The following is a 70800-nucleotide window of genomic DNA, read 5'->3' as shown; positions in this document are numbered from 1 at the left end:
ACCAATTGAAAGGATCAAGATGCCCAAGAGGGGGGGGGGGAATTGGGCTAATTCTAAATTTCTTTGCAATAATTAAACTCTACGATTAGCCCAATTAACCCCTTGTGCCTAGAAAGTGTTTCTATTGATCTAACGCACAAAAGTTTAGCACTCTAAGTTTCAATCCTACTCTAGCATGGCAATTCTAGGAATGTAAAAGACAAAAATTGAATTATTCAAAGTAAATGCTCAAAGTAAAGAGAGAAAGGAGGAACACGATGATGTTTTGCCGAGGTATCAGAGAGTCGCCGCTCCCCACTAATCCTTATTGGAGCACCCACGCAAGGGTGTAGCTCCCCCTTGATCCGCGCAAGGATCAAGTGCTCTCTACGGGTTGATTCTTCGACACTCCGTCGTGGTGAATCACTCACAACCGCTCATAACTTAAGTTGGGTCATCCACAAGCTCTGCTGGATGATCACCAAGCTCTCCAATCACCACCAAGCCGTCTAGGTGATAGCGATCACCAAGAGTAACAAGCACAAACTCTCACTTGACCACGATAAGCCTAATGAGAAGGGTGGACGCACACTTTGCTACTCTTGATCTCACTAATGAGGGCTCTCTTTAGGATTCTCAAATCTCAATCATCTCACTAGGACCTTGCTCTTCTTAGCACTCTCAAAGGTGTTTCTCAGCTGTTGAAATGAGCAAAAGTACCCCCACACACGAATGGAGGAAATATATATAACATGGGCTGAAAATCGAACCGTTATGTGCCTCTGCGGGGTGATCGGATGCTTCGGTCATGTTGACCGGACGTGCCGGTCAGTTCACCCAGAACTCTAGTGTTTATAGTGTGACCGGATGCATCCGGTCGAGATTTTCCCTCTCTGGAACCTTACTGGAGTCGACCGGACGCTGACCCTCAGCGTCCGGTCACATGACCTCTCAGCGTCCGGTCGCACCAGACGAATACACCTTGGTTAAATGAACTGACCGGACCCTGAGCCAGCGTCCGGTCACACCGGAGCCAGCGTCCGATCAGTATTTGATCCCTCTATTCATTTCCAACTTTCGAACGTACGTGAATGAAGTTTGCTCCATTGGATCTAAGGGTTATTTTGGAGCTACCTAGTGCTAGATTTAGCAAGTGTGCACCACACCTAACTCACTAGACTCACATAGGTCAAGCTACCCGTCCATACCCCCTTTAATAGTATGGCCAAAGAAAAAAAACAAAGTCCTAAACTACTCTAAGTGTCTTTTCAACTCCAAACGACACTTAAAACTAGTCCATCTTTAACCTTGTCGTCCATCCTTTGAAAACCAAAACGATTTCCATCGTAGGGGCATGACCATCATGATTGCCCAATCGATCTCTATTACCGTGACCTAACTTAATTGCATCTGTAAAACACACGTTAGTCACAGTAATCACGTATTGCCATTAATTACCGAAACCCAACTAGAGACCTAGATGCTTTCAGATCCAAACACCACCTTAGTAATAAAGTCACAACGGTAACTGCTCTAAAAAAGAGCAGCCGAGAAGGGCTAAAATCTTTATTCTGCGTGATAGAAAAATACTATACAAATATCACAACATTTGAAAGAACTCACTTATAGATACGAGTGGTACAATTTTATTTCTTGTTTTCTGCTTTGACAAAACGTGTGGAAATAAACAATATGAATCGGCTGATTATATCTCACATATATCACAGTGTGATATATGTGAGATATGATTAGGCTGATTATTTTAATAACTTGCTGCTGCATTTAGGAACAAACGGGCTCAACTTTATTTTTTCAATGAAATTAGGTCAACTGAGTACCTGTAGAAAGTTAGAGCTGGGACGCTAAAATAGTAGATTTTCCAGTTATCGCTACTGGAAGGGGAAATTAATACCAAGTTAAACTGCATTAAGCCTTAATAATCACAAAGGTAAGATGTTGATATCGACGGTTCAAAGCCTACATACTACTCATATAGTTTTTTTTACCAGAAACAAATATGAAATAAACTTATATATGAATGTGCAACCGTGGAAGTTGTGGAGTTCAGAAAGTAATAATAACTAAAGATCATTTTTTTCGTGATCACACAAAAGGTCTGCACGTCTTTATATTAAGGTAGAGAAAAAGTTTAATACAACACGCCTTAGCGGCGCCCTAAGGGTCAGAACAATTTTACATGAACGCTCAAACTCACCCTAGTGTACTTAAATCTATACTGTTACATTGAACACTGATCAACCTGAATTACGGCGCCGGCTAGGAGGCCTATGCCCGGGCTGCCGAGCGGCGGCGGCGCCACTTGCATGCACCCACGTCACCGTCGGGCGGGAACAACTCCGAAGTGCCTGCAATGTTACCGGGGTCACCGCTGTAGATTTCTTCGTATGCCTTCATGGCCGACGTGGACGGAGACGACATCCCGCTGGTTAGACCCAGACGCTTCAAAACAAGATGCTCACCTCGTTAGGACGTCGGGATATGCGACACTAGGCTCTGCACCGCTATCTGCTTGCTCCTCTTGGGGAGCACGGGCGGTGCGTGTCCACCATGGGCCGTATCAACTCCGGGCAGCTCCAAGAGTGGTGGCTGCCTCGCCTTTGTGACTCGCTCGGTGAAGCACTTGAGGCGTATGTCGGCAGAGGTCATCTGAGGGGATGGAGTGCAGTTGACGGCGTCCTGTGGCAGCCAAGACCGTTGCGTCCCCCTGTGTGGCAGCCCCGACCAATGGTGGGTCAAGGCGCACCTCGGCATCCACGACGTTTGGTTGTCCCTCCCATGGCGGTGTGACCTGTGGTGGCCCCTGCACATGCGACGACGGAGGCGAGTCCATCATCATCTACTGTGTAGCCTCCACCGGAGAATGGGTGTCCCCTAGCGATGCGTCCACTTCCTGAGAAGCAGCCGCCGGAGTAGTCGAGCACCTAGGCACCATTGCTCCTACTGGGGGGCCACACGGCAAGCGAGGCAACGATCTCCTCTAGCATTGGGTCAACCCACGCGGTGAGACCCCAAGCAGACGCACAGCCCCAACGCCAGCGGATCTGGCACTAAAGATCATTTTGTACAACGAAGGTATTGGTATCGCTACTATCTATATCGTTTTCTAGCATGAGTACATATGACACCTAGGTCTTGGTTACATAGAGTTGACTATATCCTTAGGAAATTAAGTCACATGCATGAGCAATTAGTTTTGAGAAATACAAGTTTTATACTGTTCAAATTTATCATATTCACCTAATTTATGTTAATAATTCAAGTAGCGGCAGCACCCTTTTTCTAAAAAAGATCAAACTGTCTTCTTATGAAACTCAGTTACTTAACTCACTGTGCTATATAGAGTGTAACAAACTCTAGATTATTATAGTAGAAAAGTAACGGTGGCTGCTATTGCAGAACCCTGTCTGTACAAGTAGGTCCACTGATCATTGTCGAGTCAAAAACCGACATCATCGCCAGAATCAGATCCGACAAAAGGTAATTAATAGTGATAGGATGAGGGTCACTGTCGGGTCAAGGCTAGACCTTTCAATGATATGATGAGGGTCGCTACCGGCTTAGTATGATATTCAATGCTAGGTCAATGGTTTTTATTTTCCATTTTTTTGACATATTTAATTATTACATTGAAATATATGTTACTATCTAATATTTTACATTTAGTAATATCATTAATTCATCACATATATCTTACTGCAAGATTATACTACAATTATAGTGAGTTTGAATCCCCAACACATGATTCGATAATGTATATATCATAATTAGAAAACCATACATAATAGGTAGAGATAGAGTCAATACAAACCAAGTGTCATCAAGTACAAACCAGAGTCCATACACATAACTACACATGGTAATCTCATTAAGTGAACGGACCAGACTGTTTCCTAGAGGGGGTGGGGTTGAATAGGTATTTATAAAAGTTACAACTTAAAGGTCGTATTTAGTTTTAAAAAAAAGTTTCCTGATTGCTCGGAAAACTAAATCACAACAAAACTCACTCTCTGAAAGTCGACACAACAAATAAAGAGTATTAGTGAGGCCTATAGACGTGTTTCCTGCAACACAAAGTGATTAGACACAAAGATATGAAGTTTGTTTGTGCACCCTATTAATTCTAGACTATTTGGTATACAATACCGGACCGTCCGATATTCATGGGTTGCATTTTACAGCACCAAATTTCCTTTTTTTTGAACTTGCGCTTCACCCTTTATGTTGCAGAAGCCTCACTAGTTGCACACTGAAGTTTTCTGCACACAAACAAGCACAAACCCAAGTAGACCACGACAAATGCAAAATATGCATTGTAAAGCGCAAAGGAGACAAAGATTTGTTTCACCAAAGTTCGGGTTCCTACTTGAACCCTATGTCTCTACTGAGAAGGCCATGAGAAATCACTCATGATCAAGCTCTTGCTGGGTTGGAATCAAACACTTTTCTTGATACACTATGTTGATCTTTTCCCATCAAAGGCAAGATCAAAGACCTCACAAACATGCCTGTAGCCTTCCACAAGACTAGAAGGTCACCGAGCAACTCCTAGCCTTCTAGGAGGCTTGACATTCAAGGTTAACAAATGCTTCACGAGATCTTTGACTTGCCACAAGTGCTCAAGGTTTTAGCTTGCTCTCTTTTGCCCACTAAGTCAATCTTAGTCAACCCAATACTTGAATTTTGCAATAATCACTCAAACGCACAAGCAGCGGTTGGGGAGTGCTCTCATAAGGCTTAGAATGCTACTAGTATGCACCAGAATCATCTGCTCCCAATAGGAGGGCTTGGGAGTATAAATACCCCAACCAATGAAAACTAGTCATTACTAGCCCTTAGGGTTAGTAAGACAATGCTGAATATGACAACTAGTCATTAGACAACTTAACTTTCTAGTCCTTGGAAATTCCAATCATCGTCCTTAGAATTTTTTGATCCACCAAGATAGAGAACCCATGATCAAAAATTCCCTAAAAAATTCCTCAGAAATTCTGAACCTTAACAGTGATGGCAGTGCATACCCGATTATGTAGTATGTTTCCTCTAGCACACTCAAAGTTAGTTTTTGGGTTGCTCTCTCTCAAATATCACATGGGTTTTCTTGAGCACTATAGAGTTATCATTCACATCATGTTGCACCCCTCTCATATGAATTCAGGATTAAACGAAAAACATAATTCAGCTCAATTGAGCTTTATGCCTTCTCATATGCCATTTCTTCTCGTATTATCTTCTAAAGAGCACTATAGCCCTTTCCTTGCTATCTTCAATCTATCAAACCATCCTTAAATCACATCACAAAATCCATTTAATCCACAATATCATCCTTGCTTGAATATATTCTAGAATCAACAATCTTGAGATCAATCGAGCTTCATTATTCATCTTTTTAATCAAATATGAAATATCTATTTCATCCATGTGCAATATGAATAAGCTTCACATGAGAGACCAATTTTGATATCCATAAAAGACATGTCCCTTTTGATATTTCCACCTTATGCTTGTCAATTGCTTAATTTGATAATTGTGCTTGCCTTTGATTTAATGTGAAATTCCAAATTGATAATTGATCATGTCCAAGTCATGTTTCCAAGAATATCCATCACAACACATGACTTGGCTTGTCTTCATTTGATTCAATAATACTCCATAATACATATGTGCATGCCAACAAAATGTGACCACATATTTGCATAAGACCATGTCTCTTTCCATTTCCACACATTGGCTTGCCATTTCTTCACAATATCAACCACATATGGAATATTATGCTTGGCCAATTAACTGAGCCTTGATTTACAATGATTCGCTCAATAAAGAATATCTCAAATACATATGATAAAATCAAGATCCTGCTCAACAATTAGCAAACATGTTAGACCTTTAATCATGTTTGCATGCAATCCTCCAAAACACGCTAAAGGGCTAGATGCACTGTCATTAATACAAACTAAGTGGAGCACACCCACTAATATTGGATATTACATTGCATGGCATAGTCCGTGTAGTGAATCTCCAATTGTGAAACTGAGCACATCATTTCAAAAAATCGACACATGCATCAATGCACTATCTCTTGCTTCACAAGGCTGAGCATATAGAGTACCAACGATATAACATATTAGTCCAAATGAAAATGGGTTAGGTTCCAAAGCAAAATGCAAATGATTCTATCATCCATGTGAAGTGGGTGTTGCAATTGCTTAGTACTAGTGGTATCCAAATTGCTCTATGGCTTGACGTAGAATTGATTGGAAGCTACAATCAGCATAGGTGAAACCATGATCCAGAACCTGTAAGTGATGTCGACAAACATAATATGAGAACCACAAATGGAAACATATAAGTATAAGCATACATTCTAATCACCAATTTGATTGCACTACATCATTTTTGTTGTGTCGAGCAATCCTTTCACTTACTGCTACCACATCTGGATTGACCTCATGTAAAGTTTGTAATTGGATAGACGAGAAATCAAGCACAAAATATCAATCTCTACAAGCGCCTTTAAACAAGATTTCACAACATTCCTCTTAGTAGTTCTCTTATAGGGTGCGCTCTTCCCCATAACAGAAATTTGTATAACCTCTTCAAGGCTCCCCTTAATACCGATTAAGGAATCAATATGGCATTGTCGTAATTGTCCATTGGTGATATGTTTAGCACCTCAATTTTCTAGGGTAGATTTCAAAAGGATGTAAGGAGGATTATGTAACAAACTATAATAAATTGAGTGGAAAATAAGATTCCTTACTATTGAAGGATGCGGAAATTGCTGAACACTTCAAAGTTGGTTCAAATGGCATATATCTAAGAAAATATCCTGGTGTCGCTGGCGAAGGTGGAGGAGGTCCTTACATACCGAATTTAATAGAATGAAGTATTTTTTATATGTTGTTCATCAACCATTAGAGATTTGAATAAACCATAAAAAGATTTGGTTGTTCATCAATCCATCACTATAAGATCTCAAAGGATACTACAACCAATTGTTCTTACATTTTACAATACTAACCAAATAATCAGTAGTATTCTTTTCTAGCTCTAATTAGTAGTGAGGGAGCATTGACCTATGTATCGGTGTTGAGCTTAACTGCTTAGGTGGATAACGGAAGCAATGGTGGTGATGAAGAAAAAGAGGTGGGGGTTTCTCACCATGGGGTGAAGGAGAAGAGGGACACTAGCTCATGGATGTTGGTCGAGGTGTGCGGAGGTGGTGCTCATGGGGGCAGCAATGTTGCTCATGGGACAGAGGCATTGTTCATGGGTCAATGGTGCTCACAGGGGCGATGAATGCGGTGCAGGGGTAGGGGTGTCGGTGGCAGTCCTCGGGGGCAGTGATGATCATCGACGACCGTATTCCTTAGAGGAGAGCTAAAATTTAGGAGCATCACGGTGGGGTGATGAAATTTTGTAAGGGACACGTCAGTTATATAGCGACATGGTTTCATTGTTAGGTGAAAACAATATTCGATAGTGATACCTTATCACTGCTGGGTTGTCCTTGACTCGACAGTGATCCTTGGTCGTCACTGCTATAGTGTCCTTGATCCGATAGTGATTTATATTCATCATTCCCAGGGTGACCTTGACTTAGCAGTGATTTACGTATATCACTTCTGGGTTGTTCTTGACCTGGTAGTGATCCTTTAGGTTTCTAGAAAATTTGTATTAATCCTTGCATCCACTGAACTAACCATTTAATACACCTATATTCCCTGAGTATATGAGTCATCAACGATTGGATCCGACCACCTTCCACCACAATCCTATATAATTAGGACTCATCGGTGAAGCCTAAGGCGAAGAGTAGCATGGCATCAGCCCCAACGACCATTGTTGCGATGATACTAGATCTGCTCGAGCCATTCTCAGGCTTCCTCCTCAATACCCCTGGGAAGGAACCCTCAGTTTGTGAGAAGGCTCTGCATGTGCATCCTCCATGTTGTCTGGTGACTCAAATCCTCTACTTGGACTAGGACTCAAGATAGGTGTGCTATTAGGACTTCTACTTCTATTAGAACTTGAATATAGAATCATACTAGGAATAGGACTCCACTTACATATGTGAGGGTCTTCAAGGGGACTATATAAATAAGGAGATGGAGGCCTATGCATCAAATAATCCAACCAAGGTTCTCGTCCAAGGCTTGTAAGGAGCAATTAGGAGCGCTCAAGAGGGTTAGTGTCGGATGATTTAGCTCCGACAATGTCTAGCAACGTGATCGCGAAGACGGAATTATATGGTAGCACACGAGACACAAGGATTTATACTGGTCGGGGCACAGGTGGCACGCTAAACCCTACTCCAGTTGGTGCTACTGCTCTTGTATTCGGATACGTCTATCTTGGATATCTTCGGCTTGCCTTGATCTCCACATTGGTCGATCACCTTGGCCCTTCGTGGGCCTCTTTATTGACGGCTGCTGGGTCGATAGCCTGGACATGGTCGCATATACGAGCGGTGTGGATACCCCTGGCCCATATATCCGACAGTAGCCCCCGTAGGACTTAATGACAAGCTAGCTGGTAGCATTAGCCCTCGGGACGTCACAGACCCCTGTAAGCTCCGAGTACTATGAGTACTAGTGAGTTGTCCGTCGAGTACCAAGGTTGTGAGCAGTGCAACTTGATATTCTCAAGTATTGAGGAGCCAATATGTAGCTGCTCGGGTGTCGAGAGCATTCCTCGGGTGCCGAGAACTTTTCTCGAGTACCAAGAAGCATGGTGGTTCACCATTTTTCAAGGAACATAGTTCCTTTGGACGCTGTGAGTGTCTGGCTTGGGTGGTAACACCTTGTGTAGGTAAACATGGTTTCCTAGGCATAGCCCTCGGGAGGTTGTCAATGTCGTATTCGGGTGGTGACACCCCTTAACCGGAAGCATGGCCTCCACGATGTTGTCAATGTCGTATTCGGGTGGTGACATCGCTTTAAACGAGAAGCTGGTTCCCAATGTGTTCTGGCGTTTGATAGTGGTTGCGTGTCATTAAGTCCTAGTTTAAAGAACGGATCAACATGACATGGTATTGCATCGCTGGCATTTGCGCGTGACCTGATGCGGGTTGTTTGTTAACATACACTAAGGGCGTCATGTTTTTCTTCGAGACCCGCTAAGCAACGTGATCTCAAATTTTTGTATGCCTCTTTAGTGGAAGAAGCGAGGTCATTGTCTCGAAGCCCTGAGGTCAATATAGCAGTGTCCCGGGTTAGGAGCCACCGTGGGCGAATAACGAACGTGTGAGCAGCTGTCGGCAGTTGTGTATGTTACTCTTCGAGCTGATAGCAGGTAGAACGAGTGAGCGTCCGCGTCCTAATGAATAGGGGCGACAGGACTAAGCCTAACTAGCATAGGCACGTCATGAAACTCTTTTCCCAGATTCTAGGAGCTCGTATTTTGGTTGCAGCCCTTGCCAACCAGTTTTCCGGTTTCCCACAAAGGGGCACACATCCGCTGAAATAAGGTACTTCGAGCTCGTCCGGGTATTGGGAGATTTACGTGACACAATGTGTCAGAGGTTTTAGGATCATATTGGTGACCCTCCCGAATACCCCCCTGACTCTGGTTTGGCCATTGCAACCTGATTATCGATATTAGCCCCCTCCCCTATGTTTCCAACTCTAGATAAGTTATATCAACATTGTTTATATAGCAATGGTCTCGCACTCTCGCTTATTTATGACACCACAAAAAGGCAAGTTAATGTCTTGTGGGCATCTAGGACTTAAGTTATATAACCAGATCGTCCATGCTCCAATGCATAAACCACAAGTAATACTAATATCTCACGTTAATCATGTACGGAGCAATACACACATCCTTCAGATGTGGGAACCAGGTGTGGACAGGGGCACATGCAGAGCTTAAGTCCAGGGTTGCTCTCGTTGCTTCTTCTTCTTTCTCTCCCTCTTCTTCCCTCTTACTCTTTCCATTCCCTCTCTCCTCATTCCATGGAGCCCAGCGTGGTAGGGGGCTTGTTGAGCACCCCTAGCACCCACGCTGGAGGCGCCCCTGGGTATGGAGCATCAAGCATATGTGGCTTTTTAGGCATTACTCCCTAGTGATTTTACAATGTTTTGCAACTCTCCTTTGAAATAACGTGGAGCAATAATACATCCATCTAGCATCCAACCATTCATCACTAAGTTAAAATAAAATATCTAAATCCTACACGTTCCATCACTGCATTCATGTAGCATACCTCAATCCATGATACAAAATGTCTAGTCCGACACATTTCATCAATGACATCGATTCCTCCATTAATCCATCCATCAAGCAACAAATTAAATCCATTCATTATTCTCTACACATGTCATCCATACAATCCTGAACACAATTAACAATGATGGATCTATCTTGTGTGTTTTTCTATTAGGTTTTCCAAGTGCAAGGGCTGGAGTCGGTGGTGAGGTTCACCATGCAATGAGTGGCTATCACAAGAAGATGAAGTCCCCCATGAACTTATCCAGACAAGGAGCCCTCTCTCAATTCTCTGAGGATGGAATCCCGGACGATCTCACCAATAATAATGTGCATGGTATTGGACACTCTGAAGAGAACATCACCGCCAACAATGTGGCACGTTCCTTCTCAAGTGGGTTCTCAATTGGATCATGGGAGGATTCAAATTCTATTGTGTTTTCCAACCCGGCAAGCAAAGCAGGAATACACAACAATGACGACATCATAGCCAGTATTAGTAACTCTTATGAATTACAGGTATGGTACTACTTATATTATCATAAAATGGATATTTTCTTGCCATTTATAATGTTAGTTATTGTTTTACATATATTTGCATGTCCTTGCTGAAAGGGATTTTCTCGAAATAAATTGGTATACACACACACACACTGCATGATCCTATTCCAATCACGATATGCTAAGGTTGTTTGAAACATTAGTTACAAGGCTATACTAATCTACAAACTACAAAGCAATCAGCCATAGAGAAAATTAATTAGTTGTATGTGTAATGCCTGCTGATTTCATGTTTACCATCGATCTGTGGATGCAGTTTGGTGTGGCGAAGGAAATGGCGGGCCTACTGCAGAGGCAGCAAGACCAAGTTCCTTTCAGAGTACGAGCCAAGCGTGGATGTGCCACGCATCCAAGGAGCATCGCAGAGCGGGTAAATTCCCACATCATCTTCTTGATGATGCCTGATGGCATACTGTTCCCTTTAGTAGTAACAAGTTTTCATGCACTGTGACTGTGCTAATAACCAAACACTGAAAATATGTCTGATAATGAGTAACTCGATCTTAAATTATTAATGTACATAATATATGTCATAATCGATAGATGATTATATTTTCTGCATCTTGGCACTTGATTGCACCCCTTTTAATTTAATTTGTTTTTGGAGATTATTTAAGATTAATGTCAGACATGTGATCAATGATGTTGTAGGAGCGAAGAACGAGGATCAGCGAGAAGCTCAGAAAGTTGCAGGCCCTTGTGCCTAATATGGACAAGGTGATCCATTATACATTATCCGTGATTCCGTGCTGCAGAATATATGATATATTTGTTTCTATATATATAATTATATTTGCAGTGCATATGGTTGCTATTTAGTCTATCTTTTCGAACAGACAACAATCTGCAGGTTTTTACAGGCATGCACACAGTTCATTCTTATCCTTTTGTTCTTTAAAATGTGGCAGCAAACTAGCACAGCGGACATGCTGGATTTAGCAGTTGATCACATCAGAGGACTCCAGAGCGAGCTGCAGGTATATGTACGTATTAATTAACACGTTTTCCACACACACACACACACACACACACACACACACACACACACACACACACACACATATATATATATATATATATATATATATATATATATATATGGTCAGAATAACTGAGGCTGCTTCAGCTTCCCAACTTCTGCCATTGTTCCATCAAAAACACAAACACACATGAAGCAGTCGATCTGAGGTGCACTTCCATACATGATGATTTCAGCATCACATTAGGCCCTCCAATAATCTGGCCATCCATGAGCTTATCATTCGATCGATCTACCATTAATTATGTCAGTACATCTTTTTGTTTAATCAATGCTTTCATGAATGAACTTAAAGAAGCGATCAGTATTCTGTACAACATTCTTCTTTAGTTTCATCCACTACTCATACATATACACATACCAGCACACATCCTGCAACTCAGCAACACTGAGGTTTACTATATGCCCTTGCAGGCTCTCAAGGAAGACAAGGAGAAGTGCACCTGCCGCGGCAATCGTCCACCAGGGAGATAACATATGCTACAATCACTATTACAGAATTGGACATCACTGCTGGCCTCATTACTATCGGATTTTAAGAAATCGACAGTGATAGTCCATCACTATCAGTTTTTTGGCTAAAACCGACAGTAATAGGTTCAACCGACACTTATATTCGGGTCTTTACTGTCGGCTCATATCACTGTCGGTTCAAACCACGAACCGACAGTGCCAGTTTTAGCCAAGAACCGACACTGATACTATCGGTTCGTGGCTTGAACCGACAGTGATATACTGTAAGAAAACTGCATAAGTTTCTCATATGATATTCAATTAAGACGAACTTTATATCAAAGTTGTAGTACTCGACGAGATCTATAACTTTGTAGTTTAAACTTTTTTAATTTGAGATTGTTTAGATGTCCAAATATTTTTATTTGAAATCATCTATCTAACGAAAATTATGTTTGATTTCTTAAATTAAAAATTTGAATTTTTCAAATGACCTCCGATGGAGAAACGCCCAAAACAAAAGTTGTAGATCTCGAAAAGTTATGCAACTTTGTAGTTGACAACTTTTTCATTTGAAATCATTTACTACTTCAAAATGTTATTTGAAATTAAAATTTAAAATTATCGAAGAACTCTGATTTCTCTTTTTAATCTCTGGCTAAAACTTATAACTAGTCTTTCTTCATCATACTAACTTCAAATTTGATGATTTTTTCCTAAAAAATCTAAAATAATCCTCTATCAATTTACTGTGTTCTTACGGCTATTATTTTATCCATCTTTTCATGTGACTGTGTTTTATCTATTTGAATTTTGAATTTCAAAAAATAGCAACTTCAAACGTCATTTTGGAATACTAAATGATTTCAGCTGAAAAAGTTATGAACATAGAAGTTGTAGAACTTATCAAGATCTACAACTTTTATTTTGGTCATTTCTTCTTCCGATAAAGTGGAAGTGACATTGTTCACAAAATTTACGTATCTCTTATAGTTTCATAAACTATAAGATGGATATTTTTATATTTATGAATAATGTTATTATCACTATATCGGATGAATAAATAATCAAATGATCAAAATAAAAGTTGTAGATCTCGAAAAGTTATGAAACTCTGTAGTTAACAACTTTTTTATTTGAAATCATCTAGTCAAGGAAAACTATGTTTGAATTTCTAAAATTTGAAATTCAAATTTTGTAAACGATCTCAGATAGAGAAACTACCAAAATAAAAGTTGTAGATCCCAAAAAAGTACGAAACTTTGTAGTTGACAACTTTTTGATTTGAAATCATCTTGTCAATACGTTTGAATTTCTAAAAAATTAAAATTTGAATTTTTTAAATGACATCGGATGGACAAATATAAAAAATGACATCGGATGTCGAAAACTGGGCTAGTAAATGGGTTCTCAGCAACATACATGTCATTGCACATTGTCAAAAGCATGAAAAAAAAATGGCTGCTGTAGCATATTGTCTTCAGCACTCACCAGATTGGGCGAGATATTTGGTACTCATCAAATCTAGTGTTTAGGTTCAATGCAAGCTAGCTTAGCTAGAAGTAGCTGTTGTGTTCATATTGAAAAGCAGAAGCGTATTTTTATTTCAAGCAGGAGTAAGGGGGGAATGAAAGGCTTAGGCTATTGCAGTTTCATGAATTTCCCTTGTACTAATAAGTCTTATTCTTACTACTTGCTATCCAGTACTAGCGCCTCATGAGCTGCCGTAGATGCTAGATATGATATTGAAGGATTTTTCACCCTCCGTACTTTAGGTTACTTTCCGAAGTTCCGATCCAGTCATCAGATCAGCTACTCAGCTTCTTGTTCCAAGGTACCATTGCAATCGAAGAACATTAGCTTAGGCCCTCCACACACCACTGCACCAGGGGCTGACTCCATAGTTTTAAGGGCCTTAGGGCGAATAATAGGAAACTAAAGACCCTTTAGGTTAAGCATTTTTTTTAAATCTGTAATATGAGAAATCATATGGTAGTACTAGTAACTTAGTAAGAGTTAACGGCAGCATGTATATAGTTCTTTTTTTATTGCATATTAGTTCATAATATTCATAAAACCCTGTATTGATATAACAGAAGAAACTAAAAAAGTTGTAAAACAACTATCATAATTACCTCAAATAAGACAATGGTGCTTCACAAATGCTTATTAGGCAACATCTAATATAGAAAATAAATACTTAGAGTTAGAAATTTAGAATCATAATAACAACCGAATATCTGCTAAGCAAATAAGCAAAGCAATGGAATGGACTATCGTCCAATTATTGACAAATTTACCTCACGATCAACAATAACCAATTACACGGGGTGGGATGCCAGATGGAAGTCGTCGTTACTCTTGTTGATAGAGGTCTATTGGCGGCTTGGGCCAGATGGGTTGCAGAATATAGAGAGGCAAAAAAAAGGCCACTAAAGAAAAGTTGCAAAATGTATTAAGAGGCAAATATTTTCAAATAAAATGCTTGATAAGACCCTAAAGTTGCAAAATACCAAATATAGGGAGGCAAAAAAGACATGGTATAGAAAGCTAAAGAAAAGTTGCAAAATACAAAAGACAAAAAAATAAAGTCAGTAAAAGAAAACTTGCAAAATATATTAAGAGACAAAAAAAAAGAATTTAACAAAAAAATTGCTGGAGGCAAAAAAGACATGGTATAGAAAGATAAAGAAAAGTTGCAAAATACAAAAGGCAAAAAAAATAAAGTCAGCAAAAGGCAAAAAAATAAAGTCAGTAAAAGAAAACTTGCAAAAAAATATATATTAAGAGACAAAAAAAACAGATGCTATCTGTGGGGTTCGAACCCATGGGAACTTGATTGCAGGAGATCTTAACCCTTCCCCTTAACCACTCGGACAATCCAGCTGAAGTTGATAAAAGACATTTTAATTTTTCCTATATATAATCTGCGTATGGTCACAACACAGTGCGAACCAGCATGCCTCATCGCCTGCGCCATAGCACACCCATTGAATCCAAGCAGCCACTTCCCAAATTTAGCAGGACCGGCGTACGAGAATTTTGGACCCGAACAACAATGCATGGCAATGACAGCCTCCCAAATCATCCGGCCGCCATTCGTGGCTCAACGCTGTTTTGTGCCTACCAAACAGCAGGGCAAGAGTAGGGGAAGGGCACGGACATGGAAGAAGCTGCCGTGGTCATGGACAGATTCAAGGCTTGCTCCTTCAGCGCCAGGATTGCCTCGGGTACGATTTCATCCTCATGCTTCTTGGACCTTTATCCATGCATGCATCAATCATTTTTTTTTCTGAAATTCATTACTTTTTTTTTTTGAACGAACGGCACGAGATTGTGTCAGTTTCGTTGATAGAGAAGGGAGTTTTACATTCCAACTAACCGGGTTTACAGAAACCTACTCTCGTGCTCTAACAACTGCGATCCAAAATAAAGACTTATTCGTTCTTTGGGTAGCGCTACAGGCAAAGAGTTCAATATCTATTTTTGGTCTTCTCCAACGACAAGACCCAAAAGACAACATTTCTATAAATGGGTCTCCAGGAGAGAGGATACTCAGATTTAGGTTATGTCTCTCCGGGCACATAAAATTGGTCTTTCATATAGGTACTCTGTTGGAGGCTATAAATATTATGTTGGAGATCCATTTTAAGTTTGGGTTCCGCAACGGATCTCCAATTAGAAAGAGCCTTAGAGACACTAAATGTTTTGCCCATGCCAAAACCAAGATGGACGACGCCTCCTTGATTTTTCCAATCGACACCATAGTGCTCTGTTCCTTGTGTGTTAGTATTTGCTTCTTCAGTACGTGGGTAAAGTACCTAAAATGTCCAAAAGCTAGCCTTTGATTATTTGATACGGATGTTAAATGGAAAAAAATGAACAAACCTTTAATACGGATGATATATATATATATATATATATATATATATATATATATATATATATATATATATATATATATATAGGGAGAGGCTATTCAGTAGCCAGCTACAGAATAAGTTATTCTGTAGCCACCTCCATTTACCATAATTTTATATACTAATTTACGATAATGTCAATATATATTTACTATAGTTGGGTTACTATAACACATAGGGATATTTACCATAACGTTATAGTAAACCATTTTAGTAAGGAGTTACTATAATCTCATAAATTAACATAGTAATTATAGTAACTCAAGGTGGCTACAGAATAGGTTATTTTGTAGCCAGCTATAGAGTAGTTGTTCTATATATATATATATATATATATATATATATATATATATATATATATATATATATATATATAAAAGAGGTTATGGTATAGTTATTAAAAAAACAGCTTCTATATGTGTGCTTGTAATAAACAAAAAACTGCTAGGTTTAGATGATCTTGGTGGACTGCACATGCATTTTAGTCATTTCGCAGAGTAGCTGCGGTTATTTTTATGCTCTTTTGTGATGGTTACCAAGGTACCTTGTCCTCACAAGCCATTGCTCTACAGTATAGTAGCCATTGTTACATCGTTAGTTGCTAATTGGTGGACGAGAAGTGTGCATTTACTTTGTGTTCATCATTAGTAGCTGGCAGTTCTGTTATGCTTCTTTTAGTAGTGGTCACCAGTTACCCTGTCTTCACAAGCCATGGATACAAGGCCCCGTTCGGTTTGTTCGGCTTGTTTTTTTAAGCCGGAACAGTATTTTTCTCTCACAACAATTCAGCTAGAACAGTATTTTTCAGTCAGTTTCAGCCAAGTTCAGCAAGCCGAACAGGGGCCTTCTATTCATGCTAATGCTTCCTAATGGATGGTGGTCGGTTAGTTTGAGCCTTTGGGGCTAATGTTTGAAGCAAGCCGAGTATAATTGCTGATTTGTTCTACTTCCTGGTTATATTGTCAGTTTAATTTTTTTTTGAAACAATGGCAGGAGCTCTGCCTTTCAATTAAGACGAATGAAGTTTATATACAAGCAAAAGGTAGCCAAGCGTGGTGCCAAACACCACGAAAGGTTACCCACCCACGCAACGCGACAGAGTACACACTACCATGAGTCATCGTTGCTGAGTATAGTTGCAGAGCATAGCAGCTCCGACTTTCCATGGCAAAACACCGACAACCCATCATAAGATGTCAGACCAACGGGCCTGAAGCAGTAGGCCGCAGCAGGTCATCGTTGCCGAGCTCAACGGCCCCGTGAAGAGCAGCTCCGACTTCCTGCCATGATCCCACGCCCCGCCCGCGGCGATTGCCGAGCCTCTAAAGCTGAAAACCCAACCGTTGGAGAAGGAGGGTTGGACACGCGTCATCGTTGCCGAGCTACATCCCCTGATGCAGCAGCTCCGACTTCGCGCTGCAGAACTCGCCGTCTCGCATCAACCGGGCGCCGAGAGGCGGAGGGCATCCGCCGAAGGAGACATCACTGCCGAGACGAATTTCTACAGCGACGCCTTCAGGAAGGGTACGACGCCGGATGCGTCGCCGTCGCTTGTCCAGGAAAGGACCGGGTTTTCACCTGTGGAAGACATGGCTGGGGGCACAAGAACATGACGCCCCCAACAAGGAAAACGGCGCCCACAGGCGTCGCCGTCGCCAAGGCTTTCACCCGAGGTGCCCCTAGCACATACGTCGAGCCAAGATGCTGGACCGTAGCCTGTCGCCATCGTCGTCGTCATTGCCATCCCGCAGAAGCTTCTCCAGAGGGGCATCGACGCGCCGGCTGCTCACAGCAGCCGCACAGCTGTGTCGGCCGCCACCCCCTCCGATCGAGCAACATGCAGAACTGGACTTACCCTGCCACGCGCGTCACCCTGCCGCACAGCCGAAGCCGTCGCCAGCTACCGTCGCCGGCCCAAGCACCCGCCGTCGACGCTGCCGACCTCCGCCAGCCACCGTCAGGCGCATGCCCCACCACGGGCGCCGCCCCCTGCCCCGGGGGCACCGGATGTGGCCGTGGCGCCAGATCTAGTGCCCCACCGCCTGGCTTCTCTGCCACCCACCTGCCGGCGTATGCCGTACTGGCCACCGCCACAGCCACCGCGAGACCTTGTGGGGCAACGACCGTCGTCGAGCCGCTGCCGCCGAAAGGCCCGTCAGCCGCCCCTGCGCACGTAGATCGAGCGCAGAGGGGACCGGATCTGGCCGCTGGGGAACAGCATCCGCCAGCCGCGGACCAGAGCAGGTGGGCTGGCCCGGGCCGGCTGCTGCCCCGGCAAGGCAGCAGGCGTGCGGGCACAGGTAGGTTGTCTCCGCTTGGGCGCCGCCCTCGGCCGCCTGCAGGCGCGCGGCCACCCCGTCGCCGGCGCTGCCGCCATGGACACCGCCCAGCACCTGCCGCCCTCCCCGTCGTAGATCCGGTCGAGGGGCGCCGGATCCGCGCGCGCCGGCGCAGGGGACCGGCTGCCGGCAGCTGTGCACGGGAGCTCCTCCGGGAGAGAGAGAGAGAGAGAGAGAGAGAGAGAGAGAGAGGGAGGGAGGGAGGAGAGAAGTCCCAGCCGCCGCCTTCCTTACTCTCGGCCATCTCCGTCGTCGAGCTCCGGCAGTGGCCAGGCGGTGAAGGCGTGGGGAAGGGCTGGCAGGCGGAGGAAGGGTCGCCGCCCGAGCCGCCCTCCTGGAGAGCGGCGCGGGGGCCAGCGCTGTCGTGTCGTGTGTGTTTTCTATGTAATATTCAAAGCCCTTATGTATCTATGCCCTTTTATAAAAAAAATAATTTCTATTGGTTTGCTCTCAAGTCATAAGACATGTGTCTCTTTTCTTTCGGCTTTGGGCAATTAAATTTGCATTTCATATACCAGTATAACTTTGCAGTTTAAAAAATTGGCTTTTATAACCTGTTTGTACGCACGGTGACTGATTTGGGCTTCATATTCAAATGGTGCAAAATACAATTCCAAGACATACGTGAACATTAGTTTTCTTGATTCGACCGCACAGGCGCACATGTCCGCACTGAGCACTAATTCCTCTAGGTGGACTGATATCATATTGTATAATTGGCCCCACCTTTCTCTTGCTAGATGAAGTTTGACAGATAAGACGGCATGGAGAGAATTGAGGTGGATGGGGACTTCATTGCCGCTGGGAATTGGAAGGTAATCCACTTGACTTCTCGTTTTATGGAATGCTAGTGATGCTACAATGTTGGTATAATTGGAATTAGTCTTGTTTGTGTGACTGTTAGCCATAGGGTCATCGTATTTTTTTTAGAGTTCTAGGGCCATATGGCCCCGTCTTCTATCATTAGATAAAAGACAAGTAGTTCAGTACAGCATAAAAGGTGACATACCACCCCAGAATCCGGTAACCCAGTCAACGACAAATTTTCAGCAAACCACTGCGACACAAGTTTCTGGAACAAACTAACTCAAACAGGCACTATAGACATCTAGATCTTCAACGGCATCCTCCATTCAAATGTCTTGATAACAGCTTTCTCGCCCCCCTGTTGAGATAGCAGCTTGTCCAACGGCCAGACTTGGGGCTTCACCGCGGAGGCAGCCATCTTGCCATCTTTGTTTGAAACTTGAGCTCGGCAATTACCTCCTTTAGTCGGTCTTGATGCTCCCCCGGACACAGAATAAGCCAATTCTGCGTCATCGCACAGACCATCTGGTAGAGTATCTCCATACTCCTCCATCCATTTCTCTGAAAACACAGATTGTTTCTCAATTTTCAGATACTCCACATAGCCGCAGCTGATGTGATATTAGTAACACAATGTTTTCTATTTGAGAGCCAGTATTTCCCAACCTCATCAAAAGAACCCCCAAGCTTAACATTTAAAATTGAAGACAAAACCTTCCATAGCTGGGTGGCCACCGCATAGCCAAAGAAAAGGTGTTGAATAGATTCAGTTTCACAGCAAAACAAGCAAGTAGTATCCTCTACCTTCCTCCTTATACCTAAATTATCCCTACTCAGCACTTTATTTTTTGACAGCAGCCAAAGAAAAAAATGTACTCTAGGGGTGAAAGGTTCTAATAGTTAGAGGGGGTGAATAGCTTATTAAAAAATCTACAACAACGCTTAAGCCAAGTGGTTAGTCAATTAAACGGCGAAACAAGTGTTGCGCTAGCCTACTAAAAATGCAAGCCTTCTATCCACGATTCTAGTTGCTATGATTTCTATTTCACACACAAGAGGCTATGTCATTAGCACTAAGTTAGTGAGCTCTCAAAGACTAACTAAAAAGCCTCACTAACCACTAGACAAGACACAAGCTAGCTCTCAAAACTAATTACACTAAAGAAGCTTAGCTACATTAGGAATGTTAATACAAGAGTGAGGTAGTGAAGATATACCGCCGTGGCAAGTGACAATCAATCAATCACAATAGATATCCTCGGAGACAATGATGACACGAGATTTTTTATCGAGGTTCACTTGCTTGCTGGCAAGCTAGTCCCCACTTGTGGCGATTCACTCACTTAGAGGTTCACTGCGCTAATAGGCATTACATGCCTAACCTGCAATCGGGTGCCGCACAACCAACATAAGATGAGGATGCCACAATCCATGAGCAATCCACTAGAGTACCTTTTGGCTCTCCGCCGGGGAAAGGTCAAGAACCCCTCACAATCACCACGATCGGAGCCAGGGACAAGCATCTTCCTCCGCTCAACGATCCTCGCTACACCAAGCCGTCTAGGTGGCGGCAATCACCAAGTGCCTCTAGATACAATCACTCAAGCAATGCACTTGGATTTACTTCCAATCTCACAAAGATGATGAATCAATGATGAAGATGAGTGGGAGGGTTTTGGCTTAGCTCATTAGTTTGCTATGTCAATAAAAATAACCAAGAGAGTGAGCTAGAGCCGGCTATGGGGCTTAAATAGAAGCCCCCACGAAATAGAGTTGTTGGGCTCAATAGGTAGCCTAACTCGGGGTGACCGGATGCGCTGGTCATGCTGAGTAGATGCACCAGCCCCTAGCGTCCGGTTGCAGCTAGCTATACATGTGTCCCCCGCGTTCAACGTTGTCCACACGATCCCAACGGTCGAAACACAGTGCCCTCGCGGTTAAGAAATGACCGAGCACGCGGTCCTGAAGACCGGACGCGCCGGTGCCACGCCTGCTCATGTGTGCCCTCGCTGCTTCACCCAACGACCGGATGCGCTACTGCTCTGACCTGACTCGCACCAACACAGAGTCACATCATTTCCAGTAAGCTCCCTGAGCGGCAAAACTGTGACCGGACGTGTCCGCTCCACCTCGACCTAACGTTGGCAGAGTCCGGTCCTCACAAGCCTCGCACACACGCTTACGTCAGCGTACGTCACCACCTGACCGGACGCAAGCCCTGCGTGTTCGGTCACTTTTACTGTTTAGCGTCCGGTGCTAAACCCTAAGCACCGTTGCCTTGGTACCACTGACCAGACGCACCGGTGCAGAGTCTGGTGCAGCGTCCGGTCGAGGGAAAACAACCCCTCGACTTCACCAACATCTCCACCCATGCTTAAATGTGCCAACCACCAAGTGTATCACCTTGTGCACGTGTGTTAGCATATTTTCACAAACATTTTCAAGCGTGTTAGCACTCACTAGAATCTAAATGCATATGCAATGAGTTAGAACATCTAGCGGCACTTTGATAACCGCATTTCGATACGAGTTTCACCCCTCTTGATAGTATGACTATCGATCCTAAATGTGATCACACTCTCTAAGTGTCTTGACCACCAAAACACAAAAGCTCATATGGATATCACCTTTGCCTTGAGCTTTTTGTTTTTCTCTTTCTTCTTTTCCAAGCCTAAGCACTTGATCACCATGGCCATCACCACCAACATGATCATCATCGCTTGCCCCACCACTTGGAATGTGCTACCCTATCTCACGATCACTTAGAGTAAAAGAGTTAGCACTTAGGGTTTTATCAATTCACCAAAACCAAACTAGAGCTTTCAAGGGGAACCTTAATGGACCACACAGCTAGGACTAAAATAGGTTGGATGGCAATGAAGTTAATCACCTTATATAAGGACTGGGTAGAGTATAATCCATTTGAAGCAAACTGCCAAATCAGAGAATCCTCTTCACTAGAGAAAGAGATAGTTGAAGCTAACAAGGAGACTTCTTCCCACTGTTTGTCCAGACTGTTAGTCATATTTCTCCTAAAAGAGCATTTTAGAGAAGACCCATCCCAAACTTCATCAACAGTAGCATTCTTCTCATTGACAATCCTATAAAGTTTCCAAAATTGGATAGCAAGACTGGAGGAACCTAACCAATTGTCCTCCCAAAACCTTACTTTATCCCCTCTACCAATCTTCCAACGATAACCCATTTTAACTGCCTTAGCAGCCCACATGAACCCCTTAAAGAAACTAGATCCACCATTAGTTTTGGAACAAAAGATATTTGGTTTAGAGGTTTTGTACTTGAAGTCTATCAACTCCCTCCAGATTTTACCCCTGTCCTTCTCATACTTCTTCATCCAACAACCTAACAGACAAATATTTAGATCTCTCAAATTAGGAATTCCTACACCTCCAAACTCCTTGCTCATAGCCACTGATTCCCAGTGGCTAGATGGTATTTACTATTACCATCTCCATCATTCCACAGACAATTAGCCATCTAGGTGTTCAACAGGTGGATAGCCCACTTTGGAAACTTCAGGAAAGACAGGATATAAACAGGAATGCTAGCAAGATAGGTTTTAATTAACATTGCCCTAGCAGCCTATGACAACAACTTACCCCTCCTGCCTGCTATTCTTTTCAGTAACTTGTCTACCAGAGGCTGGATGTCCTTCCTAGTTAGTTTATCATAATGTAAAGGTATCCCTAGGTACTTAATTGGAAATTTCCCAATAGGGCAATTAAAAATATGAGACACAGTGTGGGTAAAATCATCTTCTAAAATCATGGAAATGCATTCACTCTTATGAAATTTTATTCTCATGCCTGAGATTTGTTCATACCAGATCAAGATTTGTTTTAGGTAAGTTAAGTGAGGTATCTCACTACTAGAGAACAAAATAGTGTCATCTGCATATTGCAGAGAAAGGATGCCCCCTCTCTAAAATCTTGCAGCACCCCTTTAACTAACCCAGAGCTAGCTGCTTTTTCTAACATTCTAGATAGTGCATCCCCCACTAAGTTGAATAACAAAGGTGAAATTGGGTCACCTTGCCTGAGACCTTTCCTAGGTTAAAAGTAAGGACTATCCTCCCCATTAACCATAATCCCTACAGATCCCCCAACAACTAGTTGTTTGATCCAACTGATCCATTTCTCAAAAAACCCTCTGGATTGTAAGACTTCAAAAAGAAACTCCCAGAATACCCTATCATATGCCTTTTCATAATCTAACTTCAGAATCACACCTTTTGCTCCACTCTTATGAAGGCTATGTACTACTTCATGAGCTACCACTACACTCTCTAAAATGTACCTACCTTTAATGAAAGCACTTTGATTAGCAGCCACTAATCTTTGAGCTACTTAACCCAACCTTGAGGTGAGCAGTTTGGATAAAATCTTAGAGCTATAGTTAAGCAAGCTAATAGGACGAAACTATTTCATATTACTTGCATCTTCTACTTTAGGAATAAGGGTAACCAAAGCAAAGTTTAGTCTATACAGATCTAGTTCTCCCCTATACAAATCCTCAAACAGAGCCAAACCATCCTTTTTGACAACATTCCAGAATTTTTGGTAAAAAAGAAAAGGCAAACCATTAGGCACAGGAGCACCCTCTGGGTAATAGCAAAAAATAGCATCCCTAACTTCCTCTTCACTAAAACCTAACTCTAGCATCTCATTCTCTTCTCTACTCACAAGGTAGTCCTTACTCCAGAAATCTGATGCCAAGTGTACACCAGAAGATGGTTCAGCAGCAAACAAACTCTTATAGAAGTTTAGGGCTATATCCATCATGCCTTTCTGATCATAAACATGACCAGTAGGACCCTCTAAATATTCAATCCTTTTTTCCTACTTCTTTGGTTAGCTACAGCCTAAAAATATGTAGTATTTCTATCCCCTTCTAGAATATTTCTATCTCTAGACCTCTGTCTAGCCTTAATCTCCTCCATCCTCCAAATCTTGCCTAGCTCCTCTTCTAGCCACCTCAACCTAGTGAGTTCTGAATCAGTCAGAGGTTGAGACTCCAACAAAACCTCCAACTCATTATATTCCTTAGACAATTGAACCTTAAGCTTATTTTTTCAGCCACTTGGTTAGATGCCCAACCTCTGACCATTTTCCTAAAAGCCCTGATCCTAAATTATCATCTATCCATGCTGTTCTTAACATCACAAGGATGATTCCACACTTTTTGTACAATATCACCAAAGGAAGCTTCCTCTAGCCACCATTTTTCAAATCCAAAGTGCTTCTTCCCAAAGAAAATATTATCCCCAGAATCTACTAGGAGGGGGTTGTGGTCACTAGGCAATATTTCTAAAGCTTTAACTCTAGCCAGAGGAAAAGCTACATCCCAAGCAATAGAGACTAAGATCCTATCAATCTTGGCCATAATCACATTATCCTGATTATTGGTCCAAGTAAACTTTCTATTTTTTGGATTCAACTCTAACAAACCCCATCTATCAATCCATTCATTAAAAAGATCCATCCATTTGAAATTAACAATTCCATTGCTTTTGTCACTGATGGATCTAACTAAGTTAAAATCACCTCGTACCATAATGGGTGTAGGATCTCTGGTTGGCCTAGAGGGGGGGATGAATAGGTCTATCAAAACAAGCACTCAAACTTTTATTAAATTCACCTTGCGACACTGCCGCTCTAGAGGGCGCACTGCCGGACCAGAACAGTGGCATTGCCGCACCTGTAGACAACTTCGAGTCATAGTTCAAAATCAATGAATGGAAACTTGGATCGGAGAAATTTCTTAGCCTACTGTAGGTATGATAGTCACAATCAAGAGCTAAAAGTTGTAGGAATACCACACACAAGTAGATCAACTAGAAACCCTAGAAATCACCTCAACAAACAATATGAAATACAAGTAATGTAAATTAAGCACAAGTGACACAATGATTTATCCCGTGGTTCGGCTCGCCACCAAAGCTTGCCTACCTTCACATTGTTGAGGTTAGCCACTAAGGCTTAGGGCTTTCCAACCCTTTCTCGTTCTCAAGTCAAAAGACTTAACTCTTGAGATGATGGGTGAGTTTACTAGCTTCAAGAGATGGTTATAAACTTCCTGGGGTTGCCATAGAAGTTGGTAAGCTCCATGAGCGATGCTCTAGCCAGCTAGGAGCCAAGCTCCAAGAGTAACAAACACAACCACTGGCCAAAGCATGAACTAAGTGCTCTTTTGAGTTGGGGAATCAATGGAGCTGCTCTCTAATTGAGTTTTGGACCCTTTTCTCTCAAGGATTGATGGAGAAATCAATGGATTTGCTTGAGGGCTCAAGGTCAACAATGGAGGGAGAGAGAGAGAGAGAGAGAGAGAGAGAGCTCCTTTTCTATTTTGGAAGAGCTAGAGTGAGGAAGAAGAGTCAGAGAGCCATTGGGGAGGAAAGGGAAGGGTACAAATACCCCCCAGCCCCCAACGGTCACTTAAGTCATGGTAGTGCCGCACTGCGGCAGCGCTTTTCTTCAAGTGTGGCAGTGCCGCACTACGCAGGGTAAGAGTGAAGTGTAGACTATCTTGGCTGTGAATCTGATAATGCATGTATATGTTTGAGCACTTGGTAGCACATATTAGCTTAAGCATTATGTCCCCCTTTATAGTACGGTTTTTCCTATACTCAAATTCAAAATATAAAAGAATTTAAACCTCATTTGAGTTTGAAGTCATCTATATTTGTAATTAGGGGCTCCTCCATTTTGTGTAGCATCCTCGACCATCAATTCCCTGCTTGTCATCTCAATAAATCTTATTAGTTCTCTAATTGCATGGTCATTATCACCAAAACCCACAATTAGGGCTTGATTGCACTTTCAATCTCCCCTTTTTGGTGATTGATGACAACCCGATTAGAGCTTACAAAAGATATGAAATAAATACTGAGATTTTCGAGCCATGGGTGTAGAGCCTCCCCCTAAATGTGCGAATAGAGAATTGAATTCTCAAATTGGCATACGAAGCCAAGATTCACATTTTAGTGAAAGTGATAGGGGTCCCCCTACATCCATGCTCCTATGGGGTGCTGCATACTATGTCAGGTATGTAAAACATGATGCAAATGATAGTTTATGCACAACATGGTTCGCTTGTTACAGCTAGGGTGCGGCACTGCCGCACTTGCTGTAACAGCACAGATCAGAACAGACACCACACATCATGTGATATATATAAAGATATACATTCTAGCACAATTGTATCACAAACTGACAGCATAGATTAATATATGTCCATATCCCACACATATATAAAGTACTTAAGTAGCACTATTACATAAATAGAGTTTCTAATGGACTCTCAAACTCTCACCTAATGAAGACTACTCTAAACGGATACGAACATAACTCTAGCTGCAGCAACCTCCATGGCGTCGAAAAAGTTGTTGACCCCTCTAATTTTCTCCCCCTTTGGCATAAAGCACAAAAAAGAGAAGAAAAGAAGAAAGACCAATATACACTCCTCATACTCTTGGATGGTGTCCCAATCGACATCATCCCCACTAGCAGCTCCACTAGCACATGCAACGTCCTCCTCTCCATCATCATCGTCATCGTCGTCGTTGGAGGAAGAAGAAGACACCACCGTCCTCCCTTGACGATGAGTGGTCGAAGTGTGGCACTCACGCCTGATGCTCCTCCTCATGGATTGCAAGGTGGTCCTCAAACTTATGTGAGGATCAAGCTCTGGCTACTCTTGCTCCTGCTCCTCCTCCTCCTCATCCTCTAAATCTGTCTCAGAAAGACTAGGGAGGTCATCAAACCTCGACTAGTGACTGAACTGGAGAAAGAGGGGGCAGCCCTGCACGCTCTCTAGCCTCCTAGTTGGCTTCATGGTTCTCCACCTAGTCCTGATATGTGGTCCTCGCTGCATAGGTGCATGTGGTGAAAATAGCCTTGATCCACTTCCCAAACTTCTCCATCTTCTTTTCCTTGCGAGGCCTAGATCGGGACGACTCAGGCATGTCCTCAACTGATGGAGAGCGTCTCACTGCTCTGCTAGCTCCTGCTCCTCGGGTCTTCTCAATCTTGTAGACGGTGTGAAGACCATCTTTCTCAAATCTGTAGCCAAAGACCCTCTCAATCATAAACATGAGATAGGGGGCATAGGGTATCCCCTTTCTCCCATCCTCCATGGCGTTTCTCAGCTCACGCCACATGAAGTGAGGGACATTAAACCTATCACCTCTAGGAGCAAATCTAGCAAGCACATTCCTCACATATCCATTAAGATCAGAAGCTGCTCTATCCTTGGGATTGATAGTGTGCCTGATCAAATTGATCATAATGTAATAATAGCTCTTTAGGCCACTGACCTTCCCATCTACACTTCTCCTATCAATCCACATATATATAATGTCGCATATCTCAGCTCTAGCCTCATCATGAATGTAAGTGAAGCCCCGCTCCTCCTCTCCAAAACCAAGAATCCAGCTAAAAGTCACAAAATCAACTCTATAATGCCGTCCCTCAGTCATCTAGTGAATCTCATCAGTGTAGATGCTATAGAAGAAAGTGGCATAGAACTGGGCTAACACTTCCTCATTCTAATTATATCGGAAGCTCATAATATCAGTGAGGCCAAACAACTCACAAGCCTTGACCACCTTATTGAATTATGGCTCATTATTTGCCTTCATCTCCTCCCAATCAACATACTTCATCTTGACAACTTTGGATTTCTTGGAGTTGAAGTTCATAGATGCATAGAAGTTGGAATAAAACTCATTCCAAAACATATAGTCTATCTCCAAATCCTTTGGCTGCTCATAGGGATTGTTCTCACATGCTTCCTCCACCATCTTTAGCTTTCTCACATAGTTGAGCACGAGATGAGCACGTGTGTCAATAGGACACCTCATGACTACATCCTCAGAATACTCTCTGATATAGCTCCTGTCAAACTCCTCAAGATGAGGTGGAGTATCTAGGTAAGCACCTGGAGGAATGGCACAACCAACCCTCTCCAGATTCTTCTCATCCTAGATCATTTGATCTCCCCTTCCCCTAGTCTCTAGCAACATCTCTGCCTGCTGCACTGCTGCTGCCCCCTATGGTCCTGCCACAACCACGATGAGGCATCTGCTTATCCCGAGGCTCGGTCATCTTCCTCTCCCCCCTCCGGTCATCATTACCTCTAGAGAACATCTATGCAAACAAATATAGGTCCAAATAAAAACTATACATAAGGGGTATAAAAGAATACTTGTAAAACACTCTGGATAGATGAGATGATTCAAATCTCGAGTTAGGAAAGCACTCTGAACTAATCAGGTCAGAGGGTGCGGCGCCACTACCACACCTAGTGCTTCACCTCTCCCATGATTCAATTCTTCTCAACTATTCAGACTATTTCTCAACCATTCTCCTAAACCACTAGACAATCTCAAAATGAGTAGACCTAAACAAATATATGGAGTTGTCTATAATGTAGGTAAAGTAGCTACATGTTTAAGATAGAAACAAATCTAGTGCATAAATCCAACCAAAACAGAGAGTCATTGATGGAACAAAATCTATATTTGTATGTTCAATCTATTGAGTGCAGCACTGCCACACCCAACAAGCGGCACTGTCGTAGGTATAGATGAGGTTCAACCCATGAATCTTTGTTTCGATTCAATTCATCCATCAAACTAGTTTCTATCCTACTCATACAGTCACTAGAAACCATCTTCCAATAAATATAGAACTCCATGGCATAGATCGGGATTAGGTTAGGGTTTCACCTTGATTCACATGGATTGAGGAGGAAAGAGATGAATCAGCTCCATCCATGAGCTAGGGCTACTGCTAATGACAACATAGAAGAACAACAGCAGGTCACGGCAATGCCGGAGGTGGCAGCGTGGCTGGACAAAGCGGCGACGGTGGCTCGCTGTGCGCGCGTGGAGGAGAAGAGAGGTGGCAACTAGGAGATAGGAGAGGACAGGGTTACCTGGGGCCAGATAAAAATAGGTAGAAAACATGGGCCCCCACGATAACAGCTGATATGAGCCAAATTTCCAGTTGAAATTCAAAGTACAGCACTGCCGCTAGTCCACGCGTGGCACTATCGTAGGGCAGGCGCGGCATAGCCGCACTCCCCAGTACAACAAATTTAGCTACTAACTAAATACCTCTATATATATAGGATATGGACACATATCTCAAGCACATTATGATCAGCTACAAATAATCAATACAAACAATGATCACAATGCACTTGTTTCTTATGATAAAACATTTTAGGCACAATATTATACTTTTGCAACTCATTTCTCTTATCCATGCTAGTTTATCAATCAAGGTGTGCTATAATTCAAACCACGTTACGAGAATCAAGAATATTTAGCTTACTACGCAAAGCACAAAACCTTGACTCATCAAGAGGCTTAGTGAAGATATCGGCTAGTTGCTTTTCGGTGCTCACATGGTGAATTTCGATATCTCCTTTGGCTTCGTGGTCACTCAAGAAATGATGTCAGATGTCTATGTGCTTACTTCTTGAGTGACTTACGGGATTGTTGGCTAACTTTATGACACTTTCGTTGTCACACAAGAGTGGGATTTTAGTGAAGTGACATATAAAATCTTAAAGGGTTTGCCTCATCCAAAGTAGTTGAGCACAACATGTATCGGTTGCAACATACTCAGCCTCGGTGGTGGAAAGGGCTACATAATTTTGCTTTTTTGAACTCCAAGACACTAGGCATCGTCCTAAGGAATTGACATGTCCCCGAAGTGCTTTTTTGATCTACTTTGCAACCTGTGTAATCGAAATCCAAATACCTAAGTAGATCAAACCTAGAGCCCTTAGGATACCACATGCCAAGGTTAGGAGTGTGTACTAAATATCTCAAGATTCTTTTAATGGACATTAAGTGACACTCTTTTGGGTTAGCTTGAAATCTAGCACACATGCACACACTAAGCATAATATCAGGCCTAGATACGCACAAATAAAGTAGAGAGCCGATCATAGAGCGATATACCTTAGTATCCATGGCTTTCCCTTCATCATTGAGATCTAGATGTCCATTGGTTGGCATAAGAGTTTTGATAGGCTTGGCATTCACCATGTCAAACTTCCTAAGCATATCATAGGTATACTTCGTTTGGCTAATAAAAGTTCCATCCTTCACTTGCTTAATTTAAAATCCAAGGAAGAACTTCAATTCACCCATCATGGACATCTCAAATCTCTTGGTCATGATCATAATAAATTCCTCATAAAAAGAATGATTAGTACTACCAAATATTATGTCATCGACATATATTTGGCACATAAATATATCTTTGCCAACTTTGTTAGTGAAAAGGGTAGGATCGTCTTTGCCTATTTCAAAACCTTATTTAAGCAAGAATTCCTTAAGGCATTCATACCATGCTCTTGGTGCTTGCTTAAGCCCATAGAGCGCCTTTTGGAGTTTGTAGACATGGTTGGGAAACTTGTGATCTTCAAAGCCCAGTGGTTGCTCAACATAGACAAGTTCTTGAATAGGGCCATTGAGAAATGCACTCTTCACATCCATTTGATATAGCTTGAAGTTGTGATGAGTGGCATAGGCTAGAAGCATTCGAATTTCTTCAAGTCTTGCCATTGGTGCATATGTTTCTTTAAAGTCTAAGCCCTCTACTTGAGTGAAACCTTAAGCAACCAACCTTGTCTTGTTCCTTATCACCACTCCATTCTCATCTTGCTTGTTGCAAAAGACCCACTTGGTGCCAATGACATTGGTATTAGGTCGTTCCACCAAAGTCCACACTTAGTTTCTTTCGAAGTTATTGAGCTCTTCTTGCATGGCCATCACCCAATCTAGGTCTCCAAGTGCTCGTTGTACCTTAAGAGGCTTCAAAGAGGAAACAAATGAGTAATATTGACAAAAGTTTGCTAAATATGAACGAGTTGTTACCTCCTTTCAAGGACTCCCAAGGATGTTATCCACGGGATGATCCCATTGTATTGTTTGCTTTAGCCTTGGATGCTCAATGGCCTCTTGTTCATCTTCTAGATCTTCATCATCTGCTTGCTCAAATATGGGTTGTAGATTTTGTCCATGAGCTAGAGTCGAATTAGCTGCTGTTGACTGTGTAGGTATGGTACTGTCGCCCTCAAGTGCGGCACTACCGCGCTCTGTAGTTGCAGTAGATGCTTGCTGCAGTATAGCATCAGGTATGTCAGTGGAAATAGGTGTAGCAGCAACTTGAGGAACCTCCACTTCAGTGACTTCTTCTTCTTGTGGTCTAATATCACCAATAGCCAATTGCTTGATTATTTCACATGATGGATCCTTCTTTCCTACAACACTTGAATCAACTTGCTCCACTTGAGAGCCATTAGATTCATGAAATGTCACATCTACCGCAATCTCAACTCTCCTGGAGGTTTTGTTAAAGACACGGTAGGCATGCTCATTTGATCCATAACCAAGAAGAAAACCTTTATCAACTTTAGGTGCAAACTTTGAAGTTTTGGGTTTCTTGTTAAGTATGAAACACTTGCACCCAAACACTGTAAAGTAAGACACCTTAGGCTTGTTACCGATTAGAAGCTCGTATGAAGTTTTCTTCAACTTCTTGTGTAGGTAGAGGCGGTTGATGGCATAGAAAGCGGTGTTGATGGCGTCACACCAAAAGATGTCTAGAGTCTTGTACTCATCTAGCATTGTCCTTGCCATGTCAATGAGTGTACGGTTCTTTCTCTCTACTACACCATTTTGTTGAGGGGTGTATGGAGTTGAAAACTCATGCTTGATGCCCTCTTGAATTCGGTCCCATTGTGGCTTTTCACTTTCTTGATGGGAAGACCGAACTCCTTTTGAGCTCTTCTAACAAATATCTTCACCTTCTCTTGAACTTGGCACTTGTCATGCAAGAAAAATACCTAAGTGAAACAGGAATAGTCATCAACAATAACAAGACCATATTTGTTATCCTTGATACTTAGGTAGGCGACCGGTCCAAAGAGATCCATATGTATTAGCTCCAATGGTTGCTTGGTGGTCATGATGCTCTTTGGTGGGTGAGGTGCTCCAACTTGCTTTCCGGCTTGACAAGCGCTATAAATCCTATCTTTCTCAAAGTGAATATTTGTTAATCCAAGGATGTGTTCATCTTTTAGAAGTTTGGCCAAGTTCTTCATCCCAACATGGGCTAGTCGGCGATGCCAAAGCCAACCCATGCTAGATTGTACCACTAAACAAGTCACAAGCTTAGCTTTACTTTTATTGAAATCAACTAAGTAAAGCTTGTTCTTTAATCAACCCATAAAGACAATAGAGGAATCCTTCCTTCTAAAGACTTCCACGCCCTTATCCGTAAAGAGAAAATTGTAGCCCATCTCACACAATTGAGAAATGGACAACAAGTTGTAACTTAATGAATCAACATGTAATACATTTATAATTGAATGCTTAAGGGTTATAGCAACTTTATTGAGACCAATCACATTCCACTTTGAATTGTCTCCAAAGATAATATTTTCATTTGAGTGCGTCATCGAAGAATATCATGAGAACATACTCCTTTCTCTGGTCATATGATTTGTACATCCACTATCAAGCACCCAACTTGATCCACCGGAGGAGTATGCCTTCAAAACAAGTTTAGTTGCTAGATTTATGTTCCCAATTTGACTTGGGGCCTTGCATGTTAGTCACAGGAATCTTAGAAACCCAAATAGAAGTATTCATATATATGTTGGTTTCCTTTCCAACATATTTTGTCACCACTTTTCCACTGTTGTTGTTCCTTAAAACAAAGCATGATGTCGAGCTTTGTCGAGGTGCATAAGTCTTTGGTTGGTAGGCATACTTATTCTTGGTGGCCCACACCGATTCCTTAGGCTTCTGAAAAACCTATTTCTCCTGGTACACCTTCTTCTTGGGCTTAGTTTGATCAGGAACATAATTGGTAGCCTTTCTATTTTTGCGGGGCGCGGCACTACGCACTACCGCTATGCAGCACTACCATGGTCTGTGCAGGCTTATATGTACCAATGTTGCCTTTCCTCTCAAACTGTACACACTCATAGCCATTCACTATTCTTCTTCTATTTGTCTTAGCTTCTTTTGTGTGCCCGAGCCCATGCTTGATTGAGGGATATCTTTCTTGCTTGAATTGTGGCCCTTTTGATTCATCAACCTTCTTGTCATTGGATTGGGTCACACTTATCCACCCTTTTTGAAACATCCTCAATTTTCCTTGAAGGGAAAATCCACAGAATGAATTTTAATATGATAAAACCAAGAACTGATTCCATCATATTATCATATTTCAGTCGATGTCATAGTCATACATCGTAAGATTACAAGAATACAAGATATTACATCACTGGGGAACACACCTATTACAGAGTTAATCTAGCGGAAGACTATCGAGTGAAGGCTCCTCCTTCACGGGCATCATCAGAGTTAGCGTAGTGCAGCGTAGATTCCATCTCCAAACCAAACTTGAGAGTATGCACGAGACTTCCTAATCCTTCTAAAGTCAGCATCTCTGAGAAGCAGGAAATCTGCACACCACTAGATGTGTGCAGGCCATGGTCAGCACCGATAAGCTTTAGTGGAATAGATAAACAAGGGATCTAGCGATCCTAATATTTGGTTGTGGTTTGCATCCTTAGCGCATGAGAGGTACATAACATTAGTAATATAATAATAATATCCAATTTTTAACACATTCACCACCACACCATCCATATCCATCCACCAACCATCCATCCCAAACCATCTCCACACCACCACACCATATCTCATCTCACACACTCAGGTCGACAGGCCGACTCTCTCTCGGCACTTGTCTCAACGGCCCGCAGCCCCAAGGCTCACGACCGGAAAATACCCCAACCCAAGAGGGAGGAAAGAAGGACTCATCTCCTATCTAGTTTAAGCGAAACCCAGGAAAGGTCCATAGCCGACAAGTCGGCATATGTATCGATCGATCAACCATACACTCTGCAGAGGTTTTACATACCCACAGATAGCCATCCTCGACGGTGCCCCGTCTAGGTAGATTCTAGCCGCTTGCTAGCCTAGAATGATGCCACCCTACCTCTCAGCCCTAGAAAATCCCAAGTCTAGTCTGGGATGGCTGATACTGTGAGTCGTAGACAGAGCTAGGGCCCACCGGATGTCAAGAGCCAGGTCCACAAGGCCTCCTGAAGTCTCGGAAGGGTGTAGGGAAAAACCACGCACCCCGTACCTCCTTGCACATGTTCGCCTAGCAGTAGTGGCATTGTTCTACCAAGTAGTCCGACCGTCCCGCACCATATAGGGCAAGTGGGATGTAAAGAATTCCCGGTGAGTCTGAGTACTAGTAAGTCCTTAGGGATTGACCAAGCCAGAATGTCTTCATCAGGATTTCCATTTTACATGCCACCACAGCACCTCTACCCCGGGCTCCACCTCTCTGAGGTTCACACCCAAGGACACCTCTAATTACCATTTACCTGCCACAGTATTCCATATCCAAGTGCCTAGGTAGCACCACATAGCAAGACTCGCCCTAGGCTCGTCGTTATTCTAGCTCGGTCGACACAACCCTCACTCTCCACGCACCCAAGACACATGCAGCATGCTCACACACCACCAAGTCCAGCACCCATAGCCAAACCATTTCTAGGGGGTTCACCACCAGCATCACATCCCCGATATAATGCGAAATGGAGTTAATAATAAGTATAGTGGTGTAATATGCAAGCAAGCAGGCAAGTAAGCATATATAAGCGAGCGAATGCGCAAAGCAGGGTGACGTGGTAGAGTGGGTTGCATCAGGGTAATAATGGCTTAGGTAGTAGCATGCATCAAAGTACTATCAAAGGAATAATTATAAAGCTTTAGCAGTTCTAGATATTATGCAATGTCTAATAGGATTCTCTAAAAGAGGGTGCTGCCATGACACCTACGATGTAGAGGTAGTAGTGGTACAATTCTCCATTTGTTGGTGTTCCATTAGCGAGGTCACCTCCTCCTGCGTTGACTCCATTCCGCAGTCCTTGTCGTCATCCACGTTCTCTTGGTCCGATCATCAGCTACTTCACGAAGCGACATGCAAGGCAAGAGAGCACTCAACACTCAAAAAGACGACGAGACACAGGAAAATCCAATAACACCAGCGAGACAATAAGAGATACACGGCTTAGCCCTCTCGGCAGTTGTTCGATTCCCTTGGGCCAAGGAAACATGAGTGGTGGTATGCTAAGCACAAGCTTAAGTCATGGCCAAGCTAGTATGGCTTTACGATAAACGGTTTAAGCTAGAGCTTATCCAGAGCAAACACCACGGCTCACGATCTTTCGATCCGGTGTCATTGAATTGATGGGGATTGGAAGTCGGGCCCCAAGAAAGAAGAACGACAGGGTTCAGCTCTTATAGCCTTATCCCACAAGTCACAATTGGACACGAGTAGCAAACAAGAACAATTAACACTATTAAGACTTGGCTCCAACGTACTTCGGCTCGCCCGCTATGGTAGAATGCGGTAGCGCAAAGAGATTGGACATCAATGGTTCCCCTCGATCCACATGACACAATAACGTCAGGAGCCAAGAAGAGGGTTGCTCAACACGGCTAAAGATGCGGGGGTTAGCTAGGCACATCCATGTCATGCTCTTAGACACATCTTCAGGAAAGACGGTCAATCAGGTTGACACGCATGGGTCCAAGGTACGACATAGACCATAGCTTCGCTAACCCAAAGGGGATAGTCCGGTCTTTGATCCAATCATCATGGGCAAGATGGAATCGAACAGAGTGGGCTAACGGTGCAACAAGAGCAAGAACAACAAGGGACAAGGTCTACTTCTTCCAACACTCGCACCACGACGAAAGACGGGGCATTGGTAGGAAGCGACAAACATCAAGTGCACAAACCACTCATAGGGTACCCAACTTAGGTGCACTGGCACTAAGACATCTCTCTAATTCATAGCGGTGCGGTTGTCACCGCGGGAATCAAAGAAATACGATGGTCATACAAGGTACAAGCATACGGGGGTTTGAGCACGAAGAGGCAAGTAAAAGCAAAAGAGTGGCGTAGCTCCATGGTCATGGTGAGGCGAACTCACGGCCACAAGCTATACCAATGAGTTGGCATCCATCGTTCCATGATTGTTATCTCCTAGGTCATCTCCCATAGGCTAGGTTGCGAAAGGCTCAATGTGAGCGGGTGATATCTGCATCGATATCGATATCGATATCGATATCGAATCCATCGCGACCATGTCCTAGGGCCGAAGGTAGGAGTTAACACTCATAGTTTTATGAAGTCAACTAAAGAGCTAGGGGTCAAGTTACACTCGGCATCACAGTCATGGCGAGATGGATCCCGCGATCATAACGTCCGAACGAGGTACGATCCCTTAGCTGGCTCGAAGGCTCGGCACACAGGCAACAACACAGCGATAAGAACCAAACACAACTGAAAGATGCAACAACTCGACATGACTGTGGAGTAGCACATTCCATAGCTAGGTGATAGATGAATTCCTACGATGTCGAGAAAGTAGTGGTACGCACCTCTAGAAGTTGGGGTCATCCACCATCAGGGTCCATCACCTCCGGGTGCGTTGTAGGATCCATCTTGAGCTCGAGTCGTCGCTTGGATGAGCGGCGGCAAGAGATGAATGGGGGCTAAACAGCTGCCTCAACCGCGGCACGCATCTCACAGGCGAGCAGCTTTGGCTTCCAGGCTTCAACGGTACGGCAACTCATCAAGGTAGGGTCTGGGGCTAGGGCTGCTCGCGACGCGCGCGTCCATGGCTAGGCAGAGGTGCGCGGCGACAGCGAGGCGGTGGCCAGGAGCTGTGAATCGACAAGGCGGGTGGCATGGCAAAAGGCGTGGCCTTGACCGTGATCCCTAGGCGACGGCGACAGGGCAACATGCTTGTGCCGGTGGCCGGGCGGGTGGACTGCAAAGCAGCGGCCTAGCCGCTACCGTGCTGTGCGTGTGCGCTGTGGGTTTGGCGTTCCATGTTCTTCCACTGGCTAGGTGAGGTCTGGGGGTTCCTAGCACTAAGCAGGATGACAGGGCTCAAGGGCACGGTGGGCAGAGCAGAGCCGAGTACCGCGACGCGTGCGGAGGTGTCGGGTCGCGGGTGTGTGCAAGGCTATGCCTTGGCAGCGAGGGCGGCGAGGCAAGCATGGTGTGGTGGCACTGAGGTCGTGCGGCGGCCGTGGGTGGCTACCGGCATGGATGCGCTGTGCGTGTATGGCCCCGGTGGTGTGTGGCACCTTCAGGGTAGGTGTCCGTGTGTGTGGCTGTGCCTGTGTAGGTGCAACAGTCCACGGCCGGGGTAATCTCACCCTCGCGCTGTGGCTCGATCGGCACGTGGGGTGCAGGGGCGTCACGGATACATGGTGACCGACTGTCGCGACACGATCAGAGTAGCGCGATGGCCGGACAAAGGAGAACGACACGAAGAATGGGCAGGCAGGCGGTGAAACAGGGGATGCTCACCGGGGGCTTGTCGGCGGAAGGTCGTGTGGTGTAGGTCGGGCCCGGTGCAGGCAGCACCGAGGTCGCGTCAATGCCGTACGCGCGTGCTCACGGTACAGCGTAGGGCTCCGGCCGATGATGAGGGGCTTCGAGGGGTTGTTTCGACATGCAGGAAGTTGTGTGGTGTGGGTGGCTCCGAGATAGCTTCGTGTCGTGGCCGCGGTGACTCTCGGTGTGGCTCAAGGAGATGGTGTGGGCAAGGAGGAAGCTCGCTGCATTTTGGTGGTTCGAGGTGCTATAGTCCGAGTGACGCAGGGAGAGGTTGACGCGGCGAAGGCTCTATGTCGCGGCGGCAGCATGGTTGGTGCCATCGCGACCTCAGGGTGGCAAGGCCATGGTGTTCTGGTACTAGGAATGGAGGCAGAGAGGAGACGGGATGAAGCGGTGGTGGCTGGAAGGAGCTCCAGAGCGAGGCGGCGTTGGGGGTCTTTATAGCGCACCAGCTAGGGCTTCTAGGAGGTGCCATCCATCCTCAACGTCCGTGCCAGGGAGAGGGACATGCGGTGTGAGTCACGGGCACCTAAGCCAAGGGCGCGGTCGGGACACGGGTGCAGGGGCGCTGGCGTGCGAGCGGCGGTGGCGTCTGGAGGCCAGGGCGCGTGCGCCCTAGGGTTGGAGTGGGGGCTTTGGCTGCTGGCCAGGCTAGGCCAAAGGGAGCAGGGCTACTGCCTCGGCTAGGCCAGCGGAGAGAGCAGGTCATGCGCGCGCGTGGGCCAAAGGGGAGAAGCTAGGCTAGGCTAGGCTACTGCGCCAGTTGGGCCAGGAGAAGGGGTGACGGGTTGGGCCTCCAACGCAAGTGGAAGAGGCCAGCTAGAAGGTGAGGTGGTCACGGGCCGAGGAGGCGAGCTGGGCTGACTCTGTTGTTTGGGCTGGTGCTTCGTCTTGGGCCGAAAGGCTTTTCTATATCATTCTCCTATTTCCTATCTTTTTCTATTTCTATTTCCAACCTATTTCCTTCCAGGGTTCCTATATTGTATACCTGTGTCGCCAACATGTACACCTCCTAGTGGGGTCCACTAGAGGTCAACTAGGGGTAGTGGGGTCCATGTCAAAGGTTGGCAACTCACAGGCATTGAGTTGATAAAGATAGTTGGTTGATTATAGAATTTAGGTCAAGAGGTTCGTGAGAGATTCCAGAAGGAGTCAAAAGGATTTGCTACGGACTTGTGCTCTCCAACACAAACCCTAAACCAAAATAAGGAACTCTGGCAAGCTCCTACAAGCAACACTATTTGTATGCAACAATTTATTTATAAATTGTTCTTTGTTTGACCTAGCATCTACATGCTTCACATATTGCGGGGAAATTTTTAAAAAGTTTGTATTTTTGGCTTCTCCAAAAACTCGGGTTGTTACACTTTTCCAATGACTTCATTGAGCCTAGCAATCTCCTTTCTCATAGCTTCCATGTTTGCAAGGTTAGTGGAATAAGCATTTAAGTCAAGATTAAAACATTTTCCACAACCATGACTAGTAGAGGGAGTAGAGGTTTCCTTTGCCTTAGTGAGATGTGAGTTGCTATCCCAAAGAATGCTATATTGCATCTCAAGTTCTTTGTGCTTTTCATCTAAATCATAATACTTTTTCTTGAGAGCTTTATTTGCTTTCTTTGTGATAGCATGATCCTCTTGCTCTTTGGCCAAGGCCTCGCGCAAGGATTCCACCTCACTTCTCTCTAATGCAAGAGCTTCTTTGCTAGTAATGTAGAGATCCTCTTATTGAATAAGAGTCTCTTCTCTAGATTCTAGCTCGGCTTGGACACTCTCTAAATCCTCCATTAGCTTAGTGATGAATAATTTTGTCTTTCCATCTAAACTTTTAGTTATCATGTTTATTTCTTCATCACTAGATTCATCATCACTAGAGCTATCACTAATATCACTACTAGAGATATCACTAAGAGGTGGAGGAGATGTGTCCTTTGATTTGGATTTTACCTTCTCACGCTTTGCCATGAGACAAATCTGAGGGGAGTAGTAGTCATCATTGGACATGTTATTGAAGAGCCTTAGTGTAGGGGATGACTTATGAATAGCAATAGGTTGTAACCTTCTCATCCTCTTCACTTGTGCTCTCTTTAGTTGAGTCCCATTCATTCCCAATGTGAGCCTCTCCCATGTTTTTCTTGCTCTTCCTACATTCGGTCTTGTCCTCTTTTTTGTTCTTCTTGTATTTGTTGTCCTTGATCTCATATGGACACTTGACAATGAAGTGATCGGTGCTTCCAAAATTATAGCATGTCCTCTTTTTCTTGTTTGGGAAGCTTCTCTTCACTACCTTGTAGCCTTGCTTCTTTAGCCCATTGTGAAACCTTCTAATAAAGAGAGCAACATCATCAATCTTCTCATATTGAATCATCATCATTTTCACTTTCACTTGAAGATGATGTGGTCTCTACTCTTTCTTGAACTTGCTTGCTTGCTTTGGACTTGCTAGTTGAAGCTTGTTGGTTGACCTTGGACTTGCTTGTAGAGCCTTGCTTGCTTGAATTATTGGCCTTGAGAGCTACATCTTTGATTTTGATGCCCTCTAGCTTTGCTTGCAATTCTCCAAGTTTCTTTCTCTCATTTGCTTCTTCTCTTTGCATGTCAAAGGTCAAGATCCTCTCAAGTACATCATTTGGTGTGAAGTACTCAAACTTCTTCTTGTCTCTAATTAGAGTGACTACGGTCTTCATTTCTAGGTGAATAAGCTTCCAACATAATCTAGACAACTTTATAATCATCTAGATCATCACAACCATAGCCTCTAATCTTGCCCACCATTGTCATCAACCTATCAAACATCTCTTGTGGCCCCTCTCCATCCAAGATTACAAACCGGTTGAACTTTGACATCAACAAGTTAATTATTGCCTTCTCACTTTGTTAACCCCTTCATGTGCTAGGTGCAAAGTGTCCCATATTTGCTTGGCAACATCAACTCCAATCACTCTATTGTACTCATCACCATCCAAGGCACTAAGCAACACACTTGTGGCTTGACCATTGAGGTGAATGATTCTCATCTCTTCTAGTGTTGGGTTCTTGGGATCAACCGGTGGCTCAAATCTATTACAAACAATCTCTCAAATGCCGGGGTGAAGACCTATAAGATAGGCTTTCATCAAGTGCTTTCACTTGGCAAAGTTAGTCTCATTGAAATGAGGTAACTTGCCCGTGGGCACATTGATGAAAGACCTCCGATCATGGTTAGTTATAGGAATAGAAGAGTATTAAAGGATACAACGGCATATTTGTTGTTGTTGGTCTTGCCCTTTCCTTTTTTCTCCTTCTTGTTCCCCTCCGACACTTGGTATGACTCATCATCATCTCGATCTTCAGAACTACTTGATATGCTTGATGATGCACTTGTTGCCTTCTCTTCTTCTTCCTTCTTCTTTCTAGCTTCTCTTCTTTTTCTTCTTACTTCTCTCTTGAGCCTTCTTTCTTCTTTCCTTTGCTTCTTCTCCTCTAACAAGTTGCTCCTCCTTACTGCGGCATTGCCGGACCAGAACAGCGGCACTGCCGCACCTGTAGACGACTTCGAGTCACAGTTCAAAATCAGTGAATGAAAACTTAGATCGGAGAAATTTCTCAAGCCTACTGTAGGTATGATAGTCATAGATCCAGAGCTAGAAGTTATAGGAATACCACACACAAGTAGATCGACTAGAAACCCTAGAAATCACCTCAACAAACAATATGAAATACAAGTAATGTAAATCAAGCACAAGTGACACAATGATTTATCCCGTAGTTCGGCTCACCACTAAGGCTTGCCTATCTCACGTTGATGAGGTTAGCCACTAAGGCTTAGGGTTTTCCAACTCTTGAGACGTGGAGTGAGTTTACTAGCTTCAAGAGATGGTTACAAACTTTCCGATGCTGCCACATAAGTTGGCAAGCTCCAAGAGTAACAAACACAACCACCGGCCAAAGCGTGAATCAAGTGCTCTTTTGAATTGGAGAATCAATGGAGCTGCTCTCTAATCGAGTTTTGGACCTTTTTCTCTCAAGGATTGATGGGGAAATCAATGGATTTGCTTGAGGGCTCAAAGTCAAAAATGGAGGGAGAGAGAGAGAGAGAGAGCTCCTTTTCTGTTTTGGACGAGCTGGAGTGAGGAAGAGACAGAGAGCCGTTGGGGAGGAAAGGGAAGGGTATAAATACCCCCCAACCCCCAACGGTCACTTAAGTCGCGGCAGTGTCTCTCTTCAAGTGCGGCAGTGCCGCACTACGCAGGGTAAGAGTGAAGTGTAGACTGTCTTGGCTGTGAATCTGAGGATGCATGTATATGTTTGAGTACTTGGTAGCACATATTAGCTTAAGCATTGTGTTCCCCTTTATAGTACAGTTTTTCCTATACTCAAATTCAAAATATAAAAGAATTTAAACCTCCTTTGAGTTTGAAGCCATCTACATTTATAATTGGGGGCTCCTTCGTTTCGTGTAGCATCCTCGAACATGAATTCCCTGCTTGTCATCTCGATAAATCTCATTATTTCTCTAATTGCGTGGTCATTATCACCAAAACCTACAATTAGGGCTTGATTGCACGTTTAATGGGCCCCTGCCAGGAGCTCATTACCTTCTCTAATTCATCTAGAAAGTTCTGTTTACCATGTTCATAGGATGATCCATAGACTACCACTAGTTTAAAACTAAAACCAGTAACCTTATTAACTAGCATAACACTAACAGAGAAGTCTAAGATCTCACATAAGCTCATAGTAAACAGGTTTGAATTGGCACCCACTAGAATACCTCCAGCAGTACCCTTAGCTTTAAGAAAAGACCAGAAAAATCACTCTTTTTAGTTTCTAAGACTCCAACAAAGTCAACATGATTATCTCTCTCCGTCTACCAACTAGAGCAGGGATTCTATCAATTTGGCCCAGACCTCTAATATTCCAAAACAGGCCTTTCATTTTTTCTTCTTGTTTTTCTTTTTGGGGCCTACTCTAGTCCAACCTTTTTCCAAATCATCACCATCTCTATCCTCATGCTTATGATTCTTAGGAGCCCCAGGGGTGCCACCCTGACCACTCACCCTATCCTCAGAAGCTAAATTACCAGTACTATCAGAGCAGCTAGTATTATGACAACTAGAAGTACCAGCCTCATTTCTAGATTTTTCTAAAGCGAAAATGCTGGCCAGCAAGTTCCTAGACTGAGGATTACTTTCCTCAACAACTAAACCAATTTCTGTAGCCACAGAAAGTAAAGAGGAGCAGGAAATGTGTTTATTACCTTTGTTATCCTCCAGGTCATATTTTCTTTTCAGATCTTGAGCTTTTTCTAGCATAGTCTTGTCATCCCGAATATTTCTCTGACTTCTTCTCTGAGGCTTGACAGGGCCCCACACCTTTGCTTTCTTCATACCACCTTTATCATTCAATTTTTCAACTCCTTTGAGCTTATCAACTTCTTCACTAGTTGGTTGAGTAGAGTTCATAGATGGCTCAACTATTACGGCTTCATGTGACTTATCACACTTGTCAGTAGATTGATTCAGAATCTCAACTGATTCCTGATTCCCACCAGCTTCCTTGAAGAACCCTCTAGTCTGGAAATCATCCTTAAAATTCTGAACCTGGACCAACTCAGTAGAACTCAGATCAAAGATCTATTCATTGGGCAAATTCATCAGCTCCCCTTTATCTAGATCTTCCTCTATATCCTCTGCAGCTAATTCCATCTCATCTACCTCAGACCCCTCCAATTCCATGGCTTGAAGAAGGTCCACACAGCTTGCTTCTATGTTATCAAAGTTCAACAGCCTTCTTACAGATTTACTTCCCTTCGAAGTAGCAGCCTTGTCGCGATCCAGGAATATTCCCCTGTCCTCCTTCTGATCCACCAGATCCTTTTGGAGGATCCTTTTCTTTCCTGTTTCCCTCCAGATTGTCATCAGTCTTCTTGCCTAACTCGTCATCCAGGAGGTCATCCTCCTCAGGGTCACCCTCCTCAGGATCAGGGTCATCCCCACCTCCATCACCATCTTCCTCTTCAGGATTTTTATTACTTATCTGAGACACACCTTCAGCTGTGAAAGAAATCAGATAACAACCACCCCCAAGCTCATAAACCCTCTCTTGTGGGATCCTACTTGGGTTCTTACATTTGATCTTTATCCTGGCCACAGAGAACAGACTAGTAAACAAGGTAGGCCAGTCAACCTCTTCTAGCATACCAATACTGGAAGCAATGTCCTTGATGGTCCACCAGTCTACCGACTTGGGTGGGATCCCTCTGATCTGCACCCAAACTTCAGTCAACACACTGACAGGCTCTATGTCACCATTCCATGCTTTGAGAGAGGCCTTCACTCCAGTCTTGTTCAAGTAAAACAGAGAAGCATTACCAACTACCAGACTCTCCACTTTCTTTTCAGGAGGGAATCTCACATGTAACTGTTCACTCTATGTTTCTTGAGTTGCCAGTTCCAATCCTTTCCAAATAGATTCTTCAGATTTTCCAGGATATCTACCTCATCCATCTCTCCACTCACAATCGAGAAAAGCCCAAAGTTATCCATACCTGACCAATGTCTGAACCTATTTCCCCTAGGCTCAACATCAATATGAATAGGGTCATCGTATCAGGATACAGATAATGTATTTTCGTTCTACTGCTCATGAATTTAGGTTTCTTCAGTTTAGAGATACAAGTGCATCCTGTAAGTATCACCAATGTTTTAACTGAAACTTTAAACCTACCATATTGAATGTTCTTATGGGAACATCAACAAAATGGTAAGTAGGTGAAAAATAATATGGCGATAAGATCAGTTTCCTGCTGTTTTCTAGATTAACATTTTGATTATTCAATAATGTAAAGTATCAGGATGCTGGGGGTAGGATCAGTTGGATTATTCAGTTTGCTTCTTTTCACAGCTACATGGAGCACTATGCAATGAACTTTACACAGTAGTCCGTGAAGTTTTGGATGCCATTCCTCCCTTTGAGACTACAAGGTCAGGATGCAGTCCTGGGCTCGTGGCATTGAGCTCCATGAGGATATCTGTTGAGAAAGCCAAGAATTTACTCCAGTATTGCTCAGAGAGTAGCAAGCTTTATTTGGTATATATATTTTTTCATATCTGTGAATCTGTTTGATATTTCCTAGTCTAAGTAAGTAAAAAAGGACGAATGCATGAACTATTTTTGTACAATCATGTCACCAGTGGTATAAATAAAACATTATATGTGCTTGGCAGAGAACAACTTCTCATGAACTTTCTTTATTTTCGAATGCAATGTGTTTAACACTGAATTGCAGGCTGTTACAGCAGAATACGTTCTAACAAAATTTGAGAATTCAAGACAAGGACTTCTGGAAAGTCTTCACCAAGTGGAAGAAACAATTCCGGAAGCAGTCGGTTCTAAGGTTGTCCATTACCTTTCAGAAAAAGTACAGTAGTTTTAGCATATTTTCAGTTTTTTCAGCCGAAACTTTCGATGAGGAATTTATTGTCGCATGCTACAACCATGACCTGTCTCATGCTGATTTTACTAGGATCTTATTTTCCTGAGGAATTACTTGGATTCCTCGTCCCCTGATAAGTAGTTTCCTTCCTAAATTTCAGATCACTATGATTGCACAAGAACTGGAAAAGGCTGATTTTGTTTTGGATCAGTCTGAAAAGCAAGTTGGTGATGAAGTGAATCAACTAATTCAGAATGAGCCGAAATCCAATGGGTTCCTTGATGAGAATGAACTAGAATTTCTCCACCAAATTGCTTTCCGGGTTGGTATTACTTCATCCGTGGCAGCTCTCATTGAAAGAAGAGCGCTTAGGAGGCTTCTTGAGAGAGCCCATGCAGAGGAGGACATAAAAAAGGAATCAATTGCAGCCTACCTGCTCCACCTGATTAGGAAATACTCGAACATATTTAAGAGTGAAACAACTGATACCACCAACTCCCTGTGCTCAAGTCCTTCCTTCTCCTCCAGATCGAATTCTGGCTTGATTGGTCTGAATCATTCACTGTCCTAGCTCAACTGATCTCCATGGAAACTGTCAGATTCTTGAGAAGCAACTCCCAAGGGTTGGCTCCTTCAATTCGAAGCAGATTAAAGGGTTATCAGGGAGTATGCCCTTGCCACCTGAGGAGTTGAGGTGTCCAATCTCCCTGCAGCTCATGTATGATCCTGTTGTTATTGCATCCGGTCAAACATACGAACGAGCGTGCATCGAGAAGTGGTTCGACAGTGGCAACACAACCTGCCCGAAAACTCGCAAGCAGCTGTCCCAGCTCTTGAGGACGCCCAATTACTGCATCAAGGGTCTGATAGCATCTTGGTGTGAACAGAACAGGGTTCCTGTTCCATCTGGACCGCCAGAATCTCCCAAGCTAGAACACCTGAGAATTTCATCCCTGGAAAGCAGCACATGTTCGGCGACTGATGGCGCTAACACTGTTTCTTTCGAAGACCCAGCTGTCAAGGATGACGCCAAGTTGGAGAGTGAAGTTTCCATGGAGATGTTGTCTCGTCAGAACTCCGGAGAGGCCACATCCAAACTACGTGTAGACGAAGAAGTCTCACCGGAGAACTGCTCTACTCTTCAGAGCTCCAAGGAGGTTGCACCTGAGATATGTGGGGTTGAAGACTCTGTGGAGAGGGGCGCTCATCAGAACTCCAAAGATGATGTGCCTGTCAGTGACAGATGTGAACAGTGGCTCCATGTGCTGAACAAGAACGATGCCGAGAGCATGAGTGAGAGACATAAGTTGGTTGAGCAGATCAGGATCCTGTTGAAGAACGACGACGAACTTCGAGACTATGCAGGTGCTAATGGTATTACTGAGCCACTAATCCATTTTCTGAAGATGGCTATAAGCACAGGAGACGTGCAGTCTCAGGAGGTTGCTACAATGGCTCTGTTCAATCTTGCTGTCAACAATGACCGGTAAATGCCAATGTTGCTCCGTTTGCTATAACCAATTAACCATAGTGTCAAAAGGCGTCCACTGTGACGGATCTCAATTGTTTTCATGATTTCAGCTTTGCATCATTTGTTATCAGGAACAAGAGGCTGCTGCAGTCAGCTGGAGTGATCCCCCTGATCGAGCAGATGATACAGAAACGGGAAACCTGCGAAGCTGCCATCGCAATGTACCTGAACCTGTCCTGCATTCCCGAGGCGCAGGCGATCATCGGCTCGAGCATCGCCATCCCTTTCCTCGTCAATGGCCTGGGCGAAGGTGGCCCACCAAGCGGCACGTGTCGCCTGGACGCGCTGCTCACCCTGTACAACCTCTCGCTGCACGCGCCCAACATCCCGTCCCTCATGGCGTCCGGCATCATGGAGAGCCTCCGCGCCGTGCTGACGCCGTCGTCCCCGTGGACGGACAAGGCCCTGGCGGTGCTGCTGAACCTGGCGCTGACCCGAAGGGGCAAGGAGGAGATCGCGGCCAGCGCGGCCATGGTGGGCGCCATCGTGCTCATCGTGGACAACGGCGAGCCGGGGGAGAAGGAGAAGGCCGTGTCGTGCCTGTACGTGATCTGCAGCGGCGACGAAGGCAGCAGCCAGACGGTGCTCCAGGAAGGCGTGATCCCGGCGCTGGTATCCGTGACGGCCAACGGCACGGTCAGGGCCCGGGACAAGGCGCAGCGGCTGCTGAGGCAGTTCCGGGAGCAGCGGCAGCGGGAGATGGAGCTGGAGGAGATGCAGCCGCGGGTGGAGCTGCACGAGGTGGCGAGCCAGGCGGCCGCGCAGCAGCAGCGGGAGGAGGAGGAAGAAGAAGAAGAGGAAGGGATGGTGCTGGCCGTGACGCCGGCCGCCGCGGCCAGTAAGCCGAGCAGGCGGCGGCAAGAAGCCGCGGCTGCGCAGGTCAGGGATCCAGGAGGTTCACCAAGGCCTTCACTTGCCTGCTCAAGAAGTGGAGCCTGCGTTGAGCTGAGAAGGATCGGCCAGTCCGCCGTGTAACTGAGCTGTGCTCAAACTGTAGCGCCGTGATTATCCGTCTTTGACAAGCGCGTTGCGTTCGCCGTGATTAATGGTTTCTTGAAATGAGCATGAGCAAACGCAAGCAAAACGATTAATTCCGTTCAAATTAGGTACGGGGCAGGCACGGTTCTAGGATTCGGCCCGAATTGTCCGAAATTCGTCCGTTTCGGCCCGGCCCGAGAGAAGACTAAACCGGCCAAATTATTTCGGCCTGATTCAAATTTGCAGCCCATTCTAGAGTCCAGCAAAGAGCCCACCGATCTATTCGACGCTGAAAACTTACTCACCGACCCTAGCTAGCGCCAGATGTGCGCCTCGACGCCGCCGCCAGCGTCGACTCCGCACCTCGCGGCCTGCGCCATCTCTCCTGCAGCCGTGGTCGCTTCCAGACAATCCGAGGTTGCGCCATGGATGTTCCTCGATGCCGCCGCCGTGCCATGGCTGCTCCTCGATGCCCGCCGCCGCGCCGTCACCGACTCTGCTTTGTCGGCGCTGCCGTCTACACCCCTTGCTGCCCTCCCTGCCGCCTGTGCATTCCATGCCGCAACCGGATGCACCCTCTCCATGCCCATGACCTTGTTTGACTGTTCGGAGGAATTTTGTTCAAATTTGCTCAAATTTCATTCAAATTTTCACTGGATACCGGTCCGAATGTCATCTAATTCAGTGGTCACTATTTTTTTTTTCAGAATTGACTCCCAAAACCTTCTAGCGTCCGACCCTGCTCCCATCCCAGCCCGCGCATATGCGGGATTTGCTCGCATAGGCACGCTGCCCCGTTTCCCGGGCCACGCCGCTCCACTTCATGCACGTATGCAGGGCCCGCCCACACTTGCTCCGTTTTGCGCATGCAGGAATCCATGCGCCTGCCTGTGGATGCGTGCCACATATGCATCATGGTGACACACAACGGTGCCCTAGCGGCAGGTAGGTCCCATTGCAACATGTGCAACACCAGATCTACTTTGTAATATCCAGATAAAACACTTGCAACATACGACCGAAACAGGTGAAACAACTAAAACATACGTCTGAAACACTTGCAAAACATTTTAAAAACCATTGCAAGTATATGCAATATATGTATGAAACACTCGAAAACATACGCTTGCAACATGCATGTTATACAACATCCAGATCTTTTTCTGCAACATCCAGATAAAACACTTGAAACATACTGTCGGGTACCATAAGAAGGGGTCCCCTAAGCAACAACTGAAAAATTGCTTAGACCCCGTCAAAACCAAGGCCAAGAGACAAACTATTGGCTAACCCCCGGCCCCGTCCGAGGCCACCGACTCTCCGCCTTGCTCGAGGCCTCGCACGAGGGACCTCGAACGGTCTATCGATTTTCCGCCTCGCTCGAGGCCTCGCACGAGGGGCCTCGGACGGGGAACCGATTCTCCATCTCGCTCGAGGCCCCGCGCGTATAGTCTCGGACGAGATGCCGATTCTCCGTCTCGCTCGAGACCGGCTCGGCAATGACCCTGTCGCCTCTGCCTCGACTGATCTCCCCAACAGAGTGTCGCGTCTAATTAATGCGACCAACCACTCCCGTGACATCAGACGGACGACGACTCGACACAGCAGAGCAGCCAACAAGACAGGAAGTCGCATCAGCACCATACCATCCAGGACAGGACATGGCAGGGGTTACCGGCCACTGTGCTCGGTACTGTGCCCACGACCGGCGCCCGTACTACACTGTGGTACCCAACCCTTGCTCCAGAAACAACGTGGCGTGCGGAGTCAAGTCCGGGTTACTATAGCCTCGGAATCAGTGTACAGGACCAACTGCTCCCTCCACGCCTCGGCAATCTACTTCAGGGTCTCAGCAACCTCGGGATTCGTGCCTGCCGAGCCCCCCCCCCCACAATGGCTCGGCCTCGGCACCAACTAAGCCTCAGCTCTTCACGCAGTCAACATACAGCGACCAGCACGTCGCCCGCCAGGCCCTGCGTCAAGCTATCACTGGAGCTCCCACGTCGTACAGGATCGGATGTGACCGGCGCGTTGCTCCAGCACTTCAAGGGCAGGGCCACTCCATCGACCATGCCGCCACAGTAACAGGCTACAGGGCTCGGACATGCCGCCTCTGTTCGTACGACGCCACGTAACTAACACATGTATCACCCCTATCCCCCCTTCAACTATAAAAGGGAGGGATCGGGGTCGTTTCTAGAAAAAAGGACCCGAGCTCACGAGATAGACGAACACGTATAGGAGGACAGACTCACTCTCACGCTCGCACACACCCAGGCGTAGACAGGTTCATGAGGTAGACGAACACCCGCTCAACACTCTATAACGCGCATGCTTCCCCGCTGCCTGAGATCAACATCTCAAGCAATCCACGCCGCTCCCCGCAGAGACCTAGGACTAGCTCCCTCTCTCGCCCTGCTTGTAACCTCCTACTACGAGCATTTTGGTGCAAGGAATATAAGATCGATCTCTCAGACTGGACATAGGGCACCCATCGCCCGAACCAGTATAAACCTTGTGTCTCTTTTGCATCACCATCTAGGATTAGGAGCATGCAGTATATTTTTACTAGTTGGTTGAGGGCCCGCTGGTCCAAAACACCGACAGTGTGGCAGAACCACCTAATTTAATGCCTCACATGAGTGCTTGTCTTCCATTAGACACTAAGCACTCGAGGGAGAACACTAAATTACTTGGTTCCGTCGGGCACACCCCAGGGGAGAACCCGAAAATCCACATTTTTGCCATCAGGATCACAAATGAGAGAATAAAGCTTACATCCTTCGTAACCATTTCTTACATCACTTTTAATACAACCTCAGAGTATAATAATTATTAACATAACAGCAGAAATAAACCTCTATTAATGACATGATGAAGTATTGATATATATAGACTACGGCAACAGATTATGAAACTTTCATTTATAAAAGTATTTGGTGAGGGTTATAAATAACAACTACGATCGCAGCGTAAAGGAAATCCTCTCTGAGCCCACCAGGAGGAATCCACACACAAAGGTCAGCTCAAGCGTCCACCTATCACCTGCAACAGGGGGAATAAAACCCTGAGTACTCAATTGTACTCAGCAAGACTTACCCGGTAGGAGAAAAGAAAAGACTCCAAGGATATGCAAGGCTATCTAGTTTGTGGGTTGCATTTGCAGAAAGCATTACTAAGCGTGCGTCCTTATATTTGATTTTTAATAATAGCCGCATTGGTTCATTAACTAACCATTCTATGTAAGCACCTATGCTATTTTCAAGCAGGTGGTAAGCAATCAGATTTCCTTTTCCATCTTTCATCTTTCATCTTCAGTTCTTACTACGATGCTAAACCGCAGACAAGCCGTACCGGATAGCCCGGCGATTCGCGAATCAATGCCCCCAGCTGGGTACCCCGAAAACACACGCTCCGCTTGTACCTAAGGCACAAGCAGGACCAACCCATCACTCTCCTGTCCCGGGTGTCCAGGTCCCCGTCCAAACTGGGACTCCAAGCCCCCGTCCCTGAGTTCCGGACTCAGTGCGGTGCAAGGACCTCCTCCACCAAAATAAAACCCTAACAGTCGGTCCGGAAAGAGCCGGATCCACGACAAGAGAGCAACAAGTCTTCCAAGTGCCCATACACAAGTATGTGCTCGGGATAATAAGTCTGTGACCTGCCTAGAGTCATATGCAACGATCGGTCCTTAACCGACCAGACAGGGAAAAACGGTGTAACCAAGCTATGACCCGCCTCCGCGGCGACATAACTTCTTACACCCACCAATACCCAAACCATATCCTTGCCCGGTCACCATTTTTCCTTTCCACCATTTTATATTTTCCAAGTGATAATAATTTGGTAATATATTTCCTATCTGTCGCGAGTGACAAACAATCACTCGACTTCTACCGGGGTCCTGTAGCATAGCAATCTACACGATCCTATCATACTAGTAAAACTCATAGGAATAAAGATATATATGCAAGTGGGTTTCATTCAACTCCTTGAAACTTAATGCACAAATATAATTTAAACTGCAGAAAGTAGGGGTTATGCACCGGGGCTTGCCTTGGTAAAATATAACCAAAAGTTAGCATTCCATCTTCGTGATATGATCACCATAGCATCATCTTTCAGCTACTCCAGTTGATCCCACGATCCCTCATCGTTCCTCCGTCGATGTGTGGTCACCATCATGCCTTCTTTTGGTTATTCCAGTTAATCCACCATCGCTCCTAAATGGTATACATCTTTGCAATATGCTTGTCTAAGGAAAACATGCATAAACAAGATATTTAAAAGACGAAAGAGATAAGTTGGAGCTTAGCCAGGGCAACAGGTCGGCAGAGACGGAGTCACGTGTGGACGTCGCTATGCCGCGGGCGTGCGGAGGCAACCGGAGCGTGGTTGCGCCGGCGTGCAGTGGCAGTAGCACGACGTGCTGTGGTGCAGGGCGTGGTTGGAGACGAAGAAGAAATGGCCTAATGCAGCTTGCGTTGCTTGGCTGCTGGTGCTATAAAAATGCTGCTGGTGCGCTGGCTTTCATGTACGAACCCAAGACTAATTGGTCTCCTCTCCTTCGCATAGTACCGGGGCACTCCACCGTGCACGACAGGAAGCAATTTGCATATGCCACTGTCCTCTCCCTCTGCATGGCTGCTGAATGCACTAGCACGGATGCTTGCGTCATTTATCTCTCGTATTAACTCTCTGTTGGCCCTCTCGTCAAAAGTTTCGGCCAAGACAAGTCGCTGCCATCAAAATTTTGGGGCAAGACAAGTAGCTCAGTCAGTCAAGCCTGTATGCCTGGCTGCCATGCACAAATTAATGTTCGCTTGGTCTCCTTTCAAACACTGCACCGTTGGGTCAAAAATAATGGAGAAAGAGAATGAAGGAATTCTTGGAGGCTAGCTACCTCGGTCGATTTCAGCTTGCGGAGAAAACGATAGACGCGGCTTTCTCGGACAAGAACAGACGAACTGGAGTTGAGAGAAACAAGTGAACAGCGGAGCGGAACGGCTCGGCAGCTCGGCGTATCCTTTTTAAAGACAGGAGACGCGAAGGCGTGATAGCGACGCATCGTAAGGTTAGCGGCTAACTAGCTTGCTTAAAGGTAATAAAGCCCTCCTGGTTCATTATGCGAGGCTCGGGTGAACAGTGTTTTCTATGGGTGAACAGTACTTTCTGCGGATGAACAGTAATTCCTGCGTGATGCACACCGTGCAAGACTCACTGGCTTGACTTCGCGCTACAGTGATTTCTGCGTGCTACAGTGCCGCGTGCAAGGCTGCAAGATGCAGTGAACCGCGTTTGGATTTCAGGTGGACTTGAGTGGTCTTTGGTCTTTCGACGTGTCAACTGGGCTAGTTGATTCATGATGGATTTGGACTCGAGTGTACGTGTGCTAATTAACTTAAGAAGGGGAAAGGAGAAGACCATTCGCAGACTAGCTCAAGACGAACAAGCAAGGAGACGCGTGCAGGCTTGGTTACTTTTTAAACACGACGGCAGAACGCCCAGGCCCAACGTGGCCGACAGGGTGTGCCGGTTGGCACGGACAAGACCGCGGTCGCAGAGACAAGCAAGGCAGGCAATCAGAGAAACAGAGACAAGCAGTGAGGGAGGGAAAATAATGAGCGGCTCGGCAAATGTAGACAAAAGTAATCAAGTCAGAGAGAAACAAAGCAAAAAACCAGAGAGCATGGATGCGGATGGATGAGGAGACTTTGCAATGCAGCAAATTGCAGGGCCACGATGAGAACGAGACAGTAATCAAAAGTAATGCCAGGCGAGTACGTTGCACGCCGGAAAAATAAACGAAGCTGCTGCACTCTCTTTCTCGTCCGTTCGTGCTTAACAAAATAAACCCATGAGTTTTTATATATATATCGTTCTATTTATTAATGGATTTTATTTTATTTATAAAAGTTAATTTTCATGCTTAATCTAACCGAACAAAACGTTCTATAGAATCGTCGTCGGACATTCCTGAATATTTCTACGCACTGCGTAATTTATCTTGAGCGTTGATTTGAGTCCACGAAACTAAGTCACATGGGATTCACTTGTCGCAGCAAGTACGTTTTAAATTAAAAAAACCCGAAAAACTCGTTTCGGAAATTTTTCTTAGGTCTAAATCGCGGTACTAAATAAACTCGTAACACCAGGGGTGTTACAACCAACCCCCCTTAAAAAGAATCTCGTCCCGAGATTCGAAGCTAGAACTAGAAGGGAAAAACGTGATTATATTTCGTAGATCAGAGATTACACGAAAGATTACACGACTTCGAATACTCAACCACACGGGGATCTAGGGATACATGGTTAAGAGCAACCTGGTACAACCGAGACTTAATCTAGAAGTCGAGATAGACGAGGGCAATGGAGAAACAACAAGATAATGATTATCCAAAACATAGCGTAGCACCAACAGATCCAAAAACAGTCGACTGAGAAGTAAAACATCGCGAACCCTAAAATCGAACTATCCAAACGAACTTGAACTTCTTCGGTGAACCAGATCCTTTCTTCTCTTCAGGTTACACCATCACCTCAGACTGATGAACCTAGCTTCACAAGCTCAATTGGATTTCGTAGTTCTGCTCCGTATGCGAGGGAATGGAATGAAGAAGAAAAGCAAGGACCAAGGGTATCTTATAGTGGCGAACGGAGGTGGAGCGCAAATCACTGGCAATGGAGGCGGAGTGGATGGGATACACAGACGGTTCATGCTATGAAGATAAGATCGGACATGGTGCGCTTCCTGCGCGAGCGGTAGAGGGGGAAATAAAGGACAGGAGAGGGGGTCCGCTCGAGGAGGCAGGCGTGCGGCGGTCGTGTCACCAAAAGAAGAGAGAAAGGAGAGGGAAGGGGAAATAAGGGGGGGGGGTCCGGTACGGGGAACGATGGTGCGGGGTAGAGAGCCGACCGGACACCAGGAAAAGAAAAAGTGCACAGTGCACAAGGACGGCGAGTGCGGCACGATGCTGCGGCCACGCGAGAAAAGGAAGATAAAGGGCCTGACACAGACGACGTTTACAGGGCATGCAATGAAATAACCCGGCATACATAGCGTGGTCAACTAAACACAGGGCTTGGGACATGACATCCACTCAGGCTTTTACAAGCACTCCCTACTACTCGAGACTATCCTTCCTTACTACTCTTCTTTTCTTTCCTTTACTCGACCACGTCCGTCTTTCATGTAGACTAAGACCATGTCATACTTTCTTCCTCCAAAACCATCTCCTCTTGTTTACTTTGAGAGAACACTTTTGCATCAACCCGTTGTGGATTTCCTGTTTAAACACCTGAACATTTTCAAGAAAATTATTTGTAGCAAAAGTGGTATGGCGGTGTAACTTAGTAAAGGTACTTGGTTAACAACCTCGATACCAGCGCGTGCCGAGCAGCGTCACCATGTGGCAGCTGTTCCACAGGGAGCCCTTAGTTTCATCGCGGCACCATAAGCTTTTAACCAGGCAACTATTACCAACTTACACGCCATGAAGGCGGTGGGGTCATAGACCACAGAGTAAGGGGAGTATTGCAAGGGAAAAAATTTAAACAACAAAGGTTCCCTCCACAACAAGGGACAAGGAATACAAATCCAACGACGGATTTGTTTTAAAGAGATTCAAGTGTTTTGCTGGGACATCCACAATTAGTCGATACAGTGTCCTATGTTCATGGCTAATCTGCTGGCATCTGAATGTCAACTTCTCTTGCAACCCGCTTAATTTCGCCCATGAAAACTCTTAAGCACACCTAACGATCTTAAGGTAGATGAACGCAATAAACACAGGGAACTAAATAAAATGTATGTTCCAACGGTCTTATATGGGTACATCATACAGGCATTTAGGCTCCCATTCATGATACAGCATTCACCTTCCCTACTGCCGGACGATCTCAATAACTACGGACGAACAACAACGGCACGAACACAATACTGGAGGACAGCAACGAAAAACACTACTACTATGGGTACAGCATCCCAAGGCCACTAATCTACATCTTCTCGTGGCAATGGCTGAGTGAGAGGAATTAAGGGCTCTACTTCTGACACTTCTAAGGGTGGAGGTGCTGGCGGCACTGCCACATCGGTTCTCCTTCCTTCAGGCGAGTGGATAGGGATCCCTTCCAAGATCAGGGCATCCTGCCTCTCAGCAGCCAGCGTCCTCCGCTTGGCCCTAGTGACAAGATAGGCCTCGCGCAGCTGATGGACATGCCGGTCTTCAGCCTCCTTCAGAGCTTCCGACATGGTAGTCTCCTGGCTCTCAGCAGCTGCAGCACTGGCATGCGCTTCAGCGAGCTGCACCTCGAGCATTCGGGTGAAGATCTCGGCTTCCTCGGCTCGACGGAGGCAGATCCTCAGTTCTAAGGCTTGCCGATCGTACTGCTCATCTAGAGCAAGCAGGTACGTGGTCAAGTGCACCACGGTGGGACCGTCCTCTTGCGCATCTCGCCCTTACAAGGCCTCCATGCGAGCCCTCCATGCCCGCCGATTCCTGTCCAAGGGTGGAAAGAACCGCATAGGGGTACGGGCAATGGGCTCCTCATAGATCTAGCAGAGGTACCGCAAGGCTTTGCGGGCCACAACCTGGTAGGTGTCGGTGAAGTGAAACCCGGTTGCGGTCACACTCCAGGCTTCAGTGAGGTCGGGGAACTCCTCACTCTTCCCGATGTAGACGGTAACCTCACACCGCTCGGTGCCATGCTCCTCATACTCACGGCCCTCATACTCAGGACGAGCTTTGACTCCGAGCTTTTGCAGGGTGGTATGCAGGATTTTGGGAAAACCCTCAATGTTCAAGCAGTAACTACTAACCCAGGCTCCTGCCATTTCTAGCGGTGGTTGCAAGGAAGGCTGAGCGAAAAGAAAGGCTAGCTCAAAGGAAAAGCTAAGCGAGCTAAAGTGCGCTGAGTGGTGATACCAATAGCTAAGTCAGGCTCTGCTTATAAAGGCGGAGCGCTCAGTGGTCCTGGCGCGGTTCACCAGGGTTCCTGCGCGAGATCACTACGATGAATCGACCAAATTCCGCGTGTTCGAGGCGAGCGACGTTCGAGGCCATTACTGACTAGTACGACTGCAGGGCAAGGGTCCGACAAGAACACATAAAAGAGGTACGGGGAGACATGGGTCACGACAGGCGTGAAACCACGGGTGAACACGGAACACAAAGCTACAGTGCAGACCTAACTATGGAACAGGAATGAGTCAGTCGTGACACCTATGGAGGGTGTATCTACAAGCAATACGAGCGCTACAATGCACAAACAGGATATGCATGAATGCACGTCCTATATGTCCTTCCATTGTTGCCAGCATATAGGGCAACCGTTCTCATATTTTTGGCACAATGTTCTCTCCCTTTAGCTAGTCAATACTATCGAACTATGCTCGAGTCAGTGTACCTACAGAAAACTTGATTAAGCCTATCTAAATCAGCAGAGTGCCATCTATCCTGGATACATAACCATAGTAATAGGGCTACTTATATAACTTTGCATGTAAACGTCCTAACTTTTTGCAAAAACAGGTTGTCAAATTTTAGCTTAGAAAAGGTTTTGAAAGCTTTATTTCCTCATTTATTCTCTGATACCACCTGTGGCAGAACCACCTAATTTAATGCCTCACATGAGTGCTTGTCTTCCATTAGACACTAAGCACTCGAGGGAGAACACTAAATTACTTGGTTCCGTCGGGCACACCCCAGGGGAGAACCCGAAAATCCACATTTTTGCCATCAGGATCACAAATGAGAGAATAAAGCTTACATCCTTCGTAACCATTTCTTACATCACTTTTAATACAACCTCAGAGTATAATAATTATTAACATAACAGCAGAAATAAACCTCTATTAATGACATGATGAAGTATTGATATATATAGACTACGGCAACAGATTATGAAACTTTCATTTATAAAAGTATTTGGTGAGGGTTATAAATAACAACTACGATCGCAGCGTAAAGGAAATCCTCTCTGAGCCTACCAGGAGGAATCCACACACAAAGGTCAGCTCAAGCGTCCACCTATCACCTGCAACAGGGGGAATAAAACCCTGAGTACTCAATTGTACTCAGCAAGACTTACCCGGTAGGAGAAAAGAAAAGACTCCAAGGATATGCAAGGCTATCTAGTTTGTGGGTTGCATTTGCAGAAAGCATTACTAAGCGTGCGTCCTTATATTTGATTTTTAATAATAGCCGCATTGGTTCATTAACTAACCATTCTATGTAAGCACCTATGCTATTTTCAAGCAGGTGGTAAGCAATCAGATTTCCTTTTCCATCTTTCATCTTTCATCTTCAGTTCTTACTACGATGCTAAACCGCAGACAAGCCGTACCGGATAGCCCGGCGATTCGCGAATCAATGCCCCCAGCTGGGTACCCCGAAAACACACGCTCCGCTTGTACCTAAGGCACAAGCAGGACCAACCCATCACTCTCCTGTCCCGGGTGTCCAGGTCCCCGTCCAAACTGGGACTCCAAGCCCCCGTCCCTGAGTTCCGGACTCAGTGCGGTGCAAGGACCTCCTCCACCAAAATAAAACCCTAACAGTCGGTCCGGAAAGAGCCGGATCCACGACAAGAGAGCAACAAGTCTTCCAAGTGCCCATACACAAGTATGTGCTCGGGATAATAAGTCTGTGACCTGCCTAGAGTCATATGCAACGATCGGTCCTTAACCGACCAGACAGGGAAAAACGGTGTAACCAAGCTATGACCCGCCTCCGCGGCGACATAACTTCTTACACCCACCAATACCCAAACCATATCCCTGCCCGGTCACCATTTTTCCTTTCCACCATTTTATATTTTCCAAGTGATAATAATTTGGTAATATATTTCCTATCTGTCGCGAGTGACAAACAATCACTCGACTTCTACCGGGGTCCTGTAGCATAGCAATCTACACGATCCTATCATACTAGTAAAACTCACAGGAATAAAGATATATATGCAAGTGGGTTTCATTCAACTCCTTGAAACTTAATGCACAAATATAATTTAAACTGCAGAAAGTAGGGGTTATGCACCGGGGCTTGCCTTGGTAAAATATAACCAAAAGTTAGCATTCCATCTTCGTGATATGATCACCATAGCATCATCTTTCAGCTACTCCAGTTGATCCCACGATCCCTCATCGTTCCTCCGTCGATGTGTGGTCACCATCATGCCTTCTTTTGGTTATTCCAGTTAATCCACCATCGCTCCTAAATGGTATACATCTTTGCAATATGCTTGTCTAAGGAAAACATGCATAAACAAGATATTTAAAAGACGAAAGAGATAAGTTGGAGCTTAGCCAGGGCAACAGGTCGGCAGAGACGGAGTCACGTGTGGACGTCGCTATGCCGCGGGCGTGCGGAGGCAACCGGAGCGTGGTTGCGCCGGCGTGCAGTGGCAGTAGCACGACGTGCTGTGGTGCAGGGCGTGGTTGGAGACGAAGAAGAAATGGCCTAATGCAGCTTGCGTTGCTTGGCTGCTGGTGCTATAAAAATGCTGCTGGTGCGCTGGCTTTCATGTACGAACCCAAGACTAATTGGTCTCCTCTCCTTCGCATAGTACCGGGGCACTCCACCGTGCACGACAGGAAGCAATTTGCATATGCCACTGTCCTCTCCCTCTGCATGGCTGCTGAATGCACTAGCACGGATGCTTGCGTCATTTATCTCTCGTATTAACTCTCTGTTGGCCCTCTCGTCAAAAGTTTCGGCCAAGACAAGTCGCTGCCATCAAAATTTTGGGGCAAGACAAGTAGCTCAGTCAGTCAAGCCTGTATGCCTGGCTGCCATGCACAAATTAATGTTCGCTTGGTCTCCTTTCAAACACTGCACCGTTGGGTCAAAAATAATGGAGAAGGAGAATGAAGGAATTCTTGGAGGCTAGCTACCTCGGTCGATTTCAGCTTACGGAGAAAACGATAGACGCGGCTTTCTCGGACAAGAACAGACGAACTGGAGTTGAGAGAAACAAGTGAACAGCGGAGCGGAACGGCTCGGCAGCTCGGCGTATCCTTTTTAAAGACAGGAGACGCGAAGGCGCGACAGCGACGCATCGTAAGGTTAGCGGCTAACTAGCTTGCTTAAAGGTAATAAAGCCCTCCTGGTTCATTACGTGAGGCTCGGGTGAACAGTGTTTTCTACGGGTGAACAGTACTTTCTGCGGATGAACAGTAATTCCTGCGTGATGCACATCGTGCAGGCCTCACTGGCTTGACTTCGTGCTACAGTGATTTCTGCGTGCTACAGTGCCGCGTGCAAGGCTGCAAGATGCAGTGAACCGCGTTTGGATTTCAGGTGGACTTGAGTGGTCTTTGGTCTTTCGACGTGTCAACTGGGCTAGTTGATTCATGATGGATTTGGACTCGAGTGTACGTGTGCTAATTAACTTAAGAAGGGGGAAGGAGAAGACCATTCGCAGACTAGCTCAAGACGAACAAGCAAGGAGACGCGTGCAGGCTTGGTTACTTTTTAAACACGACGGCAGAACGCCCAGGCCCAACGTGGCCGACAGGGTGTGCCGGTTGGCACGGACAAAACCGCGGCCGCAGAGACAAGCAAGGCAGGCAATCAGAGAAACAGAGACAAGCAGTGAGGGAGGGAAAATAATGAGCGGCTCGGCAAATGTAGACAAAAGTAATCAAGTCAGAGAGAAACAAAGCAAAAAACCAGAGAGCATGGATGCGGATGGATGAGGAGACTTTGCAATGCAGCAAATTGCAGGGCCACGATGAGAACGAGACAGTAATCAAAAGTAATGCCAGGCGAGTACGTTGCACGCCGGAAAAATAAACGAAGCTGCTGCGCTCTCTTTCTCGTCCGTTCGTGCTTAACAAAATAAACCCGTGAGTTTTTATATATATATATCGTTCTATTTATTAATGGATTTTATTTTATTTATAAAAGTTAATTTTCATGCTTAATCTAACCGAACAAAACGTTCTCTAGAATCGTCGTCGGACATTCCTGAATATTTCTACGCACTGCGTAATTTATCTTGAGCGTTGATTTGAGTCCACGAAACTAAGTCACATGGGATTCACTTGTCGCAGCAAGTACGTTTTAAATTAAAAAAACCCGAAAAACTCGTTTCGGAAATTTTTCTTAGGCCTAAATCGTGGTACTAAATAAACTCGTAACACCAGGGGTGTTACAGACAGTTGGCGCGCTAGGGAGGGGGCTCTATGTGTTCGCTTCATCATCCTAATGAGTTCCGGATGGTAGACCCTGTACGACCACTGCGTCTCGGTACGGTGATCTGGTTCGGGAGCCTAGAATTCATGTCTCTAGGATGTGAGTACGATATGGTACTCCTCACACCCCGAGCCCCACCGACCGATGATGACATCACACATCAGCAGCCCAGGCACAGACGGCGCTCGGGCGGCTGCTCTCATCGTGCTCGCCAAGCATGATGCGAGCGGGCCCACCCCAACACTGCACGAGCTCACGGCAACGCACCGTGTTCCGCCGGTACCCCATGCCCAGTTGTTGGCACAAGGTCCCTGGTTGGGGACCTGTCTAGCCTGAGCCTGGATAAGGGAAAGACGCCAGTGGTGCATGGCGACGCCCCATCATCAAGCTCTACCCCACCACCTCCTGAGGAGTCAACTTCAGCGGAGCAAAGCCTGGAGCCCCATACCCCTTCGGGTTGAGAAATGTCACCGCCACCTATGCTTCTGCCTATGCTTTTGCTCACGCAGAGCCCTCAGGACGCCACCAACGCTTCGCCCTCGACTTCAGCACCACGACTTCGACTCACACCCACACTGACTCCTCGGAGGAGGATGAGGCATGGGTCGAGGTGGACTTCTCTGGACTTCGCGACCCTGAAGCCATGGGCCGCTTCCTAGCCGCGAGCGACTACTGCTTCAACTACTCCGACTCTGACGTCGAAGGCACTTACGATCCCACTCATGAGTGCTTCCACGTTGGACTTGGGATGCCGAGCATAGGCGATGAGGACAAGGGGGTAGGCAACCATACCCCACTTCGCTAGGGGGTAGGCGGCGCCACACCTCCACGCGTTGTCCCACCGGCAGCACGGAATGGGAACCTTGCCCCTGGACAACTTCGACGCTCGGACCTGGAACAGCTCCGAGAGCTTCAGGCCAAGGTCGAACAAGACCGACTCCTTCTACAGCAGCTCTGAGATACTCTCGAGCAGGAGCAGCAAGGTCGCGGTGATGGCGGAGGAGACCGGCAGAGGGCCCGCAACGTCCACCACCGCATCAACGACGACAAAGGGGGTGAGCAACCCCCAATCTTCAATCACGCTAGCCAGAACATCACGGCTGCGGTGATGCTAGTCTAAACAATGCCCAAGCCCTCTACCACGGAGGGGCGACGGGTCCGCAGCGAGCTCCGAGATCTCCTCGAGACCGCTGTAGTGCAGCAGGCCGAGAGTTCCGCCTCCCGATGGCACGGAGGCGCCTCGGACCTTCCCACGGCACTGCCTCGGTAGGATAGGGAGGCCTTGGTTTGTCCCAAGCTCGCTCGGGCACCAACAATCAATAGGGTCCCCTTGCTACACGACCGCCTCGGCAACCGACGCGAGGCGTAGGGCGACCATGAGGTGGTCAGCAGGCAATGGCGCCACGACAATGAGGGCCCACCCAGGGCTACCATCCGCACCAAGGTGGCCGCTACGACAGTAGGGAGGACCATAGTCCTTCTCCTGAGCCGCCTGGCCCTCGAGTTTTTAGTAGAGCTATCCACGTTGCTCATTTCTCGGCCCAGTTTTGGCAACCGGCCAACCTCCTGAAGAACAGCGGCAAAACTAATCCTAAACTTTGGCCAGTCGATTACCGCCTGGCTTGTTTGCTAGGTGGCGCGGACGATGACCTGCTCATCATCATCAACCTCTTGTTGTTCCTGTTAGACTCGGCGTGAGCCTGGCTTGAACATCTCCCTCCCTCGCAGATCCACGACCGGCGTGACTTGGTAAGAGTCTTCGTCGAGAACTTTTAGGGCACATATGTGCGCCCTGGGAACTCCTGGGACCTCAAAAGTTATCGACAGGGCCCAGACGAGTCTCTCTGAGACTTCATCCGATGCTTCTCCAAGAAATGCACTGAGTTGCCAAGCGTTGGCGACTCAGAAATCGTCCAAGCTTTCCTCTCCGGCACCACCTATCGAGACCTGGTCTGAGAGTTGGGTCAGAACATGCCGGCCGGAACATGCCGACCTCAGTGGCCGTGCTCCTCGATGTCGCCACCAACTTCGCCTCGGGCGAAGAGGCCATTGGGGCCATCTTCCCCGACAACGACGCCAAAGGGAAGCGGAGGGACAAGGCCCCTGGGGCCTCGGCTCCCACCTCCCCAAGAAAAAGAAGAAGGGTCACCAGGGGAAGTAAGAAGTCCTCGAGGCCAGCGTAGTCATGGCCGTAGAGCGCAAGAATCCTCAAGGCCCCGGGCTCTTCGACGATATGCTCAAGAAACCCTGCCCTTACCACCAGGGCCCAGTGAAGCATGCCCTCGAGGAGTGCACCATGCTCTGGCATTACTACGCCAAGCTCAGGCTCCCCGATGATGATGCCAAGAGGAGGGGCGCCGGCGATAGTGGCAACAACAAGGATGATGGGTTCCCTGAGGTGCATAACGCCATCATGATCTTCGGCGGGCCTTCAGCGTGCCTCACATCATGCTAGCGAAAGAGGGAGCGCTAGGAGGTCTTCTCGGTCAAGGTGGCCACTCTCCAGTACCTCAACTAGTCTTAGGAGGCAATCACCTTTGATCGGGACGACCATCTCGATTATGTCCCAAACCCCGGGCAGTACCCACTTGTCGTCGACCCCATCATCGGCAACACCCGGCTCACTAAGGTATTGATGGACGGAGGTAGCGGCCTCAACATCCTCTACGCCAACACCCTAGAGCTCTTGGAGCTTAGCCAGTTGCGGCTCTGGGGTGACGCCGTGCCTTTCCACGGCATTGTGCTGGGGAAACGCACGTGGCCCCTCGGGCGCATCGACCTGCCCATCTATTTCGGCACTCCCTCCAACTACCGCAAGGAGGTCCTCACCTTCGAGGTGGTTGGGTCTAAGGGAACATACCATGCCATCCTAGGGCGGCCATGCTACGCCAAGTTCATGGCAGTCCCCAACTACACCTACCTCAAGCTCAAGATGCCGGGCCCTAATGGCGTCATCACTGTCGAGTCCACGTACGAGCATGCATATGACTACGATGTCGAGTGCATCGAGTACGCCAAGGCTATCGTAGAGGCCGAGACCCTCATCATCAACCTTGACCAACTCGGTAGTGAGGCGCCCGACTCTAAGCATCGTGCCGAGACTTTTGAGCCTACGGAGGCCGTCAAGCTCGTCCCGGTCGATCCCATCTGCCCCAATGACCGGGCGTTGAGGATCAGCGCCACCCTCGATATCAAATAGGAAGCCATGCTCGTCGACTTTCTTCACGCGAATGCTGATGTATTCGCGTGGAGTCCTTAGGACATGCCGAGCATACCGAGGGAGGTTGTCGAGCATGCCTTAGACATTCGGGCCAGCTCTAGGCCAGTGAAGCAGTGCCTGCGCTGATTCAATGAGGAAAAGCGCAGGACCATCGGCGAGGAGGTACAGAAGCTTTTGGCGGCCGGATTCATCAAGGAAGTATCCCATCCAGAGTGGTTGGCTAACCTTGTATTAGTCAAGAAGAAAAATGGGAAGTGGAGGATGTGTGTGGACTACACTGGTTTGAATAAAGCCTGTCCAAAAGTCCCTTTCCCATTACCTCGAATCAACCAAATTGTTGACTCCACTGTGGGGTGCGAAACCCTGTCTTTCCTTGATGCTTATTCTAGTTACCATTAGATCAAGATGAAAGAGTCTGACCAGCTCACGACTTCTTTCATCACACCATTTGGCATGTACTGCTATGTGACTATGTCGTTTGGCCTTAGAAACGCAGGGGCCACATACCAGCGGTGCATGACCCATGTCTTTGGCAAGCACATCGGGCGAACCGTCGAAGCCTACGTGGATGACATCATGGTCAAGTCTAGGAAGGCTAGTGATCTCGTCAGTGACTTGGAAATAGCCTTCAGATGCCTCAAAGAAAAGGGCATCAAGCTCAACCTTGAGAAGTGCATCTTCGGGGTCCCCCAAGGCATGCTCTTAGGATTCATAGTCTCGGAACATGGCATCGAGGCCAACCCAGAGAAGGTCTCAGCCGTGATCGACATGGGGCCAATCCGAGACCTCAAGGGAGTGCAGAGGGTTATGGGATGCCTTGCGGCACTGAGCCGCTTCATCTCGTGCCTTGGCGAAAAAGGCTTACCTCTATACCGCCTCTTGAGGAAATCAAAACGCTTTTCTTGGACCCCCGAGGCCGAAGAAGCCCTCACCAAGCTTAAGGCACTGCTCACTAATCCCCCCATCCTGGTGCCACCAACCAAGGGCAAGGCCCTCTTACTCTATGTCGCCGTAATGACCCAGGTGGTCAGCGCAGTTGTGGTGGTTGAGAGGCAGGAAGAAGGGCATGCCCTACCCATCCAATGACCCATTTACTTCATTAGTGAAGTGCTCTCCAAGACTAAGACACGCTACCCCCACATCTAGAAACTAATCTACGTCGTAGTCTTGGTTTGACGCAAGCTGCGTCACTACTTCGAGTCTCACCCGGTGACCCTGGTGTTGTCTTTCCCCCTGGGAGAGATAATCCATAACTGGGAGGCCTCGGGAAGGATAGCCAAGTGGGCCGTCGAACTCATGGTGGAAGCCCTATCTTTTATGCCTCGAAAAGCAATCAAGTCTCATGTCTTGGCTGATTTTATGGCTGAGTGGACCGACACCAAACTGTCACCTGCTCAAGTCCAGATGAAATGCTAGACCATTGAAAGGTCCTTGTGTGGTTTTGGTAATTGAGTGACAACCTAGGTGGACTAATTGTGTTTATGTGAGATACACAGGTAATTAGTCCACAGGTACATGTGTGTGAGCAACATATGCCATGAAGGTGAAAATGGCTTGGAAATGTTGCAAAGCTCACACATGTGATGATAAAGGAGCTTAAATGCACATGAGACATGATATTGAGTCATGTGATCAAGGTGGAGAAGATCAAGACAAGACTTGGCTTGATGGACCGGTTGCAAGCATGAAGGGCAAGTCAAAGGCTTTGGAGTGATGGACCGTGTGGCGGTGAAGCTTGAGCAAGACTTGGCGCCGATGGACGATGGCAACGGTGAAGAGCAAGTAAAGTCAAGATCGATGAACCAATATAATCACGTGATGATATGAAGTGGATCATATCATTGTTGATCTTGTTGGTGCATGTGTTGCATCAACATTGGAGGAGATGGAATGGAATGCGCAAGGCAAAGGTATAACCTAGGGCATTTCATTTCACCGGTCATAAGTGTATAGAGAAGTTTATGACCGGATTTAGGATAGATGGCCGTACTATCAAGAGGGGTAAACTTGTTTGCATATCGATCATCTAGTGCCACTCAAGTGATCTAACTTTGCATCGTCGCTAGGATCGAGTGGCGTGGTAAGTTGAGTGGCTAACATCCTTTGAGAAATGATTGTGAAAAGCTAACACACATACACATGGTGGTGTACACTTGATGGTGTTGGCACATTTACAAAGGAGATGGAGTTGGAGTTGATAAGGATCAACTTGGTGAAGAACCTCCACCGGCGGAGTGTCCGCCCGTAGAGTGCGGACAGTCCGATGGTGCCACCGACACCCTAGACAGAAAAGACCAGGTCTCACAGAGTGCACCAGACGTTGGTCACGTGGTGACCAGATGCTAGGGTCCTGCGTTCGGTCAGTGGTGGCTGAGAGTATGTAGCGTCGGTCTTCGATCGGACGCTGGCACTGGAAGTGACCGGACGCTAGCAGGGTGCGTCCGGTCAGGCTGATGTATGGTGACGCAGAAGCTGGAGTGTGACCGGACATTGGGCTACGTCCGATCACATGCGATCGAACACGTCCGGTCATGTCTGGTACCTTACTGGAAACGACCGGACGTTGGGGTTGCTGTGTCCGGTCAGTTGAAGCTACTGCGTCTGGTCAGAAGATGACCGTTGAGATCGGAAGAATGTTGTTGAACGCAGGTGACCCATGGCTGTCATCGGGCGATCGGACGCTGAGGTCCAGCGTCCGGTCAACACGACCAGAGCGTCCGGTCGACCCGACAGTTGCCCAGTAAAAAGGGTTACGGCTAGTTTAGCCCTTGGGGCTATAAATAGAAGTGGCCTTCGGCCATGGCTGGTGTTGAGCACCTTAGGGGACTTTGTGTCCATGCTTGAGAGTGCTTAGGAGCCCTCCATCTCACACATACTTGATAGTGATCATCCAATTGTGTGAGTGAGTAATTCTAGTGCGATTGCATCATAAGGTTGCATCGAGTGGCACTAGGTAATCGAGTTGCAAGCCGATAGTGCTTGTTACTCTTGGAGGTTGCCACCTCCTAGACGGCTTGGTAGTGGTCTCCATCGAAGCCCGCAAGAAGCTTGTGCGGCGCTCCAGAGAAGTGCTTTGTGAGGGCATTGTGCTCGCTCCGCGGGAGTCACGAAGAGCAACTTTAGTAAAGCATGTCATTGAGCCCGACGTGCGGGCTTAGCGGGTGATGCTAATTTGCCGTCGAACCACCAAGTGAGCGGTCGACACAACGGGGACTAGCGTGTTGGCAAACACATGAACCTCGGGAGAAAAATCATCGTGCCGACCTTGTTCTTCCCGTTGGTTTGCATCCCTATTACACAAGCTTACAATTACTGTTACACATATTAAGCTTGTGTAGTTGCTCTTGTAATTAGATAGCTTGTGTAGCTTGCTAATTACCTTCTTGCTTGTGTAGCATAGAAGTAGCTCCCTTGCATGGCTAATTTGGTTTGTGTAACCTTGTTAGTCACATTACTTAGTTTGTGTAGCTAAGTATTTGCGCTCTCTAATTTGGCATTGGTTGCCTTGTTATTGAGCATTGCTAGTGAGCTTAGTTGGCTTTGTGCTTTTGCTTACTAGCATGTGTAGGAGCTCCATTGTTGCTTAAAGTACTAGTGGCATAGGTTTGTGTGACCTTGCTCCTAGAATTGGTTAGGTGAGCTCTAGCTAGTCCGGCACCTTTGTTGCTTCATTAGTATCTTTGCAAGGTGCTTGTGAACATAGATAGAGGGGTGTAGTCTTGGCTAGATCGATAGTTTTAATTCCACACTTGTTTCGGTTAGCCAACGTGATTAAGTTTCAAAAAGGACTATTCACCCCCCTCTAGTCGCCATCTCGACCCTTTCAACCATGTACTTCGATGGGTCCCTGATGAAGACTAGGGCGGGCGCGGGTCTGCTCTTCATCTCACCCCTTGGAGTACACATGCGCTACATGATTCGGCTCCACTTCGCCACCTCCAACAATATGGCCGAGTATGAAGCCCTCGTCAACGGCTTGCAAATTGCCATCGAACTTGGAGTACGGCGTCTCGACGTACGGGGCGATTCATAGCTCATTGTCGATCAAGTGATGAAGGAGTCGAACTACCATGACCCCAAAATGGAGGCTTACTGCAAGCTGGTACGTCACCTTGAAGACAAGTTCGACAGTCTCAAACTCAACCACATCGCGTGTAAATTCAATGAGGCCACAGACAAACTAGCAAAGATGGCATCGGTGCGGGACCCGGTCCCCCCGAACGTCTTCGCCAGAGACCTACACAAACCTTCCATCGGCTGCGCCTCGGCGGTGGAAGAAGGCCCAGCGGTTGAGCCCCCCACAGGGCTCAAGGCCCCCTCTGTCGTCAAGACTCCTTCGCCCGAGCCCGAGGTCATGGAAGTCAACATGGAACCTCCCAAGGCCAATCAGGGCACGGACTGGTGAGTCCCATTCCTTGATTGCCTTGTCCGAGGAGAGCTTCCTACTGACAGGACCAAAGCCTGATGGCTTGCTCGCCGAGCCAAGACTTACATTCTCAGCGATAGCGAATTGTATAGGTGAAGCCCATCTGGTGTCCTCTAATGATGCATCACTACCGAGGCAGGTCGAGCCCTACTTTGGGACTTGCACGTGGGAGCCTGCAGGCACCATGTGGCACCTCGGACGCTCGTCGGAAATGCCTTCCGCCAAGGGTTCTACTAGCCAACAGCGGTTGCTGACGCCACCAAGCTCGTATGCTCCTGCAAGGGATGCCAGTACTACGCATGGTAGACACATCTCCTAGCTCAAGCCCTCCAAACCATCCCTATCACATGGCCGTTTGCCGTGTGGGGGCTCGACATGGTTGGGCCTCTGCAGAAGGCCGCCGGGGGCTACACCCATCTGCTGGTAGCAATCGATAAGTTCTTCAAATGGATCGAGGCTCGTCCAATCAATCGAATCAAATCTGAGCAAGCGGTGTTGTTCTTCACTGACATCATCCACAGGTTTAGGGTTTCGAACACCATCATCACCGACAATGGGACACAATTCACCAGCCAAAAATTCCTGATGTTATGCGACGACCACCACATCCGTGTGGCGTGGTCGGTCGTAGGACACCCTAGGACAAACGGTCAAGTAGAGTGTGCCAATGGCATGATCCTACAAGGCCTTAATCCAAGAATATACAACCGGTTGAAGAAATTTGGCAAGAAATGGCTTGTCAAACTCCCATTGGTCATCTAGAGCCTGAGGAACACCCCGAGCCGATCCACGGGGTTCACACCGTTCTTCCTAGTGTACGGAGCCGAGGCCATCCTCCCCACTGACTTGGAATATGGTTCCCCGAGGCTACATGCCTACAACGAGCAAAGTAACCGCACCACCCGCGAAGATGCCCTCGACCAACTAGAGGAAGCCTGAGAAGTTGCGCTGCTACATTCGGCCAAGTACCAGCAAGCCCTACGATGCTATCAAGCCCGGTGCATTCGAAGCTGAGACCTAAAAGTGGGCGACCTAGTGCTGAGGCCAAGACAGAGCAACAAGGGCCGCCACAAGCTGACCCCACCATGGGAATGCCCATACATCATTGCCCAAGTGCTGAAGCCCAGAACCTACAAGCTAGCCAACGAGAAGGGCGAAATCCTCACCAACGCTTGGAACATAGAACAGCTACGTCGCTTTTACCCTTAAATTTCCAAGCATTGTATACATTGTTTCTTGAAATATAATTAAGAAGCATTCTTTAGTTGTCCTAATTTTTCGAGAAACCCCCCGGGCCCATCAAGGGCCTCAGCAATACGATAACATCATTAGGGAGACTCGGCTCCGCTTCTGCAGAGGCGCCCACTGCGGGGCTCGAACAAGACATGACTCTGCCTCTGTAGAACCAAGCCTCCCTCGGCGGCTAGAAGGGGGGACTCCCCCCTAAGTCCAACGTACCATTTTTAGTCATTTTTCGAAAAAAAATTCTACGCCTAACTCTCTTAGCGCGCTTTGACAAATCGGTTGTAAAAAACCTAAGGACCAAAAGTCTGCCTCAAGGCCAAAAGGCCAGTCGAGTCACGAGATGGCCTACGCCTCCGAGCTATGGCACTCCCTCACCACCTTTCGCCCAAGGGGCAGCTTAGGCTCCGATGAAGTTTTTTGCAACAGATATGATCAGAGACGAGACAGAGGGCAAAGGCTCAGAAATACAATAAAAAACGATTAAGAAGCGTAGACGCATAAGTACTTTAAAAAAGGCCTTGATAGGCCATAAGCGTTATGGTACAAAAATAACCCTAATCTATTTACATGGCCTATTGGGCCCAGGTCAAGGCTCAGGGTCTCCAGCGTCGGCGGACGGTGTGGGAGGGACCACCTCCTCTTCGAACAGCTTGCCTAGCGCCATGCCGGGGCCCTCAGCTGCCTCCATCAGGTTCGCGACCTCCTCGTCGGCCTCCTCATCGGCCTTAGGCAAGACGTAGCCGTCACTGACGGCCTCAAGGTCAACGCCGACGTAGTGCGAGAAGACGACAGCCAGGGCGTGCTTGACGCCCGCGTGCAACGCCCCTTGAAGTCGCTCGCGCACTTGGCCGCTCAACGTGACCAAGCGGCTCCTAAGGGAGCTACCCGACTAGGCCCCCTCAGCCTCTAGGGCCTCACACACGGTATGGGCGGCACTCTACAACACGTTGTGCTCCCCGATCTCGGCATCGAGCA

General features: G+C 46.2%; 1 protein-coding gene and 1 pseudogene across 1 annotated transcript; both read left to right on the top strand.

Moving 5' to 3' along the window:
- Window positions 1-10398: 10398 nt before the first annotated feature.
- LOC136495189 (transcription factor bHLH128-like) lies at window positions 10399-12580 on the top strand. The gene is made up of 5 exons (XM_066491174.1): window positions 10399-10725; window positions 11024-11137; window positions 11419-11484; window positions 11676-11744; window positions 12221-12580. Exons 1-5 carry the CDS (start codon window positions 10429-10431, stop codon window positions 12278-12280), a joined length of 606 nt encoding a protein of 201 aa, XP_066347271.1. The 5' UTR covers window positions 10399-10428; the 3' UTR covers window positions 12281-12580.
- A 2786-nt stretch (window positions 12581-15366) lies between these two features.
- On the top strand, window positions 15367-47800 carry LOC136498183 (U-box domain-containing protein 7-like; annotated as a pseudogene).
- The last annotated feature ends 23000 nt before the right edge of the window (window positions 47801-70800 follow it).

Source organism: Miscanthus floridulus, chromosome 12, assembly GCF_019320115.1.
Source record: "Miscanthus floridulus cultivar M001 chromosome 12, ASM1932011v1, whole genome shotgun sequence".
Taxonomy (NCBI): Eukaryota; Viridiplantae; Streptophyta; class Magnoliopsida; order Poales; family Poaceae; genus Miscanthus; species Miscanthus floridulus.
This window is presented reverse-complemented; position numbering and strand designations above follow the sequence as displayed.

What these genes read in the sequence shown, in the direction of transcription:
- LOC136495189 (XM_066491174.1), top strand. Translation starts at nt 10,429, where the DNA reads ATGAGTGGCTATCACAAGAAGATGAAGTCCCCCATGAACTTATCCAGA. An exon ending in GTAACTCTTATGAATTACAG is followed by an intron (nt 10,726 to 11,023) that starts GTATGGTACTAC and finishes CTGTGGATGCAG; the next exon opens with TTTGGTGTGGCGAAGGAAAT. An exon ending in TTGTGCCTAATATGGACAAG is followed by an intron (nt 11,485 to 11,675) that starts GTGATCCATTAT and finishes AAAATGTGGCAG; the next exon opens with CAAACTAGCACAGCGGACAT.